General features: G+C 44.9%; 1 protein-coding gene and 1 non-coding gene across 2 annotated transcripts; one reads left to right on the top strand and one right to left on the bottom strand.

The window, feature by feature from the left end:
• Window positions 1–19,427: 19,427 nt before the first annotated feature.
• On the top strand, window positions 19,428–19,500 carry trnar-ucg (transfer RNA arginine (anticodon UCG)). Its single transcript has one exon. It is a non-coding gene; the product is annotated as a tRNA-Arg (tRNA).
• Window positions 19,501–24,098: 4,598 nt separating this feature from the next.
• Window positions 24,099–71,381, bottom strand: dld (deltaD). The gene is made up of 12 exons (XM_056279323.1): window positions 71,328–71,381; window positions 70,872–71,174; window positions 70,062–70,122; window positions 68,230–68,487; window positions 66,463–66,523; window positions 66,086–66,216; window positions 65,603–65,772; window positions 65,245–65,461; window positions 64,796–64,975; window positions 62,890–63,622; window positions 62,215–62,443; window positions 24,099–24,221 (listed from the first exon to the last, which is right to left on the bottom strand). The coding sequence occupies exons 1-12, from the start codon at window positions 71,379–71,381 to the stop codon at window positions 24,099–24,101; spliced, it is 2,520 nt and encodes an 839-aa protein (XP_056135298.1).
• Window positions 71,382–72,089: the final 708 nt, after the last annotated feature.

Here is a 72,089-nt window from a genome sequence, read left to right as displayed (position 1 = left end):
TTCTCTGATATGACACTTGTATCTGCCCCTGTGTCTATTTTGAAATTAACTGTGATATCTTGTAGTGGCAGCTTCACTGTCCATGCACTGTTTGAGTCATACACACACAGGAAGTAGGACCGGCTCTCATCTCCTCCCTCATGAGGCTCAGTGACCTTGTCCACTACACGGGAACGGCAAACTAAAGCAAAATGTTGTGGGAATGCAGGAATGAGGAGACGGAGAGATCAAGTCGAGTCAATTCCGTTTACTCGATACACAAAACGACACCGATACAGCACAATCTCTCGTGGCAACCAGCTAACCGCTAGGCTGCTGCAAACATGTCTCTCCCCGGAAACCCTAAGCAGTGCCTACGTCAGCACTCTGAATGTCTGCCTTAAAGGAGCAGCAGCCCCTGGTGAATCTACCCTCATTTGTGTATCACCACAATGTCAAATTTTACTGCAATTACGACATGCAGCATTCTTTGCAGGGCATCTGTCTCCTTTAGCATGTGCTTTCTCGCACCTGTAGGATTTGGTGGCTTTCCCACTCCAGTGCTGTGGCTGTGCCGCTTGTTTTCCGCTGACCCCTTTTCCGTTGCCCCCCTTTCTCTGTCCGGTGCCGTGTTTCCATGTGTCTGCATGCTGTGCGCGCTTTGAGGTGATCTCATTTAACTGCACTGCTGCTTTGTCCCCTGCTTTCTCTGTGACGTGCCCTTTTATTTGTTCTGACTGCCTTATGAGCTCCACTGCTTTGTCAAGAGTCAAGTCAGATGTAACTGCAACTTCTCTGACAGTTCCTTATCCAGTATGCCTATTACCAGTCTGTCACTAATATTTTCTGTTTTAGCAGCGCCAAAAACGCACGTTTCTGCTAGCTCATGCAGGCCATGTATGTATTCCTCAGCAGTCTCTCCCGACTTTTGAACACACTGGTGGAATCGAGCCCTCTCATGGATGACATTAACTCTTGATACAAAGTAGTTATCAAATTTGGCCAATGCAGTTTCATAATCATTCTGACTTTCCCTTTGTGCAAAGGTAAGGGACTTGAATACCTGTTCGGATTCTCTCCCCAGCGAGTAGAGCAGCGTGCAGACTTGCACCTCCCCCTCTTCTTTGTTTAGCTTTGTAGCCATCCTGAAGCGTTGAAAACGTTGACGCCATTCTAGCCAATTGTTAGGGCGAGTAAAATCCAAACTTTCAGGCGGTGGAAACCCGGCATTGCTGAGAACACATCTATGGCAGCACTTGACATGATTGCAGAAATCTTTCTCCACGCCGGAGAAAGTGTGCAGGGTTGACCTTGATAACCAATGTGGTCATGAACACCGGACAATGCGTCTGCCTTCAGGGACTCGGGCACAGCAAACTGAAACCTCTTCTGTTTGGTCAAGGGGTCCTTTGTGACCCTATAGAGGATGTCGTTCAGGAGTGTGAGTTTACCCCACTGTTTAAGGACTCTCAGAGTTGGCTGACTCTCACTGCTGCGTTCACGTCTGGAGGGCCTGCGTTTCTGTCAACATAGTGAGCAACCCTTGAGATGAATGGGTCCTGTTGCTTGTGTGACTGAAGGTCAGCGAGAGATAAGGAAGGCAACATGTCCTGACCAGGAGGTTCCAAGGTGGTGGGGTGGTCAGCAAGAGAAGCTGCACGCTGCACAGGAGCAGATTCCCACTCGTCCAAAGAGGAGAGAAGAGAGGAGACGTCATCTTTAGACAGTGAAACCTCAATGGCAGCAGCAGTAGAGGAACCTCCCAGCGACTGTGGCTGGCAGGTGAGGTGGAAGGTGTCCTACACACATCCATCATCGACATCACAGACCTGGCCCACCCAGCAGCTCAGAATAAGGTTTGCACAGCAGTCGCTCTCTCAAAGGCTTCACAAATGGGTCCCTACTGAGGATGTCCGCTACCACATTCAACCTGCCTGGGATGTGTTTGATCTCAAAGGAATATGGAGCCAGTTTAGAGACCCAACGCTGCTCACAGGCATCAAGCTTTGGCTTGGTTAAGATGTATGTGAGCGGATTGTTGTCTGACCAGACAGTGAATCTGTGGCCCTTGAGCAATTGGCTGAACTTATCACAAACCGTCACTTAAGAGCCAAGAACTCCAGCCTGTGAGCAGGATAGTTGGCTTGACTGCGACTGAGTGTTTTGCTTGCAAAAGCAATGGGTCTTGCTTTGTACTCGCCAGCTGGCACCTGGGACAGGACAGCACCCAGACCATCAAGGGAAGCATCGGTGGAGAGGATGAAAGGCCTATCAAAGTCTGGATGTGCCAGCACTACACTGTTGAGGAGTGCACTTTTCCGATCTTCAAATGCTTTCTCACACACAGGACTCCAATCCTGAGGAGTCAGCTCTCGGAATATACCTGCTCTCCGCCTGTTAAAGGGGCCTTTAGCTGTCCTCTTCTGCCCTGCAGTCAGTGTGTAGAGTGGTTTTGTGATGGAATAGCAGCCAGGAATGAAATGCTGGTAATACAGCACCATCCCAAGGAAAGATTTGACCTTCTGCTGAGATGGAGTGCAGCTCTCATCATTCATGAGGTTCTCCTCCCTGAAACCTGAGATGACCTTCATTTTCTCCTGGTCAACCGAGACACCACTGCTGTCCACCACCTGGCCAAGAAACCTCACTGACCTTTAAAGAAAGTAGCACTTTTTCTGCGCCAGCTTCAAGTTGTTGGTTCTGAGACGTGAGAAGACCATCTCAAGACATTCCAGGGCTTATTCCTCAGATGGAGCAAAGACGAGCAGATCATCTAGATATCAGAGGAGACTGTAGAAGTTCAAGTCACCAAAGACAGTGATCATCATCCGCATAAAGGATGCAGGACAGGCCCTGGGGAAGTCTGTTGTACTCATACAGGCTCAAGGGTGTCATAAAAGCTGTGTACCGCCTGTCAGACTCATGGAAGGGGATGTTGTAGAACCCTGATGTGAGGTCCATTGTGCTGAAAAAGACGTTTCCAGCAAGGGCAGCAAGGCAGTCGGCCTGATATTGACTCTGGAGGCGTAGCATGGTAGGTTAACAACAGTTTAGTAACTATACACAGATTTTGTGTAACTATAATACCACATAATACGACAGTATAAATGACTCTGTTACATATACAATACATTTGACTCACCAATGCTTGGTGGCCTGTCCAGGGTGTCTCCCTGCCTGCCGCCCAGTGACTGCTGGGATAGATTCCAGCATCCCCGCGACCCTGAGAGCAGGATAAGTGGTTTGGATAATGGATGGATGGATGGATGTCTGCATCATTCTCTCTCTTCTCTTGCCCCTCTCTATTTTATGCACAGAGCCAACTATCTGACTCAGATATTTGTTTTGTCACACACACACACACACACACACACACACACACACACACACACACACACACACACACACCCAGACACGGCCAATTGTGTCTGTAGGGACGCCTGACCAAGCTGGAGGTAACACGGAGATTCGAACTGGCGATCGCCGTGTTGGTAGCCAACGGAATAGACTGCTATGCTACCCGGATGCCCCACACACACTTTAAATGAATTCAGCTTCTCTGTTTGGAGATGCAGGTACTGATAAAGGAAAAATAAATGTTGCTCTTCTGCTTTCTGAGAGCCTTGCCGTGTTGGGACACACCCCAAAATAAACCGATGACCCACCCGGTCCCATATCTATAGTCCACTTGAAAAGATATAAAGCATTTTCATGTACCATACATACTGGAAGATACTCTGATGAAACTGAAAGTTCAGTGAGTAGTGAGGGGGTTGAATTTAATATGACTGAAGCGCCCCTTTAATTATGCAACAGTAGGCCATGCTCACATTGTGAAGCAATGATTCTTTTCGTAGTATTTACTAAAACTTGGTGGAGAATATGATTAGCTCTGGCTTGCAAGGATAAGAAAATGTGATCTTTATTTTTTCAATTAAAATTTTATCTCTTAATGATAAATGATGTTAGCCTTCGGCAAAGACCTCTTGACCAGACCTCCACCCTATTATAATTTACATAATATAATTGATGGTTTTATCTTATTATATTTTTGCTAATATAATCAATAGGATGTAAGCCCATTTGCATGACTAGTGACATATACCATCCATCCATCCATTATCCAAACCGCTTAGCCTGCTCTCAGGGTCGCGGGGATGAGTGCAAGAACAAGATACATGTATAAAAAACAGTCAGTGCAGACTTTGGCTGTACTTTGTATCTTTGATGTACTTGATTATTCTTCACGTCACTTATGACACTGGGGAAAAATGTTTCTTCCTTTGTTACAAAGTTTCTTAGTAACGGCTTATTACCATTACTGGATATCCCTTTTAAAACCATGCAATGATTGTCTGGGTGCAATGGCATTTTCCATTCCCTACCAACAGGGAGCAGCATCTGCATGGTTATGGATTCTAACAGACTGGTTTTAACCCCTTTTCTAGGACGCACGTTGTCAACACGTATCCTTGCAAATTTAACTACTGTACATTTTCAATCTGTAGTGCCCAAGTCAAGCAAAACCTATCCTTTCCTTAGGCTGACCTAAAAACACAACCCCCCCCCCCCAGCTTACCTCCTGGTGCAACGACCAAAGTATGTTGAGCAAGTCTTTAATTTACAGATAGGATGAAGGCATGCGGAGATGGCAAAAGTACACACATTCTTCACTCAAGTAGAAGTATAAATACATGTATAAAAAAGACCTTCTAAAAGTAGAGGTACTGCTTCAACTCCTTTACTCAAGTAAAAGTAAAAAGTACAGGCTCTGAAATGTACTCAAAGTATAAAAGTAAAAAAAGTAGCCCTCTGAAGGACATTTCTATACAGCCTTTTTTTTTTTGACAACCGGTTTGTCACGGACATCACATTCACTAGACGCCTTTTCTCCGTGGTCGAGTTCCCCTCTCTTCTGTGTTTCGTCTTGTTACGTCTGTTGCGCGTGACATGCGCGGATGGGTACACAAAGGGATCGTCTTTTCTATCTGCCATTGTCCCATCTGTTTAGGTTGAACTCGGCCTTGCTGTTGGGAGGGCGTGCAATCCAAAATGAAAAATAATCGATAATTCCCATCGAACGCACTAAAGTAACAAGCCTATTTTGAAAATGTAAGGAATAGAAAGTACAGATAGTTGTGCCAAAATTTAGGGAGTAAAAGTAAGAAGTTGTCAGAAAAGTAAATACTCAAGTACTGAAAAATCTACTTAAGTACAGTAATGAAGTATTTGTACTTTGTTGCCTCTCTGAAGGTATGAGTAGTCTTTCTTGTATGCCAGTTTTGCCTAATATTATTTATCTGATGCACTTGTCCATAGTACCTTAAACAAGTGCAACAGTAGCAATATCGATTATGTAGGTAAACACGATCTTATCAATTTCTTATCGGGTTGGGAAAGAAAGTATGCTTTCCATTTTTTTTTCCACGACGTACCAGCCCAAAACCTTTTTTCCATTCTTTCTGAGTGTTTACTTAGCTGGAGACATAATCAGCCGCTGCGTCATTTTAATGTCAGATTTACTGCTATAACAACAACATCAACTGAGAGAATGTAAGACAACAAAAACAACAGGTCCAAAACTAACAGCCGACATTTGCTTTCAATCGCAGCATTCCTTTTTTAAGTGCGTGTGTGTGTGTGTGTGTGTGTGTGTGTGTGTGTGTGTGTGTGTGTGTGTGTGTGTGTGTGTGTGTGTGTGTGTGTGTGTGTGTGTGTGTGTGTGTGTGTGTGTGTGTGGGTTATTTCTTATGCATGTGTCTGTGTTTCCCCACCCTCCTGCTGTGATTGACATGTGGAGTGACCAGTCCAGATGGGGAGGTGTGAAATTCACTCTCACTCGGATGGCAATACTGTGTGTGTGTGTGTGTGTGTGTGTGTGTGTGTGTGTGTGTGCATGCGCTGATTTGGAAATCAGACCTGCAGGCATGATGATCTTACTGTGAATTAATCTCCCTCAAAGCATTTTTGGGTTTTATTTTGCGACACATGGTCATACCAGCACAGAGCTATTTTTCTAGTCTTTTTTTTCTGCTTTTAAAGCCATTTAAAATAAGCTGAACAGCATTGTTTTTTGTTAAACATGCTATCAGAAAGTTTGAGGTTCTGAAAATATAAGTGTTGTTAATATAAGACTGAAGGTCAGAATGTAAAGGTACACCAGCATACCTTGTTCCCCAGCTGTGTTAAATACTTGGGGGATAGGAATTTGAACAATGAATGTTTTTTATGTGTGTGACATTTCGTTGATCTTGGTTGCGGTTTTGTTTCCCATTCTCTACCATAGGAGGGTCAGAGTACAAGCTCAGCCGAGGAGTCATTTACTCGAGAGCACTTCTGCAGGGTGGATGCTCATTGATTTCTGGGGCCTGAATCTGTCCTCTGGGCGACGGGCAGCATCCATACTTATTATCCACACCGGCTGCTCCTCTGCACCCAGCGCCACAATACCCAATTTCACATTGTGTTCGCGCAACGCAAGTATGGAGACTTCGTCACACTGAAACAAAGGCACCATAACTGACGTGTATGGAAAGAGACAATTAGGAAACAGTTTGTTGAAGTGGTTGGAAAACAAACACCCTTCCTTCTTTGTAGCTGATTTGCCCTTATCATGGTGTCTTGTGAAAAAAAAAACTTATTTTGAAACTTTTCTGTTCCCACATTGAACACACAACCTCTATTATTATCTGTGACTGGCCATTTCACACCTACCATTCAAATCTATTCAAGCCTCTCCATTCAGATGTCATGGAGGAAGGGTCACTCTGATCTCAAACTAAGCCCATCGCTCCGTGACTAGACAAATGTGTGACTGCCCAATTCACACAAATTGTAGACTACGTGTAAATTGACTTTACGAGGGTTAGCAGAGACAAATAGCTGAATAGTGTGCTCTCCAACACCGCCGGGAAGAATGGAGGATGCCTCACTGCTAAATTGTACTGGACTCTGACCTGTTACCTTGCCTCCACATGGAACCCGTTTTCAGGACTTCTGAAGTCATTTTAGGCTCTCCCACATATTCGCTGCTGTCACTTGTGAGTGACCGCACATGGTTTTGTTGGTGTGTGTGTGTGTGTGTGTGTGTTTGTGTGTTTCTTAACACACCTGTCATCTTTAACTTCTCACACCCTGGAGAGTATTACGGGCACAATATTCTCTGAATAATACCCTTCTAAATTGTGTTTGTGTGTGTGTGTGTGTGTGTATATGTGTGTCTGTGTGTGTGTGTGTGTTCCGAACCACCTACCTTGTGGGGACATTTTATGGGTACTCATGAGGAAAAGGGTTTATTTTAGGGTTAGGATTTAGGGTTAGGATAGGGTAAATTTTAAGGTTGGGCATGTTGGTTAGGGTTAAGGGCTAGGGAACAAATGTAGTCAATGAGGGGTCCCCACAAGTATAGGGTGACATGGTGTGTGTGTGTGTGTGTGTGTGTGTGTGTGTGTGTGTGTGTGTGTGTGTGTGTGTGTATACGTGTGTGTGCACGTATGTTTCTTAACACACCTGTCATCTTTAGCTTCTCTTAAACCCTGCAGGCACAATATTCTCAGAATAATACCCTTCTAATTTGTGTGTGTGTGTGCGTGTGTGTGTTTGTGTATGTGTGCAGCTTTCTGAAGCCGATAAAAGACCTTGTCAAATCACAATAAGGACAGAGCAGCTGTGCGTGCAGCTGTCCGGCGGCTGCACGCACACACACACCAGCTGCAGCCACTGGAGTCATGAGCTTGCCCACAGCTGGAGACCGATGGCAGAGTAGGAGCGAGACCCAGAACTGAGGAGAGACAAACTTGAATGAGGGAAAAGGAGAGAACCATTATTAAGTGAGATGTAAGAAAGTCAGTTACTGGGGGGGGGGGTGCTGAAATGAGAGAGAGAGAGAGAGAGAGAGAGAGAGACATTTGCCCAACCATTCATATGACTATCCCAGTCAGCCTTAGTAGTGGGCTGTCGTGTCAGTGCATGCTTATATGGTTTATATGTAGTCTTTTTGTCCATCAGCACATATACGGAAGTATAGAGAGGGAGCATGTCTAGATGCGTAAGTTTGTGTTTGTCTGTGCAATCGAATGTATCCGTGTGCTTGGGTATATGTGTGCAAATTTTAGGTATGTCAATATCTGTGTGTGTGAGTGGATGCATTCCTTTTGCGTTTGTTTATGTGTGTGTGTGCCTGTGTCTCTATAAGTGTAGGTGTGTGCATGCGTTTGTATATCCGTATGGATGTGTGAATTTTTTCTTACCTGTTTAGGTACGCATGTGTGAGAGAAAGACCGAATATGAGAGTTGTGTGTCTGAGAAATAGCATGGCTATGTGTGCGTGTGTGTGTGTGTGTGTGTGTGTGTGTGTGTGTGTGTGTGAGAGAGAGAGAGACAGAAAGAGAGTTAAGACAGCATATGGACAATGCCCTCCTTTCCTGTTGGGAGGGGAGCGACATGGAACTCTGGGAACCACAGCTTGACCTTTGACCTCTTAGGATCGCACATATACAAAGAGATGCACTCATACACTTACATATAGAGACAAGCACCTATAAAAAGATGCGTGCCCATGCCTGCCCACACACACACACACAGCCAACCAGCTGTTCTCAGCAACAAGCCCATAGAGAGACAGAAAAGAGAGAGAAGGTGAGAACGACAGACAGAGGTTGTTTTCTCAGGCTGCGCGGGGGTACGTCTGGAATGCCCTGTGATTTTTGTTTTTTAGCAACTTGTCACCCAGCAGGGAAAGGAACACACAACAACTATTCCTCCTTTCCTACACCGACAAACTTTTCTAGCTGCACCATTGTTATGTCACAGATCGAAGGGCAAGCGAAACCCTCACATGGAAGACAGCTGCTCGGTTATTCAAATCCCATCAAGGTGCTGTCTGCAAGCTAGATAAATACCGGGCATGCAGACATTGAAGTTGTGCCAGCTCTCGTCTCGTAGTTTTAATGAATCAAAAAACGTATTTGCTGAAAAGTTTTTAATTTCCTCTTATCAGCCGCGGACGTCCCTTATTGTCTGTAATCTGTCTTAATATACAGTGTGCGCTGTATATCAACTTCCACTTCACCACTCCGAGCCGCTTCACCCAAGCAGATGAGGCCCGAATCCCAAATTCAGCTGCACCTTGATGGTGGGTGTTGGAAAAAGTTCATTTAATTTACCCCTCCGTATTATGGGAATCAGTCTAAGGATGTGAGGCAATGACCATGCAGTAGCAATACGAGAGCACAAGCCCATCATCAGAATCAAAATAAAACCAGTTTTATTTGCCTGAAGTTTCACTGATCGGGATTTTAGCTTGATGTGCCGCTTGGTGGGACAATTAGACGTGATACAAATGTAAAAAAGTATATATATATATATATATATATATATATATATATATATATGCACACATATACAATTTTGTTTAAAGACACACTCAATGGTAGGGAAAGTGCTCAACAAATAAAGAGCAAAAATAATCCAGTGGGTCAAGTAAATTTTTTATGAGACAGTACGAGCCTGTTTCTTGCCATGCTGATGATTGCTTATGGCATGAAACAGGCTTGTACTGTCTCGTAAAAAATTTACTTGACTTACTGGATTTTATGTGTATATATATATATGTGTATGTTTGGTGCACTCTGTATATTAGAGTTTTGGTTTGCTTCATGAGACGATGTGGGCCTAAATCGATAAAACATCCTCATCCAATGCCATGCCCACAGACACAAGCTCAAGCCTCTGATAGCTGGTTGTGGTTGTCTAGTTACGGATGCTGCCTGTGAAACGAGTAACTCATTTCCTCCAGCATGTTTTCTATGATGACCATCAACAGCTGAGTGCGCTGGGTCAGGACGTGTTAATACATTAGCTGAACTGGTCTTCATTGTGAATGCTCACTCTGGTGAATGGCAAAGGGAGTAAAATCGTATCCAGTGCATTGGTAAATGTAAGTAAAATTAGAGGGAGAACTATGTCACATGTCTATTTATGTGAGAGGATATAAAATGAGGTTTGCAGCATAACAGCAAATTCTCTACCTATGTGTGTGTAGGAGCTAGTAAGACAGGTTTAAGTGAATTACAAGAGACAACATGGCACATTTACAATGAAATCGTAGCTGGCAGCTGTGCAGCACTCACACAGAGAATATTGCACAGAGTAATCTTTACAATCACGTTAGGGGACCGCTGCCTCATTCACCTGTGATGATTTCAGAAGGCATTTGACCATCTAAATTATTCGTGTGTCAATACGCCAGGACTTTGACATGAGGGTCACTTGGGCATTTTAAACTCTACATTTAGCCTCAAAATACAGGCAAAACCAACTGTTCACACTCACATCACAGTGCTCAGAGGGGAAAACATTTTCAATCCAGTAAAAGGCTTCGTAAAACCGGTGCTCTGACAGGGGCTGCAGTGCTTTAACTACAATCTGCCCCCCCACCACACAAACACACACACACACACACAGAGCGCCGCCGCCAGTACCCACTTTTGTCACACCTCCTTTTTTCTACTGTCCAGTGATGCAGCAACCAGTGGCCTCTGAATAGACCCAACCGAATCCACACACACACACACACCCCTTCTCCCGAGCCCACCCTCTGTTAGCCAAAAGTAGGTAGGGGGCTAAGAGGAGATAACGGGACGAAATTAGAAGAGAGGTGTGGAGACTAAAGTAGATAGGGAGAAGAAAAGACTAAAAAAAGAAAAAAGAAGAGGAAAGAAAAGAAGAGCAGAGAGGGGAAGAGGAGCAGAACAGCAGCTGGCAGGTGTCAGGAGTCACAAAGGACCATCTGTCCACCGAGGGCCATCTCTACTCACGCGCACACACACTACTTCATTAAACTTTCCACCTCACAGAGCAACATGCCTGGACAAACCGGAGCCTCTCTCTCTCTCTCTCTCTCTCTCTCTCTCATATTTACTGTTTCTCATTCTCTCTCTCTCTCTCTCTCTCTCTCTCACACACACACACACACACATTTCTTTGTCTGGGAACAATGGGTGAAGAATGAAACTGAATGAGATAACGCAGGTTGCATATTAAAATTGCAAGTGTCTCTGTAAAAATGTCAGTCTTTTTTGTTTGTTTGTTTAAGGATTTTTTTGCACACTCTCAAACCAATTAACGATTCGTCTCGTTATCAGGCAAATGTATACTCGTGCTAGATTTACCCTAGAACAGCTGGATCCCACCGGCCACGGCTCGCAGATTATTTGGTAAGGGTTTGGATTTCCCATTGCATGTGACCCCATGCAGGATTAGGGTTTAAAACAAAAGTCTGAAAGCGCCAGTATTACATTCATTAGAATAACATAATGATAATCTGCAATCAAAAACCCGAACCCTAACCTGAACCCTGCACTAAACAAAGATCAGGTTTAGATACTTTCGTAAAAAAAAAAAAAACCCAGTTTCCTCTCAGAAAAGAGAGGAATCTGTCCTTCCTTTTACTCACCTCTTTCCTTCTATCTAACCTCCGTTTGCTCTCATCTTTTCACCTCTCTGTGTTTGTGTCTCACTCTGCATCAGTTAGCCTCTTCTCTCACACTTCCTCACTTACACCTATATATAGTATATAGTGGCACAGTGGTTAGCGCGGTTGCCTCACAGCAAGAAGGTCCTGGGTTCGAGCCCTGGGGTCGTCCTCTGTGTAGAGTTTGCATGTTCTCCTCGTGTCTGCGTGGGTTTCCTCTGGGTGCTCCGGTTTCCTCCCACAATCCAAAGACGTGCAGGTCAGGTGAATCGGCCGTACTAAATTGTCCCTAGGTGTGTGTGTGCGTGCGTGTGCGTGTGTGTGTGTGTGTGGGTGGGCCCTGTGTGATGGCCTGGCGGCCTGTCCAGGGTGTCTCCTTGCCTGCCACCCAATGACTGCTGGGATAGGCTCCAGAATCCTCGTGACCCTGAGAGCAGGACAAGAGGTTCGGATAATTGATGGATGGATGGATAGATGGATGGATGGATGGATGTATGTTTGGGCGTTTGAAAGACACAAACACAACACATGACTCGTTATTTGAGCTACCTTACAAATGATGTGTCCAGTATGAAAGACTGTAGTAGTGAGTGGTGAGAAAAATCAAGCACACCTCAAATAACTAAAATATCTGAAGCCAAATTGTAAACAGAAACATTCTTCCACCTGCTGGTCGTCCTCCCTCTCTATCTCCAATGATGGACTCCTCCCTCGCTCCCCCTCTCTCGCACTGGTGGAATGTAACTAAGTGCACTTACTCAAGTACTGTACTTAAGTACAATTGTGAGGTACTTGTACTTTACTTGAGTATTTCCATTTTATGCTACGTTATACTTCTACTCCATTACATTTCAGAGGGAAATATTGTACTCTTTACTCCACTACTTTTATTTGACAGCTTTAGTTACTCGTTACTTTTCAGATACATTTTTATAGGCTAAGCTACCCAGTAGTATATCGTTTAATTAAAATTAGCTCCACCTTTACCAGCTGTAATATTAAAGTGAAGACATTAATGCATCATTATAAGTCAATAATATGATTTATATGATTCTGAAATGGGCCATTCTGCATAATGAGTACTTTTACTTTTGCTACTTTAACAATATTTTGATGTTAATGCTTTTGTAGTTTTAATTAAGTAAGATTTTGAATGCAGGACTTTTACTTGTAGCAAAGTGATTTTACACTGTGGTCATGTTTCTTCTCTGTCTCGCTTGTTACGCTCACTGACTGATTGGTTTAAAAATTAAGTAAATTGGTCAGTTAATCCATTGTCTGATGGATTAATTGACCAATTTACTTGCCAGGTGCTGATTGAATAAGTGGCTCATTGTTTGGCTACAATACAATATTTGACCAAAAAGGTGTTAAATGTGATGGAGAATTTGAAAGCTTTACAGGAGTACTGATATGGATGGCTGATATGGAGAATGACCTAGTTATCCATCATTTCTCATCCATCTAAAATGTAAATTTGGACTCCACCCTCTCTTATGACATCGCAGGCAACAGCTCTTCAGCCCTCTTGGTGAGTAGGACTGAAATACTAACAATAAGAATAAAAATGAATCTTGCGAAACCGTTGTAAAATAGGCAAGAGAGAAGCAATTTGAAACAGAAAGTGGCAAAAGTGTGTGTGTGTGCATGCATGCGTGTATTAGACATGCACATTCAGACTGGCATGTCAGTGCTGCATGCTGCATGAAGCTTTACAATACTCATACTATCGGAGAGGAGAGAAGTTCCTCTGGTACCTACCTCTCTCTCTCTCTCTCGCTCTGTTTTTTACACACACACACACACACACACACAAAACAGTGACCTGTGACCTTTCACCTCAAATGAGTTGTCCCTTGGGAGTTCTTGAGAGTTTGAGTACCACTGAAATCTCTCTCTCACACACACACACACGTGGGTGCGTGTGCGATGATTTCTAAATGGTTTATAGAAGCAAAAAGGGGTCGACTGTAATAAAACGATTGCCAGCATGATTTAGTAAGCCTCAGTTTCAGTATGCGAGATGAGATTTCTCAACATGGTTTTCGGCTAAAGAAATTGCATACTTATGACTGTGGTTACAAACAGAGAGACGGGCTACACTGGAAAACCACGATTGGGGTACATACTCATCCAATTTACTACTTTTCTGAAAGTGGTGGCTGACAGTGTTTCTTGCATAAAAAGCATATAATTTCATGTTGTCTAAGTATCCGATGTGCAAGTGCAATTCATGGCACATGAAAAGTCATTTAAGGGTTCGTAAGTTGTTGAAATGTCTGGCCATTGATGGAAAAAATGACCGGTGATAAAAATGTGATGGTGGGAGATACAAGCTATTTGGTTTTGCATTTCTAGAGTAATTGATATTTCTGGCAAGCAGCTGATACTTTTACATTCGGATAATAATTTAATCTCAAGTGCAGGAGAATGTCAACATCTAGGACATAAAGAAATAAACTCCAATTCCTCTGACAGTAAGAAGTTGAGGAACTGCTGTAGTTGTTATAGTACTTTTTTCTTTTTTTGCTATGTCAAAAGTGGGTGTCAAAACATCTGCTTCTCCCTTAACTTGCTCTGAATGTGTGGCCCTATATGATCTGTTGCTTTGGCCCTACGTGGTTGCTCTCCGTCTGTTTGTCTTCCCACTTGGTCTCTCTCTCTCTCCATCTCTCCTGTCTCTCTCATTCATCACTCCTTTCTCCTTCCTTCTCCTTCCTGTGGTAGACAGAGGGCGGATGCAGGCAAACACTTCCTCTCTCCATGAAGTTACTTCCTGTCTCTGGGAATCCACTTCCTGTCCGTAGCTCCTAAAGCACTTAGAGCATTCCTCTCTGGAGCACGCACGCACGCGCGCGCGCGCGCGCGCACACACACACACACACACACACACACACACACACACACACAACTGTCATGCACACACAGCGAGCTGCAAGTTCATTCAAACCAGAGTCTGCGCCACAAGCCTGCAGCACAAACCCGGCTATACGTGCATATGTATGCACGCTTGTGCGTATGTGTGAGTGCACATGAGATGCAGCTCTGTCTGTTTGCTTTCTTTTGACTCTGTCCATTGGGGTCATTAAAGCTTGGTGAATAGTCTCCTTGTCAGCAACCCCCCCCCCTTTCTCAGTTGTTTCTTTTCTCTCACTGTCTTTTCTTCTTCCCTTTCCCATTCCATTCACCCCCAAAGTAACTTTATGGAAACGGCTCTGGAACAGTGTTAAATGCAGACTTTTTGCACTACGCACACGTGTTTGTATTAGCAACATGTGGTTAAGGATTGAGATGTTTTCAATGAAATTAATTAAAAGAGTGGACTAAATCATTAATGGGGACCCCCACAACGTGTGCATGTGCGCGCGCATACACACACACAAGCACACACACACACACACACACACACACAAAACACATCATTCCACCTCACTTGAAGCATGCTGCTCCCAGCATGATGCTGCACAGAGAAGTGGGCCAGGTCACCATAACACACCAGAGAAACAAAGAGAGAGCGAGAGAGATGAAGAGAGCTATGTGAGCAGATAGTCAAGAACAGACAGCAGCAGGCTTTGAGACCAGGGTGCATAGAAGTGTACAGAAAGAGAGAGAGAGAGAGAGAGCAAGAGCGAGATAGAGCGAGAGAGAGAGAATGTTATGCAGTGTTTCCCTATCAAAACCACAAATTGTGGTGCCATTTGGTACTAATGGAGCAATATTGTCCTCAGCATGGGTGTGGATAACCAGCAACGACAAAATCAATTTGCACATCATACTGATATAAGGAAGGAAGGAAGGTGTTGTGGAAAAAAAAATACTGTTGGTTTTAGTTGCTTGTCAATGTGCCCACCTTCAATACACTGAAGTTCTAGCAAGACTTTTAGGTGCAAGATTTTTAAACATTTATGGGGACCAACTCTAAAGAACCCCCCCCCCCCAAAATGAAATCTTCCAATTCCAACATGGTTTTGCACGGTCTTATGTAGAATATTCTGGCGAAACCTTGTTTTGAGAGCACCAACTGGTGTCATTTCCTACATGTTACGCCACACCGGTTTTGCATAAATAACAGTAGATTTACATGAAATTGAAAGTGTCATATTGAAAATGTAGTCAGATGGTTTAGAAGTCTTTTTATGAATCCAGCCTCTCCAAATGAGTTTCCATTTCAGACTGTAACGAAAGGTAAATACAGGTCCCTGAATGATGCATGCTGCACATGCACCGCAAGCGAGAGAGCTCATAGGCCTAACAGCAAGGCAGGTAAAGATACAAACTGGGATGCCCCTCTGTTATATATTCGCTGATGACCATTCTGAGCACACATTTGTTAGATCATAGGTGGGCCCAAATTAATTGCAAATGTAATTTTGAAAATAGAATGTTTCAAACTGTCCTGACTTGAGCTGTGTGGACACGTCCGTCTGTCTTTACAGTCAACAGACTGCAAAACAGTTACAGAAATATCTCTTTCTTAAACGTATTGTCAAGGGCTAAGCGTTGCTCATCGGTCGGTAGTGCCCGAGCACTGTTAAGATGGCAGCATACTTTTATGACACTCTGATGACAAGTCAAGCCTGGGTTGTGAACACAGATGCACGATATCCGTCTTTCTCAGGCCCCACTGGTGTAGACTGTCGGTGAGTAAACTATGACAGAGTTGGTGCGTGTCAGCAAATGAAGACGCTGCAGCGAGTGTCCTCACAGCTGTGCCTGTGTATATATGCAATGGTGTGTTCAAATGCGGCTTGACTGAGTGTCTGTTGCTGCTGTTAATGTCGACAATTAGCACGAGTGAGTCAGTCAGTCTTCAGACCATGGTCTGGATGGAGGCGACAGAGACGAAGGGCAATATGAAACAGGGAAAAGGGTGGACAGGTTGAGGGAAAGAAGAAGAGAGGGCAAAAAACAAAACAAAACAAAAAACTGACAACCAGAGAAGGGGAGTTAGGACGGGGACAAAAGCCGGTAGAAGTGAAAGTGAACAACGGTGATGGCGAGGGTGAGAGCCGCAAGAGATGCAGACAGCACTTGACAAAAAAAAGAGACGGACAGAAAGAAGGGGAGACAAAAGAGAAAGAAACGCAGCTCTCTTGACAGGAAACAGGCATGGTTTCCTGCAGGCTTAACTTCACCAGACCACCCCCTAACGCGCGTGCGTCTCCCCTCTATCAGTAGTAGCGTTATCTGGCCCACAGGGGAAGTCTCTCTATTTGTCTAGAAGGTTGGACTACCACTCAGGGTCAGGAGTGACACACACACACACAGTAGCACATGGACGCACAACAATTGACACACTCAACAAACTTTGTAAACATGTGGATGCATACGAACGGCCGTGGCCAGGGGGGCCACGTTCCCCATTGGTCAGATCACGGCCCCCCTCCGCTGACCCCCCGCCCCCCTTCTCCTGTCCCGAGTGGGTTAAAAAAACAAAAAACAAAACAAAAAAAACGCCTGGACAGAAACAGTCAAATGGAAGCTGAAATACATGCATTATTATTATTAGCCTATTATTATTAAGTCTTGTCCTTTGCCACTAAAGTTGTGAGCCCAATGGGCTATTTTTAAGATCAAGAAAGAATTTAACGAGGAGTAAAAAGTGCAGTGTGTGTAAATCCAAGTGTACAAGCAAGAGTGTGTAAGTGCAGCATGGCAAGTCCAAGTGATGCAGTTTATTTAGTTGTGTGTTCAGGATATGGAAATGTTGGCTTCATTGTGTACATTTCCCCTTCATGCAATTGAAATTGCAATTGAAATACTAAATGACATTTCTGTCTTCGGTCTTTACACTTTACAACACTTAAACCATACCCCTTGGATTGACACCCGTGCATGGGACATGTAGATTAGATGAACGATACCATTCCAAACCCTTTGGCTATACACAACCCATCGCATTGTTAAAAGGGCTACCATAATCTTCGAAAGTAGTTTTAAAATACTAGTTTTGACAAGTGCCACTCTAATTAAATGGTTGGCCCCATCTGGCCCCCCCAGTAAAAAAAGTCCTGGCTACGCCCCTGCATACAAACACACACTAACAGACACACAAGCATGCAATACACACGTGAACTGACATGCTCCTTTCATGTCTTGCTGTTCCATTGGTCTTCTCACTCACTCTCGCGTTCGCGTTTCCCTTTCATCCATACCATCCTTTCTGCCCCCCCCCCCCCCGACCAACCACTGTAATGAAGGGCTTAATACTGACCCCGTCTTTCGCTGTGGTGGTGTAGATACAGAGAGATTTTTCCACTTCTGCTCTTTACTCTCGTTGGCCTTTACTGTACAAAAAGCTAAATAAATATTTAGGTTTGAGTCTTTGCTAGAGCTATGAGTCGGACAGGAAACTGTCGCCTGTACGGGGAAATATTCTAAGTTTGATCATAATCTTTTTTTTTTTTAACAATAAGGGAAAAAAGAAAAAAGCAGCAGCTTGCAGGACTGAGCGTTGGGGTGCTCGGAGGATCAGTTCAGTCAGCACTTTTCATTCACATGTTTAGTTTACAGTACTATACCCTAACTGCATGGATGCATAAGTGCTAGAAAAACCCAGGGGCTTTGGTTGATTAGGTTTTTTTTCAATAGAGGTGAAATATTGTGGATCCCCTTGGGAAATAGAACGAATGGAAATGGAATAAAGTGAGTGAGGAAACAGGGGTGGTATCCGCCCTCAGAACCCTGACGGGGGTGCAGTGTAGGGAAGGATGAGCAGACCTTGCTGAGCTAAGCGCCTGGCTAAAAGCATACAGGTAACATGTAAATGGCCGCTTATATATGCTAGATGCAAACAGAACCCACACTAAATCTACAGGCACATTGGATCATCTGAATGAATGAATGAATGAATGAACGAATATTACTATAAATATTAATTAATATTAGTTAATAGTGAATTAATTAATTGTAAAGCGCTTTGAATGGCTGTTGCAGCTAGAAAAGCACTATATAAAATACAACTTTATTGATTGATTGATTGATTGATTGACCTGACGGGTGCTCAAAAACATCTCACCACGAATCACAGAAAAGAAAACGTGAAGAAGTAAGTGTTTTTCTGAAAGAAAAAGTGTCGCATTGGCTGCATTACAGAGTTAGTGTGATGGTGCGTTCCATTCAAAGTCCGAGGTCGGAATTTCCCCCTTCATGCATCCACCCATGATCCAAACCGCTTATCCTACTCAGGATCGTGGGGATGCTGGAGCCAATTTCCGACCTCCAAGTGTTATAGGTGCACGACACCGAGCGTAAACAACAAACATGGCTGATCGTGAAAACTGTTCTGTTTTTTGGCAAGTGAATAGACAACTGATCCGTCAGCAGCGCAGCCTCCTTGCATATATAAACGAAACAGGAATAACTTTTTGTGCAGAGAAGACAACTTTCAGAGATTGTTACCGTAACCAGTTACTTAATAACGCTGGCGATATATTTTGACATCAATTTACGTGGAGAACATGTTTTACTTTATGATAGTATGTATTATTTTAATTATATATAGGCAAATATACTTTACGTTGGCTTTTAGTTTATGGTTTACCATTTACACTGTGCGCCTCTACGGGGGCTGCCATTGTTGTGTGACGTCAGACAACTGCTTCTCCGTGAAGTCGGGGTAGATGGATTTGCCCCGAGTTTACAAGTAAGAACTCCAACTTTGGGTGGCGTTCCATTGTGTTTTTCCTAGTAAATCTCGACTTCAAACTTGTCTGGAACGCAGCATAGGTCTATGAGGAGCTTCGTGGATTGTGCCGCCATCAGTCCTCGAGAAGGTACAAATATTGCATCATTTATCTATTAGTTTGTTTTTTGTTTTTTTTAAACGAAAGAAAAAAGAAAGTAAATATTTCAAAGGCTTTGTTCAAATTAGAGCTAATTACAGCGGTCGCTCCCCATTTTAGTGCTAACTCCAGTCAAGTGCACATTGTCCACTTATCAGTACAATGAAGAAGTGATTGCAATCTTTTTCAGCGGCCACGTGGCCTAATGGATAAGGCGTCTGACTTCGGATCAGAAGATTGAGGGTTCGAGTCCCTTCGTGGTCAGTCCTCTCCCGAGGTAACTCCTCAGCAAGGACCCATTTTCTAACACCTCCAAAAAAAATGCCTATTTGTGTGGAACTGTGTGTGTATATAATTAAGTGGGATATGAAAAATGATAAATTTCAGTTGGCCTTGTGTACAACTGAGAGAGAAGGACCCTTCTTTTTCATCTTCTTCCAGCTAGAAACAGGTCGTGACAATGAGCTTGGCTGTGTATTTAAGGACAGAAATTGGAGTTGACAACCGGCCCCTAAATGTTTAATTCCCCTTCACAACAATGGCAGGGGGTGCATTTCGTGGTTCAACTTGGATAGAAGCTTAGACAAATTATTTTTTGCCACATTTGCTGCTGGGGAAGATGTTTTCATGTCTTGTGCATCAGTTATTGAGGCTGAAGATGATGGCTTTGCCAATCAATATTACCCTTGTACTGCCAGGTAAGTTGAACAATGACCTATTGGTATTGAAAAGTTTATTTCTGTTTTTGAGCAGCAGCTTATTCCATGTCTGTTACTGGACTAATCTAGCTTTGTTGCGCTGGTAGAAAACCTAGTACAGTCCTGCAACAGGACTATGTTCTTATACGGTGTAATGTCTGTAGAAGTGTCTTCTCGACATAAAGAATACTTTCGGAATACAATGAGCCGACTCAGTGAGTTCTTTTTAACAAGTGTAACGTTTACTGCTGTTCGGCATGTTTTTATCCAACACACTCCATTTCCGTCTACTTCAACAACTAACTGACATGCGCACTTCATGTCATGGTAACAGACAGCACAACAGTGACACCTACTGGTCATATTACTTTCACCTATCACCCCCCCCAAGATGATTTCTCCAAACTAGAATAACAACATTGTCTTTCTTGTACTGACACTAACAAAAATAGCAGACACCAAATATATTTGTATCGTTCAGTTCACTGTCAACTGCACATTCTAAATAAACAACTGAACAAATTTCATATTATTGCTACATTACACCTGTCATACCACCCCCCCTTTCAAAAAATATAATCCCACAGTCCATAAATCCACACACCTCACAAATCCAGCCTTATAGCTGGTTTACTCACTCTCCCCGAGTGAGTAACATTTCGTCACCTTCTTAAAATAATGGCCTAAGTCATATTTTCAAGTTTTTCAAAAAACAGAACTGACATTTTGTTTCAGTTTCAGTTTATTATCGTCACGTTCTTAAAATAATGGCCTAAGTCATATTTTCAAGTTTTTCAAAAAACAGAATAAACTGAAACTGAAACAAAATTTGTCAGTTTATTCTGTTTTTTGAAAAACTTGGAAATATGACTTAGACCATTATTTTAAGAAGGTGATGATTTGTCCTCCGTGCAAAATTACCTGGTGTCTTTGGAGCTGGGGTGACCTCAGTGTCTCCATCCTCTTCCGGATCGACCCAGTCAGGACCCTTGCTGATGGATGTGGGTGTTTTGGGTGTGGCCAACAGATGACGCCTGTTCCTTCTGTATTTCTCACCTTGAGCTGTCTCCACTATGTAAGAGCTGGGACTGTGGACGACAGCTGGCGTTGTCCATTGTTTTTGTCCGTTCAGCTCAGTGGGGGCAGAATCCTCACTCCATTCCTGCGGTTGTAGTAATATGCCTGCTTCTGTTTAGCTGTGGCATCGGCCTTTTTAATTTCATCTTCGTCGGACCAGTTTGGTTTCAGATTGTCCTGCAGAGTGGGTAAAGTGGTCCTGAGTTTCCTACCCATAAGCAGTTCGGCTGAACTGGCTCTGGTAGAAGCTGAGGGTGTGGCTCTGTACGCTAACAGAGCTTCCTGTCTTAGTATCCCTTTCGCTATCTGGACAGCCCTCTCTGCATGTCCATTGCTCTGAGGGTAGTGTGGGCTTGACGTTACATGGACAAAATCATAGTTCTCTCTAAACTTCCTCATCTCTGCTGAAGCTAGTTGGGACCCAGTATCGCTCACTAACACTTAGGGATGCCATATCTTGCAAATCTAGCTTTCAGCTTAGCCACTACCTGACTGCTAGTAGTTGTTGGCAGATTTAGGATCTCCAGGTATCTAGAGTAATAGTCAGACACTATCAAATAGTTTTGCTTTTTAAACTCACATAGGCCTATGGCAATTTTCTGCCATGGCCGGGATGGGAGCTCACTTGACATTAAAGGCTCCTTTCTCGGTGTGTTCTTGTTTTCTCTACAGAATGCACACTGCTGTACTTTTGTTGTGATGTGTTCTGACATTTTGGGCCACCAAACGGATTGGCTAGCTCTTTCTCTGCACTTAACTAGACCCTGGTGCCCATCATGGATTCTCTCTTAAGATCCTCTCTCATAACTGCAAGGATGACAATGCGGCTCCCTCTAATGACTAAGCCCTCTAGCTCAGATAACTCCCCTCTCACCTGGTAAAAGTCTCTGACTGTCTCAGGCACCTTCTCTGCACACTCAGGCCATCCACGCCTGATGAAGCCCAGTACTGTCTGGAGTTGCAGATCCTTGTCTGTGTTTTCTTTTATCTCCTTCATTCTCTGGGGTGTGGCTGGCATCTGGCACATGACAGCATCGATATGTGCCGCCACATCATCGTGGAGAGCTCCATCTCCAAAGCGCTGCTCCGGGCCTCTGGAGAGAGCATCAGCCACTGCCAGCGTTTTGCCTGGTGCATATTCAGCTATGCCATTGAAACGCATTAACCTCATTAACAGCCTCTGGCATCTGATAGGAACATTGTCCAAGTCTTTGATGTTCATAAGAGGCACCAGAAGTTTATAATCAGTGACCAGCCTGAAGCTATCAAGTCCGAACAGGTAATTCTCAAATCTTTCGCAGGCCCACACGCTGGCCAAGCATTCCTTTTCGATTTGGGCGTACCTTGTCTCCACATCGCTTAGCCGCCTCGAGCAGTAGGTCACGGGCTTCCAGTGATCTCCATGCAACTGGAGCAGGACGCCTCCCAGCCCATAGCTGCTGGCATCTGCTGACACTGCTGCAGGCTTGGTGACATCATAAAAGGCGAGTATGGGGGCGGTGGCTAGTGCAGCTTTAAGTTTGTGAAACGCTGTATGCTGTGCGGGCCCCGACACCCACTCCGTCTTTCCTTTCAGCAGCTCATAAAGTGGCTGACCCACAGTGGATAGCTCCGGAAGATACGTACTTTGCCAGGTAATTCACCATCCCCAGAAATCTCTTGAGTTCCGTTACATTTTGGGGCTCAGGAAAGTTCTCTATTCCTGTCACTTTGTCTGGGTCAGGTCTGGTTCCTGTCTCGATGACGTGACCAAGAAAGCGGACTTGCGGCTGTTTGAACTTGCATTTAGCCTTGTTCAGCTTAAGTCCTGCTGCTTTCCTCAGTTTCTCCATGTATGGGGATATCGTCTATATACACTTCTGTGCCCTCAAGTGTTGTCAAAGTCTGTGCCATTTTCCTTTGGAAAATCTCGGGAGCACTCGTTATCCCAAATGGGAGCCAGGAAAAGGCATACCTCCCAAATGGGGTTATGAAAGTAGTGAGCCTCTTGCTGTCCTCGTGCAGGGGGATCTGGTAGAACCCGCCCGCTGCATCCAATGATCGAACCACTTTGACCCGGCGAGCCACGGCATTACTTTCTCCATAGTGGGCAGTACGTACTTTTCACATTTCACTGCCCGGTTCAGCCTCGTGAGGTCTGCACAGCAGCGGACCTCCCTGTTATTGTGTTTTAACACAGGCACCATAGCAGCGCACCATTCTGTTGGCTGGGTAACCTTTTCAATTATGCCTTCATTTTACGTGTGCTGCAGTTCTTTCTTAACCAGTGGTACTAGAGGCAAAGGTATTCGCCTGGCTGTATGCACTGCATATGGCTGCGCGTCCTGTAGGGCTATTTGCACCGGCTGTCTTCAGCAGTCCACTTATTCTGAAAACGCCACTGACTTCCTCCACCCGCTTCACTAGGCCCATCGCTACAGCCTCAGGGCGGCCTAGTAGGGCATTGCTTTCTCTTCTTATGACGTACACAGGAAAGGAATACCATTTCCCCTTGTAGCTGGTGGTGGCCTCAAACAGTCCTGCGCAGCTGAGGTTTCCCCCGGGCTTATGAAGTGTGTGTCAGGAAGTTGCAACCTTATTTTATTTTTCAGCGTTTTGAAAGTCCCTTGGCTGATAACTGTAGCATCAGCTCCCATGTCAATTTTGAAGGTTACTGGCATGTCACATATAGTCCAGTCATCTTGACTTTTCTTACTGTCAACTTCTCCTAGGAAGTATAGCTGTTTGACTTCTTCTGTAATCTCTCTTACAGCTTTTGAGTGGCATGCCCGCTCCGCTCCCAGTGTCCCTTTTTTATGACATTTATTGCACTTACTTTTCAATGCAGGGCAATCAGGGTACTGAGGCTTGCTGCATCTCCCACATTCCTCCACTATGTGGGTTGTAGGGCTGCTGCTTCCATAACGCTGCCCGCCCTTTTTCTTTTGATGGCCTTCCCGCCGTCGAACAACATTAACGTTAGCCAGTTGGACCTCTGGTTGGTTAGCTTGGAGACTAACCTGTTCAGTTATCTCCCCCGCCTGACGCACCTGTTCAATGACTTGTGTCAGCGTTAAGTCCGCCATGAGTTGGAACCGCCTTGAGAACTTAGTCCTTTATGCCCACCACCAGGCGATCTCTGACGTGCTCGTCTCTCTTGTCCCTGAACTCGCAGTGTTCAGCCAGCTCGTACAATGTCCGGATGTACATCTCCGCCGTTTCCCCTGGCTGCTGGCTCCGTTGGTAAAAACATACTCTTTAATGTATGACGTTACAGCGCGGAACGAAGTAGTCGTCAAACTTTTTCATAACGACGTCATAATCTTTCATTTCCTCCGCTGTTAAACCGAAGGAACTGAATATCTTTTTAGCCTCGCTTCCCATTGAATAAATTAGCGAACTCACTTGTATCTCCCCGTCATCCTTATCCAGCTTCGTAGCGAACCTGAAGCGCGAAAATCTTTGTCTCCACTCCGGCCATTCTGCGGGGCAGTCAAACTTGAAATCACTCGGCGGGTTAAACTTCGGCATGGCTTCACGTTGCACTAATATGCAGACTACTCTGACACCATGTAATGTCTGTAGACGTGTCTTCTCGACATAAAGAATACTTTCAGAATAGAATGCGCCGACTCCGTGAGTTCTTTTTAACAAGACCTTTTAATGCCGTTCGGCATGTTTTTATCCAGCACACTCCACTTCCGTCTACTTCAACAACTACCTGACATGCGCACTTCACGTCATGGTACTAGACAGTACAACAGTGACACCTACTGGTCATATTACTTTTACCTATCATAACGGTTTAAGAGATGGATAAGAAAAATGACTCCGTCCACAGATCAGAATGCCATGTGTCACTTTCAAATCTTTTAACAATCTAGACCAGCGGTCGGGAACCTATGGCTCGCGAGCCATATATGGCTCTTCCGGTGACGGCATATGGCTCCCAGACAATTTTGAGTTGAAAATTATTTTTTTTTCAAAAAAATCAGTTTGGAACTGATTTTAAAATACTTGTGATATTTCTTAATAATACTGTGTCATTTTAAAGTAAACAGAAATTAGTTTTGAAGATAAATTTCACGGGTCACGGGTCACCCGTGGGTCGGGTCGGGAACCAATGGCTCGCGAGCATGTCCGGGTCATTGTAAAGGTGAAGAAATCAATTTTATCAGATAGCCAACTAGTTTATCCGCTTCAACCCTTGTAACGGAAAAGATGGCGAAAAGAAAAAAAGACGATGATTACCGTGCATTCCAGGCTGCGTGGACAGAGGAATTTGCATTTGTGGAGAGAGCAAGATCTGCGGTATGTCTAATATGCAGTGATAAAATTTCATCGATGAAACGGTCAAATATAAAGCGGCACTTCGATACGCACCATGCTTCATTTGCATGGAAATATCCAGCGGGGGACAGCAGGAAAAGGGCATGCGAGGAGCTACAGCGGAGAGTGCAGACGAGTCAGCAGCAACTACGTGTGTGGACCAAGCAAGGTGACGGGAATTCCGCTAGCTTTGCGGGTGCTTTGGCAATAGTAAGGAATGGAAAGTCATTCACAGATGGCGAGTATGCCAAAACATTCATGCTTGATGTGGCCAATGAACTGTTTGATGACTTCCCAAATAAAGACAAGATAATCAAACGAATAAAAGACATGCCCCTGTCAGCAAGAACTGTGCACGATCGTAGCATCATGATGGCAAATCAAGTCGAGGAAACACAAATTAAGGACATAAACGCCGGGACATACTTTTCTCTCGCGTTAGATGAGTCAACAGACGTTAGCCATCTATCTCAGTGCAGTATCATTGCCAGGTATGCTGCAGGTGACACACTGCGTGAGGAAAGCTTGGCTGTTTTGCCAATGAAAGGGACAACAAGAGGAGAGGATTTATTCATGTCTTTCATGGAGTTTGCTAAAGAAAAAAAACTACCGATGGATAAACTTATTTCTGTCTGTACTGATGGTGCACCCTGTATGTTGGGGAAGAACAAAGGATTTGTAGCGCTTCTCCGTGAACATGAAAAGAGAGCCATCCTAAGTTTTCATTGCATCCTGCACCAGGAGGCGCTTTGCGCTCAGACGTGTGGCCAGGAGCTTGGCGAGGTGATGTCTCTGGTCATTCGAGTGGTCAACTTTATTGTTGCCCGAGCTTTAAATGATCGCCAGTTTAAAGCTCTGTTAGAAGAAGTTGGGAATCATTATCCCGGTCTGCTTTTACACAGCAACGTGCGTTGGTTGTCAAGGGGGAAGGTGCTCAGCCGTTTTGCAGCTTGCCTGAGTGAAATCCGGACTTTTCTTGAAATGAAAGGCGTCAAGCATCCTGAGCTAGACAACACTGACTGGCTCCTGCAGTTTCACTATCTCGTGGACATAACTGGCCATCTGAACCAGCTCAATGTGAAAATGCAAGGTATTGGAAATACAATCTCATCCCTTCAACAAGCAGTGTTTGCATTTGAAAGCAAGCTGGAAGTCTTTCTCAGGGACATTGAAACAGGTCGTCTTCTGCACTTTGAAAGACTGCAACAATTTAGAGATGCATGCTTAGCAAGTGACTCCACTCAACATCTGGATCTCCAGCAGCTAGCTGGCTTTACGTTCAATCTCCTGCAGTCATTCAAAGCACGTTTTGGAGAATTTCGTGCGCGCACTGGTCTTTTCAAGTTCATCACTCATCCACATGAGTGTGCAGTGGACAAAATCGACCTGACATGCATCCCCGGGGTCTCTATCGGAGACTTTGAGCTGGAAGTTGCTGACCTGAAGGCATCAGACATGTGGATGAGTAAGTTCAAGTCACTTAATGGAGAGTTGGAAAGTCTTGCGCGACAGCGAGCAGAGCTGGCGAGGGAACACAAGTGGACAGAAATGAAAAATCTTCAACCTGAAGACCAGCTGATTCTTAAAACTTGGAACGAGCTTCCTGTGACATACCACACAATGCAGCGTGTGAGTATTGCCGTATTGACCATGTTTGGCTCTACATATGCATGTGAACAGTCTTTCTCGCATATGAGGAACATTAAGACCAACCTACGCTCACGTTTAACTGATGGAAGCCTCAACGCCTGCATGAAGCTCAACCTCACCACGTATGAACCAGACTACAAGGCCATCAGCAAAACCATGCAGCACCAGAAGTCGCATTAAAAGTAAGACATATTTAATTTATTATACGTTAAAAATACTATATGGCTCTCAATGAAATATATTTAGAAATATTTGGCTTTTATGGCTCTCCCAGTCAAAAAGATTCCCGACCCCTGATCTAGACTCTACTATGCCCACGTTGATAAGCAGGCCCGTAGCCAGAAACATATTTTTTGGGGGGGGGGGGGTCGGGCAACACTGCCGAAAGCTACTGGTAAATAAAATTCCCACACTGTATATTATAGCCTAATACCCAACCGTACGGTAAATGTCAACGTATTAATGGCCCATAGATAATCATCAATGCATTAATAAATAAAAGTGGGTCTTACCTTATAAAAGCAGGTCCAATCGTCTTTTTTGTCTGCAAAAGATGTCCAGTACCTCTTCCGGCGTCACCACAATGTCTCTGTGCTCCGAGAGCAATGTCTGTCCATTAAGCCGTCTTTCCGTCATTGTACTGCGCATTTTGTCCTTGATCCTCCCCAGACGGGAAAAACTTCTCTCGACATGGGCACTGGTGACAGGAAGCGTGGTCAAAACGCGGAGAAGCTTGAAGATGCTTGGAAACAACTCACTGTTACAGGCATTTAATGCCTCAATGGCATTTTGTGGAACATAAGTTGCATCTTTCCATGTATCCCGCCAGGTGTCAATTTCTGACTTCACAACTTCCAGATGCGGTGACACTTCATCAGGATACAGGTTGGAGAGCGCTTGAGCTGAGCTGTCGTTCAGCATGCTGACCTTAGATGGCAGTAAGGAGCAGAGGTTGGAGATCACATTTCTGTGTTTGCTGAAGCGTTCCTTCATCTGTGATGAATAAAAGTCAAGCATGACTATGAAAAGCTTTTGCCGGTAGTGATTTTCACACGCCTTCAATGGATCCTCATTGCAGTCCATGCCTCTTCGTGGTCGAAATTCAACCCCATACTTGGCTGCTTGGGAAGAGGTCTTTTGGAAAATCTACCTGAACTCCATCTCAGAGTTAGCCCTCATCTCATCTACCTGCTTAATAACAGCATCAGCAGCTGAAACGCAACTCACCAAGTCACAATTTTCCTTCTGAAGGAAGGTGGACAGGTGGTAGGTTTTTGCAAGCATCTTCTCACTCACATTCATGGACAGCATTAATTCTGCATTGTCAATTGAATTAAAGAGCTGAGTGGCTTTGACAGATGTGTCCCCTGTGAAGGTTTCACTGATTTTCTGCAGGCTGGATCGCACAGGGTCTAAAAGCTCGTTGAATGTAAATATTGCGTCGTGGCGTTCGACCCATCTCGTTTCACACAACTTCGTCAGTCGCGTTTTCTTGCAGTGGGGTAAAAGACGCTCCGTCTCGTGTCGCAGACTGGCAGACCGCAAAGCCGAATCATGGAAAAAAGTGCAGATTTCCGAGACAATTCCAAAGCAATTTCGCACCATTTGTACAGTGCAGCACTTGTTTAGGACCAAATTCAAACTGTGGCTGGCACAGTGCACATAAACTGCTTGCTTGTGCTTCTCTTTGATTTTAGCTTAGGTACCATTTAAACGGACACTCATGGCAGATGCGCCATCGTATCCCTGGCCACGTAAAAACTGTAAATCAACGCCTGCATTCGTCAACTGACTTTCGATTGAATTGGCGATTGCCTCCCCGGTTAACTTCTCGATATCAACAAAGGACAAAAAATCCTCTCTGATGCTATATTGGCTGTCATGCTGGTTCACGTATCTGACACAGACAGAAAGCTGCTCCCGCCCTGAAACATCTTTCATTTCATCTGCCAACACAGCGAAACACTGCGCGGAGTTTGCTTTCTGCACCAGTTTGTTTGTTATCACATCTCCAATTATGCTGATTATTTCATTTTGTACATCAGGACTGCAGTAGCTAGCGTTTGCTGCACACTTACTCAAGTGTTGTAACAGTACTGTGTCGCCAGATGTAGCCCTAAACCTGAGTAAAGCCCTGCAATTTCCGTCATTGTGAGTTGGCTCATTCAATGTCACTGGTCCTGAATCAATATCACCTCTCAGGGCGAGTTCTTGGCGACTGCAAAAAATCAACGTTGCAATGATGCTTTTGAGTTTTTCTCTGTTTTCTTGGACTCGCTTTTTTCTCTCAGAATCTAGCCTCAGTGAAATTGCATCCATTTTATTGCTGAGAACCATTTGGAAATTGTCCGCTTTCAAACATGCATCCATGTGATATGCCTTTTGTGCGTAGTCTTTGAACGTCTCTAAAGCATGTTTCCAGTCTGAGAAGTGGACATTAATTAGCTTGCCAGCTTTTCTGTGCCCTCCCTTGCCCACATGCTCGACTGCAAACGCAACACAGTGCTTACAAAAACAACCGTCGGACCTTGTTGAGTATACTAGCCAGCTAAACTGGTCAATCCAATGACGTTGGAAACGTAGTTTACCTCCTAGTTTTGTGGGGAATGTTTGTCCGATATTGGCCGTCCAGTCCAGTGAGTATATTTCTCTTCTCTGTTCGTCTGATATTTTCCCACCAATATAATCCACAAAGTCGTGTGAAAACGTTTCCGAGGTAGAGGACGGCGGGCGAGTCTGCTAACTCTGGCTCCGTTTCCGAGGAGGAGGGCAGTGGATCTGCTAACACTTGCTCCGGAAAATCGGTAACGTTAGTGACCAGATCATCTGTAATGTTCTTGTTTTTCTTTTTTGAGTCGGGACACGTTGAAACAAAAAAATCACTGATTTTACGAATATTAACTTTACTGCTCTTGCCTGCAGGTAGCTTTCGGCGGCTCCATTGCTTTTGAAAAGCAAACTATAGATCGACCATTTAGCTAGCATAACCAGTGGCAGGTTGCTTAGCTGACTCGTCAGACTCCAGAGCCAATCAAAAGCGTGTGATTTTATTTGTTTTACGAAACAGACCAATAAGATACATCATGTTTGGAAACAAATTAACTGACAGGTTTAACGTCTGTCAGTCACGATAGATGCAGTGTATGAGTAGGCTAGAGGGGCGGTGACAAATAATCAAAACGATAACTAAATAATTATTGGTGCCATTTCAGACGGGCCGTGGGGTTTCGGGGGGGGGGGGGTTCAGACACGAAAACCACCTACCTGGCTACGTGCCTGGATAAGTATGTGGGCCACAGTGCTCAGAAAAGTTAACCAGCGTTATGGCGGGGAGCAGCGGCTGTTCAGCTGTGATTTGAGCATCGGGGAAAAGCGTGGCGCTTAGGAACACTCGGTTTACCTCTTTGCTATGTAAACGTTTGTTCCTTCAGGTGCAGTGGTAGGATTAAACGAGACGCCATACCTTGTCCTTGGATTCCTGGAAATGCTATGTGCTGATCTGTTAATGATTATAATAACAACAACAGTAGACTGTATTTATATAAAACATAAGAGAGAACATCATAAAATACCTTTTTGAAAAAAAGTGTTTTTATTACAGTGATTTTGAGATTCTCTGGCAGGGCATTGCATAGTTTGGGAGTTCCGACAAAGGCCACGCAGTCTCTTTTGTCATGTATGTATTGTTAATTAGTTTAACAATACGCCCATTTCACGCCGCGGCCATCTTGGATTTTTAAAAAACCAAGTGGTGGGAACTTAGCCACGCCCCCTTCTTACTCAATCGGAAATCAATGCAGCCGGGGCCAGCAGCAAACATGGTTTGGACTACCAACCTCGAGCACCTACCGTCATTTACCACAATATGAAAACTAAGCTGGATCTTTTCTTTTTCGAGTACTTTCTGACTCTCCTGTGCCAGTGAGGAGAGACACACACACAGGGCTGTATTCAAAGAAGCTGTTTAATCACAATAAGATAAAAAATAAGATACACTTCATTTTTATACTGTACATTCAATATTTATACATTAGATTGTCCCATCTACAATATTTTCATTCTTTGTCCTTTAACTTTAACAAAACTGTTGGTTCATTTTAAACTAAAATATGTTCGGTCAACTGTCATTCTATTGTAGCAATAAACTGGAACTCGCTACCAACTCAAATCATCAATTGTTTACTAAACTAAGATAGTGATTGCTCATCTCAAGGTGTGGGCTAAAAAATGGGACTGTACTGAAATGAAGTTAAATATGTTTCAATCTGTCGAAGGTTTGTGTGTACTATTTTCTTGCCAGCTGAATTTAACAAAGGTTTAAAACAGTGGTCCCTGAAAATTTGTTAGGAGAGCACACACAGTCCGCAGTTGGTTGACTGTTCCACTTAGTGAAAGGGGTATGACTCCATCAAAAATGTGGTACTCCTTTATGCGTCTTATTGACCGTTCGACGTGTATTCTCAAGCCAGCAATACTCTGTGTGTCTGTGAGCTCATCACAACTAAACAGCCCACTTGGGCCTAAAAATGCAGGGATGACAAGTTTTACATCTATTTCATCGAGCAGGTCTTTGATAAGGAAGCCCTTATCGGCCATGACCTCATCACCTGACTCTAAGAGGTCCAGAACACCTGACCTCTTAGTTATCTCCTTATCAGAAATACATCCTGTGTATAGATTACTTACCAGGCTAACTGACCCTGAGGGAGTGATCCCAATTAGGGATTTCAGTGTAGTGTTACTTTTATAATGGGAGTATGTCATGGTGTTCAAAACCTGCGAACTAGCTGTCTCAATGCAGATCTCTGTGCAGTCTAGTATCACTCTTGTGTTTGGGTAGAATTCCCTGAATACTGGTGGCGTTAGCTCGTCTACTGCTGCTCTACTAGGCCATATTGGGAGGGTCCCTAACATAAAGAACAAATAGTTGGCCCACGTCATACAGTTCCTGCTGCCTGTGGCCGGCGACACATTGAATCGTACAGATAAATCTAGAGCAAAAAAGCCCTGCCTCACACGGCACAAGAACAGGAAAAACTGATCAATCAGCGATAAATGCTCTGCATGGAAGCCAGACACAGAAATGTGTTCTAGGTTATGGCTGTCCCTTTGCATTTGAGTCCATCGCACCATGGACTCTGCAGTAGGCTGTACAGCTAGGAAGAGTGCTTTGAGGGTGTGGTAATCCTTAAAACCAGTGTAAAACCTGATCAGATTGGGCGCACACTGGAAGCGTTCTAGACCAAAACGCTCACTTTTCAGCTTTTTATTTTCGTCCTCCAGGAAAGCGATGCGTTTCTTTACTATGTCAAGCTGGTCTTCCACAGAAAGGGGCTTCACGTCGTAGTCATGATCAGGTAGAGTCGCCCAAACCTCACTGGACACATGAGGATATGTCATACATGTGGGAAGCAATATAAACCCACACATTTTCCTGTTATCAAGATGATGTATCAGAACAGTCTTCGCTGGAACATCGCCATTCATGGACTTCTGCCTGCCTGCCTACCTGCCACAGAGCCACCTCCTGCTCTACCCCCGAGATCGGTCACTTCAATAAAGACTGGATTCTTCCCTTACCTGGTTGTCCCGTCTGCTTTTGGGTTCCTTCCCGATACGTGACAGTACGTTCCAGCCACTATGGACCCAGCAGACCATTCCACCACAGACCTGGCCACGGTCTGCCAGGCTGTAGCCAACCAGGAATCGGTCCTCGGCCAGCACAGCCAGGTGCTACAGGGGATGGCTGACGCCCTCCGTGGGCTCAGCTCAAAGATCTCCGGAATCCAGACCCAACTTAGTGCCTCCGCTAGCCCGGGATCCGCCCCTCCAGCGCCATCAACTTCGGCTAAGGAACCATGGGTTGCCCCGCCTGATAAGTATGATGGAGATTTTGGACTTTGTCGCCCTTTTTTTATGCAGTGTGAGATTGTGTTTAACCAGCAGCCCCAGTCATATTCCACGGATGGAGCCAAAGTCGCTTACATCATGGGTCTTCTCCGGGGAAGCGCCCTGGATTGGGCTACAGCGGTGTGGGAGATGCGGGCCTCCACTTCCTCATCCTACGCTGAGTTCACCACTGCTTTTCGCCAGGTTTTTGATCATCCCGTGCGGGGAAAGGATGCGTCAAAAAGACTGATCTCTCTCCGCCAGGGTTCCCGCAGCGTCGCTGACTACTCAGTTGAGTTCCGTGCGCTATCAGCGGAGAGCGGATGGAACAACGAGTCCCTCCAGGCCGGCTTTTCCAACGGTCTCAGCGAATCCATAAAGGACGAATTGGTTTCCTACCCCGAGCCTGGAGGGTTGGAGGAATTGGTTACCCTGGCCATTCGTGTGGACCACCGTCTCCGGGAGCGGAGGCGAGAGAGGACACGCCGCTTTCCTGATCACAACAACTTACCACGGGCCACACCTCCAAACTCTGGGGGCCGAGCTCGCTCGACTGAGGCTGCCGTCCTCCGAGAAAGCCCGAGGCATGACTCTTCCCCAGCTTCGGAGCCGATGCAACTCGGCCGCTTCCGGCTCAACCCGGAGGAGCGTCAACGCCGCATCACCGAGAACAGCTGCTTGTATTGTGGTCAGCCTGGTCACTTTCTCGCCTCCTGCCCTCACCGTTCCGTCAAACTAGCAGGCTCACGAGGGAGGGGGAGGATCCTCGTGAGCCCAACTGTCTGCCCTCTGTCTCCTCGTCCACGTACCCAGTTGCAAGCTACCCTCATTTTTAAAGGTCAGTCCACTAAACTTTTGGCTTTAATTGACTCTGGAGCTGATGAAAGCTTTTTGGATGCAAGTGTTGTGAAGCAGCTAGGTCTTGCCACTGTGAGTCTGGACCAGCCTCTTGAAGCTAATGCCCTGGATGGACGTCTCCTGGCCCGGATAACCTCTAAGACTGAGCCTGTGCGCCTCCTGTTGTCGGGAAACCATCAAGAGGAGTTAAGCTTTTTCGTTATCAATTCTCCCTTTGTTCCCATTATACTTGGTCATCCCTGGCTGGTTAAGCATATTCCCCATATTGATTGGTCATCGGCCAGAATTTCAAGTTGGAGTCCCGTCTGTCATGCCATATGCCTCCGGTCTGCTCTGCCTCAGTCTGTCCCCTGTCAGGTGTCAAGCTCTGAGACCGCTGACCTGTCACTGGTGCCTCCAGAGTACCATGACCTCCAAGCCATGTTCAACAAGCAGCAAGCTCTCTCCCTGCCTCCTCATCGCCCCTATGATTGCGCTATTGACCTACTGCCGGGCGCTCCCCTCCCCAGCAGCCGCCTATATAGCCTCTCCAAGCCTGAGCGGGAGTCCATGGAGAGGTACATCAAGGACTCCTTGGCTGCTGGTCTTATTCGCCCGTCATCATCACCCCTTGGTGCGGGGTTCTTTTCTGTGGCCAAGAAGGACAAGACCCTCCGGCCGTGTATTGACTATAGAGGCCTCAATAACATCACAGTCAAGAATAAGTACCCTCTGCCCCTCATGACTTCCGCTTTTGATTCTCTCCAGGGAGCCACAGTGTTCACTAAACTAGACCGCCGCAATGCTTACCACCTGGTCCAGGTTCGAGACGGAGATGAATGGAAGACTGCCTTCAATACCCCCCCTGGGGCATTCTGAATATCTGGTGATGCCGTTTGGTCTCACTAATGCCCCAGCTGTCTTCCAGAGTCTGGTCAATGACGTCCTACGTGACATGTTGGATCGTTTCGTTTTTGTTTACCTGGATGATATCCGGATTTTTTTCCAGAGACCTGTCAGAGCATGTCATGCACATCCGGCAAGTCCTTCAACGGCTTCTGGAGAACCGCCTTTTCGTAAAAGCAGAGAAGTGCGAATTCCATGCCCCTTCAGTCACCTTCCTGGGCTACATCGTGGCCGATGGGCAGGTGAGAATGGACCCCGCCAAGGTCAGAGCGGTTCTTGAGTGGCCAAGCCCGACCAGCCGTAAGCAGCTTCAGAGGTTCCTCGGGTTTGCCAACTTCTACAGACGGTTCATCCGCAACTACAGCCGCATTGCGGCCCCACTAACCGCTCTTACCTCCACCTCCAGACCGTTCCTGTGGACCCCTGTAGCAGAGGCAGCTTTCCAAACCCTCAAGCACCGCTTCACCACAGCCCCTATCCTCATCCAGCCAGACCCAACCAAGCAGTTCGTTGTAGAAGTGGACGCCTCTGAGATTGGGGTGGGGGCGGTCCTTTCTCAGCGCTCCAGTGAGGATGGCAAGACACACCCCTGTGCCCTCCTGTCTCGCCGTCTCTCCCCAGCTGAAAGGAACTATGATGTGGGGAATCGTGAGCTCCTGGCGGTGAAATTGGCACTGGAGGAATGGCGACATTTTCTGGAGGGGTCTGAGCTTCTTTTCATAGTGTGGACTGACCATAAGAACCTGGAATGCATCCAGTCAGCAAAGCGACTCACCGCGCGCCAAGCCAGTTGGGCGCTCTTTTTTGGTCGTTTTAATTTTTCTTTGACGTACAGACCTGGCTCCAGGAATGCCAAGCCCGATGCTCTGTCTCGTGTGCATGGGAAGGAGTCTGAGCCCAAGCTCCAACCTGACACCATCGTTCCCTCTACCTGTGTGGTTGCGGCTGCGGCTGTCACCTGGAACATTGAAAGGGAGGTCATGGCAGTACAACAGACTCAGCCTGACCCAGGTAACGGTCCCCCGGGGCGCTTGTTTGTTCCAGACGCTGTTAGATCTAGCGTGTTGCAGTGGGCTCACTCTTCCAAACTTACCTGCCATCCTGGAGTAACCCGTACCCTAGCATTCCTCCGCAGACGGTTCTGGTGGCCTTCCATGACGGAGGATACTGGGTCTTTTGTTTCTGCCTGTCCTGTTTGTGCCCAGAATAAGCCCTCCACTTGGGCCAGTGCCGGTCTGTGCGCCCCCTGCCTGTTCCACACCGTCCCTGGTCACATCTGTCCTTGGATTTCGTCTCTGGTCTGCCCGCCTCCGACGGTAACACCGTTGTACTGACTGTCGTTGATCGCTTCAGTAAATTTGCTCACTTTTTGCCCCTGTCTAAACTGCTTTCGGCCCGAGAGACTGCGGATCTGCTGGTCAGGGAGGTTTTCCGGGTCCACGGTCTTCCCCGTGATATAGTGTTTGACCGTGGCCCCCAGTTCACTTCTGCTGTCTGGAAGGCTTTCTCCTCTGCCATCGGTGCCACCGTCAGCCTGTCATCGGGGTTCCATCCTCAGACCAACGGCCAGGCCGAGAGGGCCAACCAGGCATTGGAGATGGTTCTCCACTGTCTGGTGTCTGCCAACCCATCCTCTTGGTCCTCACAACTTCCCTGGGTAGAATATGCCCATAACACCTTGCCATCGTCTGCTACTGGGTTGTCCCCTTTTCAATGCCTTTATGGCTATCAGCCTCCCCTTTTTCCTTCTCAAGAGGTAGACATTCCGGTTCCGTCTGTCCAGGCCCATATCCGTCGTTGCCGTCGGACCTGGCGGCGAGCCCGTGCTGCACTGCTCAGGGCCTCCGGCCATTACCAGCGCTTGGCGGATCGTCATCGCACCCCTGCTCCGGACTACTCCCCCGGTGACCAGGTATGGCTCTCTACCAAGGATCTACCCTTGAGATCGGACGCTAAAAAACTGTCCCCCAGGTATATTGGTCCCTTTCCCATTGTCAAAGTCATTAACCCCTCTGTGGTCCGTCTGAAGCTGCCCCGCACTCTCCGGGTTCACCCTTCCTTCCATGTGTCCTGCCTCAAACCTGTCTCTACCAGCCCTCTAGTTCCTCCGGCCCCCCCGCCCCCACCTCCTCGTATGATCAACGATCATCCGGCTTACACCGTTCGTCGTCTCCTGGACTCTCGTTGCCGCGGTCGCGGCCTGCAGTATCTCGTGGACTGGGAGGGATATGGCCCGGAGGAGAGGTGTTGGGTCCCTCGTCGCCTTGTCCTGGACGCAAACCTCATCCGGGACTTCCACAGGACACACCCTGACGGGCCTGGTAGGTCGCCCGGTGGCGCCCCTCGGAGGGGGGGTACTGTCACTGCCTCTCGCCCTTAACATCAAAGCAATCGCCCTTGACACCTGCTACACCAGCTGACACCTGCTACGCCAGCTGACACCTGCTACGCCAACTGACACCTGCTGACCCCCCCTTCACCCCGGCAATCGCCCTCACCCTTAAAAGGCCTCCACTATGGACCAGTCTTCGCTGGAACGTCGCCATTCATGGACTTCTGCCTGCCTGCCTACCTGCCACAGAGCCACCTCCTGCTCTACCCCCGAGATCGGTCACTTCAATAAAGACTGGATTCTTCCCTTACCTGGTTGTCCCGTCTGCTTTTGGGTTCCTTCCCGATACGTGACAAACACAAAATATTTACATGTGAGGGTAGGAAGTATACAGTGTGTGTGTGTGTATAATACTGTAATAATATCGTAATTATATCCAATAGTATGATGTAATAATAAAAAATAAATACAGATATACATATATATTTCAAAGAGAGATAAATATATAAACAATGTAACATAACAATGTAGGGAAAAAAATAAAAGTTGCTAATTAAAGTTTGACATGAAACCCCTAAAACCCTTGAAAGAGAACTGTTTTGCAGAGTTTCTTTCTCGTGCTCCCTTTCTGCAGGTTAAGAGAGGTGAGTTTTGCAATGTGGTGCAACCTTATCTTGAGAAACACAGACACAACCAAAGACAACAAGTTGTAGTGGTGGTTGTCGATGCCAAACTGTGTCTCCTCAATGTGTTCCCCAAGCAGAAAAACATCCTCCGTGCCAATCTCCTCTCGGACGATGTGGGTGACTATAGACAGCTTTGGAGTTTGCTTTGTTGCAGCTTGGCGAATCACCCTCTCTGCAGCTCTCAGCACCTTATAATAATAATACATTATATTTATATAGCGCTTTACACAGTGCTCAAAGACACTTTACAGAACAGAGAAAATAAGAACAAAGAACAAAGCAACTTTAATATACAAATGTAGCCCGTGGAATTAGATACCACACAGGACACAATTACTTCCGGGGTTCTTGTAGCTTTAATTTTATTGTTTGAACCTTCGAATGCAGATCGTTTTACTGAGTGCATAAATTCCTGTGTCTTTCGAGCAAACAGCTCATAAATGTTCACAGATGTGGCAAGTTTAACAGAAAAGATTTTAAAAGGAAAATAAATACAACATACAACATACGGTGCAAAATACGGCAGTGGACTATGTATGTTAAACAGGGTTTAACAAAGACATGTGGAACTTCCTGAAGATCGTGCAACTTCTCACTCTGTCAGTTACCTTTAAACAGAATTAAAATGCATATAAAACCTTTACATCCCAAATACAATGGCATGGTGTGGCTTTATTCACGCCAACATTACGTTGTCATGCCTGCAATGGCGAACAGTGGTCGACGGCTCGCGCCCAAAATCACCGAACATCAACTCCAGTAGCGTCTAAATCAAACCATCTTGTCAAATTACCGACATACAATATTGTTTGGAATAATGTTACAGGTATATTTCACAAGATATTTACCCTTACTTACTGCGGAGTCAGAGCACCGTCACACCGCAATCTTCAGGTGCTCCACACAAGAAAAAAAAGAAAGAATACCCAAGATGCACTTGGATAACTTGCACGGAGTTACAATAAAAGTCAGCAACACTGCCACTTACTGGTCAAAACATGCAATGACAACCAAAACTATAAAAATACACTCACAATCTGCTTCACAATTTAACTACATCAAATGACATTTTACATGGCTTGACAGTGTAACAATTACATATATTAACAGTTAAACTATACTAAATTTAAGTGGAAAATCATTTAACATATTTAACAGATTTACCACCCGGCTACATACTCCCCTGCAAATATAGTCAACGTCCTCGGTGACTACGAAACATGAACTGACTCAAATACTCCCTGCAAGGCCTTTTCAAAGAGAGCAGCACCCAGGCTTGTCAAAACCTTAGAGACCATGTCTGTGCTGACTGAGACTGCATTACAGGCTGACTTTGGCAGATGAAATGGGTTTGAATGAGATCCAGCCATTTCCCGCTTGCTTTTCCTAATGGCAGGTTTAGGTGCATAGGTTCTACGTCCTGCTCCACCAGCATCATCTGTTAGTGCGGGCCTGTCCCTGTTTTCAATAATGGGCAAGTCACTGTCGCTAACGTCTGGATGCACATCATTAACACATTCTGTTTCTGTGCCACAATTTCTCATATCTGAATAACCTTCCTCAGGTCCTTCACCGTCACTCTCATCTGTGGGTGCTGTCACATGTAAACTAACACTTTCTGCTGCAAGAGGCAGGTTAGGTACTTGCACAAGCCGGCGAGGGATGACTTCCTCAACAATCACAAAATCAGCCTCAGGTGACTCAGGCTGTGTAGTGGTCTGTAACCTAGTTCTAGTTCTTGGTTTGGGAACTGGTTTTGCACAAGGTCGCAACTCTGACCTATGAACTCTTTTAATGGGACCTCCCTCAAAAGGTTCAACAGTGTGTGTGGTACCCTGGATGTCAACTACCTTGTAGACTGTTGAGGTCCATGTGTCCTGAATCTTATGTCTACCTGAGGGTCTGTGATGTAGGAAAACCAACTGACCAATGTCCACAGGAGGACAATACACCTTCTCATTTTGCAGTGAGATCCTCTCAGCTGCCTTCTGCTCTGAGTACTCTCTGGCTCTCTCATGTGCCTGTCGGAGTCTCTCCTGATGAACAGACAACCAATCCTATTTCCTGTCTGACACACACTCACGCCCTAATAAAGCATCTACTGGGAGATGTGGCTGTACCCCGAAAAGCAAATAATAAGGCGAGTACGCTGTGGTGGAATGAGGAGTGACATTATAGGCATATACTACTTCAGACAGATGCTCTGGCCAACGCTTTTTTTTCTCTGGTGGGAGTGTCCTTAACAAGTCATGGAGTGTGCGATTGTATCTTTCACACTGACCGTTTCCCTGTGGCCTGTAGGGAGTTGTCCGTGTCTTTTTAACCCCATAGAGTTTGCACAGCTCTGCTATAATTTCACTCTCGAAATTTCGACCTTGGTCTGAGTGCAGTCTCTCTGGGACCCCATATTTCATGAACCACTCCCTGAGCAAAACTTTAGCTGTAGTGTCAGCCTTCTGGTCTTTGGTAGCATACGCTTGTGTGAACTTTGTAAACACGTCGGTCACAACAAGGACATTTTCACGGCCATCTGAAGCTGCCTCCAACACTGTAAAATCAACAGCCACCACTTCTAGAGGTCGGGAGGCCAGGAATGCCTGAACTGGAGCATGGATTTTGGGCTGAGGCATCTTGGTCAAAATGCACCGCTCGCAGTTTTTAACCCAGCTTTCAACATCCTCGCATAGCCCTACCCAAAAACACCTCCCTCTTAGCAAGTTTACAGTGCGCTCTATGCCCTGATGTCCCATGTTGTTATGTACATTTTCTAGAACTTGGTCCCTCAAACAACTAGGCACGAGTAACTGCCACACTTCTCCATGACGTGGGTTTGTGATAACCCTGTACAACAACCCTTCTCGTTGTTGTATGCATCTCCATTGTTTCAACAATCTTTTCACTTGACTAGACAGGGCTGCTCTCTCTCTGGGACATGGCCTCCTCCCCCGATCCCAAAATGCCCTAAACTCTTTTAGGGTGGGGTCACCGGCCTGAAAACCTACCAGCTCCTCTCTGGTATAACCTGGCAGTGTGGGGGTGTTGCCCTGTTTAGTACCTGTCTCACCAGACCTCGACTCCCCAGCACGGATCTGTCTCACTTTGTAACACTCCAGACCTCTAGAGACAAGACCAGGATCCAGAACTGTTCCTCGCTCAATCAGGTTACACACAGTGATACAGTCGTCAAAATCCGAGTCAGCGTCTGTTTCAGGCTCCCCTGCAAACTCCTGCCTAGAGAGAGCATCTGCGGTGGCATTACTGCAACCAGGACGGTACTTAACCTCGAAATCAAAAACAGACAGTTGCGCTACCCACCTCTGCTCTATAGCACCTAACTTGGCTGTCTTGAGGTGGCAGAGGGGATTGTTATCAGTCAGGACAACAAACTTTGAACCAAGCAAGTAACCCCTGAATTTTTCAGCAACTGCCCATTTTAAGGCAAGCAACTCCAACTTCATGCTACTATAATTTCGGTCATTCTTCTCAGCCTGGCATAGTCTGCGGCTAGCATATGCTAGGACACGTCTGGTGTCACCTTGCTGCTGACACAATACAGCGCCTAATCCATGCTGACTAGCATCTGTCTCAACTACAAATGGTTGTGTGAAATCGGCAAAACCCAAAATGGGAGCAGAGGTAAGTTTTTCCTTTAACTGCTCAAAGGAAGAGTCACACTCTGGTGTCCACATATTACAAAACTGGTGACCTACTTTCTCTGTTTTTTTCACACCTGAACATTTGTTGACTAGGTCATGCAGTGGCCCGGCAATCTGTGAGAAGCCTCGAATGAATCTCCTGTAGTAACTACAGAAACCCAAGAACGACTGCAGCTCTTTGGCAGTGGTTGGGACCTTCCAGTTCTTAACAGCAGAGACCTTGGAGGGGTCAGTTCCTATACCTTCTGCTGACACCTGATGACCCAAAAACTTTACTGACTGTTGTAGAAAAGCACACTTCTGCAACTTCACCTTAAGGCCCGTCTCTGCCAGTCTCTTAAACACAGTCTCAAGTCTCTCCAAATGCTGCTCAAATGTCTCTGAAAAAACCAAGATGTCATCTAGGTAGACCAGGAGTATCTGAAAAATGAGATCATTCATAGTAACTTGCATAAGTCTCTGAAATGTAGCTGGACCGTTACAAACACCAAAAGGCATTCTCACGTACTCATACAGACCAAACGGTGTAGTAAATGCAGTCTTAGTCCGATCTCTCTCATGCATAGCTACCTGGTGGTATCCGCTCGCCAGATCTATGGTCGAAAAGAACTTTGCCCCTCTCAGCGCATCAAAACTCTCATCAATTCTCGGGAGCGGGAATGCATCACGTCTTGTCTTTGAGTTGAGTTTTCTGTAATCGACACATAGCCTCAGACTACCATCTGCCTTTCTCACTAGTACTATGGGCGAAGCATAAGCACTAGAGCTTTCTTGAATGACCCCTTTTTTAAGCAGCTTGCCAATATGTTCCCTGACTTCACTGTACTGTGTGGGTGGGATTCGTCTGTATGGCTGTGTTACAGGTATGTCATCTGTCAGATGGATCTCATGTTGTACTTTGTCAGTGTGGCCTAGATCTTCATCTTCTGTTGCAAACACAAAAGAGTACTTCTCCAGTAACAAAGTCAGCTGTGCTTGCTGTTCTGGGCTACCACAAAAATTGAGCTTGCCGAGAATTTCCTGCACATCTGTCGGTGTTTCGGGGTGTTCACTGATACTCACTTGTTCAGTGTCTGCTGAGATTCTCTGGAACTGTACCTCACAAAGCTCATCACTTTTCACACAGTCTACCTGAGTCAAAACCCCTAGCCTAGTCCGTGGCCCTAGCCAGATATCTTCATCAGACATGTTCATGACTCGGACTGGAAAAATGTGATTGCCCGATGAAACCAAAGTAGGCACAACAACCAAACCTCCAGGAACGGGGACACCCACAGACTCCAGCAACAAAAAAGAACCATCCTCACTCACGGTCCTGAGTCCCCTAGCCATAACTGTAGCAGCAGATGAAGCAGGTATATGGACTACATCCTTACCAGCTACCCTAGCGAAAGAGAGTCTGTCTGTTGCATGTACTGCATGAAGATGATTAAAAGCCTCTCTCCAGTTTGAGTCAAACCTCTCCTGCAGTGTGGTGTCAAACTCAGTGTGTACTAGCTCTCTGCATTTTTTGACAATGTTCATCCCTATTAGACCTGGAACAGAGGAAGAGTGTTCAGAATCTTTAACTATCAGAAAACCTCGCTCTGGGATAGTCAGACCCATGGCTTCTACATCAAGCTCCACATAGCCCATATAGGGTATGTCTAATCCATTAGCTGCAGTGATCTTTAACCACTCAAATGCCGGGTGAATGTCTTTGCCTTTCACTGACAGGTGTTCCCTGAAAAAACTCTCAGAAATTGTACTGACCTGGCTACCAGTGTCAAGTAAGCAGGACACTGTAACACCTTGTAGTTTCACCTCAACAGTTTTACATTCTCCGACTGCATGCTCTAAGATCCTGCTTCTGTCTGGAGTCTCTTTTGGTGAGCCAGCTTCCTCCCCTCGAGTTGTGTGGCTCATGACAACTGAGGGTGCGAGTTTTCCTGCACTACATTAGAACTAGGTGTTGCGCCCCCTTGACCCCCTCTGGCCTGTGAGCATTTTCTTGCAATGTGACCTATGCCTCTACACTTGAAACAGATAGGCTGACCATCTGGTGTGAACTTTGGCTGGGGTCTAGGTCGTGGCTTGGGCTCTAGGAATGTCTGTTGAGTGCTGCGCTTACTCAGTTCACCTACAGCAAAGGCTAGATCAGCAAGTGTTTTGCCTAACTCTGCTAGCTGTTTTTCCTGATGGGCTACTGCTCTCCGAACATCATTTAATGCAGTACCTTGGTCATTGTTTGTTTTAATAATAGAGCACTGGGTTTCTGGAACCTCTGATGTAACTTGGTTGCTCTTTATGACCCTGGGACGATGAGACCTGCTGTCCTCCATCTCCCACAGGAGGGCCTCGTTCCTCACATCTAGAAGACTGCTCTCTGGTTTGTCCCTAACCATTTTCCTGAGTTCACGCCTGAGTGCTGCTTCTCTTAAACCCTCAATAAACCGGTCTCTGAGCACAGTTTTCTCATTAGGTATTACATCTGTGGACTGTTTCACTACAGAGCTCAAAATCTGGGATAGTGCATGGGAGTAGTCACGGAGGTCTTCTCCATCAGTTTGGTTACGGTTGTAAAAGGTCTGCAAAAGCTGTGTGGAACTGCGCTTTTCCCCAAATGCATTGCTCAGGTAAGAGTATAAATCACTGGGCCCCACTGACTGACCCCTCATGCATAGTCGCACCTCTTCCAATGCAGGGCCACGCAATAGAGATAGTATATAGTCACATTGTTCTTCTGTTGTTTGCTCTCTGTATCTTAAAACCCTTTCAACCTCTTCAATAAACTCTTCGACAGATCTCCTGTCTGTACCACACTCCCCACTAAATGCTTGGATCTGGCGTTCTCTTGGAACGTAGATGTATGAACGTGTGGGTGCAGTGTTATCACTTGCTCTCTGAGCCCTTGCGTCACCATTTAACCTGGTGAGCTCATCTCGCAGTCTGGCGAGCTCTTGCATGTGGGTCTGCATTTCTTTTATAGCACCTTCACCTATACCCGTTATGCCACCTGAGGTGTGGCCATTATCATTACGTGAACTCCCTTCATCACCAGAATCACTAGACATAATGATATATTAATCTTTACTCAGTCCAGTATAAATGAGGATATTTAGTTCAAAACCTGGTTCAAGGATACTACAAGGATAGTCTTTAACTTGGAGCCTTGCTGAATCTTGGTCTTTGTAGCTGAAGTTAGCGCTGGAGTCCTCTGCGCTGGTACGGCTGAGTCGTGTGACACAGGAAGCACCAGAACCTTGTAGAGCCCCTCACGTCGTCTCTCGCTGGTCACCACCTCCACAGCAGGATGGCTTCAGACTCAACACCAACGGACGTCATCAGCAATCTTCACCACTGCCGTATTTTTTTTTTAAGTAAAAATAAGCCACTCTGTTGCCAATTTAAAAAAAATGTTTTAGCTACACCCCACTCCTGGTACCAAAATTATGTAGCCCGTGGAATTAGATACCACACAGGACACAATTACTTCCGGGGTTCTTGTAGCTTTAATTTTATTGTTTGAACCTTCGAATGCAGATCGTTTTACTGAGTGCATAAATTCCTGTGTCTTTCGAGCAAACAGCTCATAAATGTTCACAGATGTGGCAAGTTTAACAGAAAAGATTTTAAAAGGAAAATAAATACAACATACAACATACGGTGCAAAATACGGCAGTGGACTATGTATGTTAAACAGGGTTTAACAAACACATGGGGAACTTCCTGAAGATCGTGCAACTTCTCACTCTGTCAGTTACCTTTAAACAGAATTAAAATGCATATAAAACCTTTACATCCCAAATACAATGGCATGGTGTGGCTTTATTCACGCCAACATTACCTTGTCATGCCTGCAATGGCGAACAGTGGTCGACGGCTCGCGCCCAAAATCACCGAACATCAACTCCAGTAGCGTCTAAATCAAACCATCTTGTCAAATTACCGACATACAATATTGTTTGGAATAATGTTACAGGTATATTTCACAAGATATTTACCCTTACTTACTGCGGAGTCAGAGCACCGTCACACCGCAATCTTCAGGTGCTCCACACAAGAAAAAAAAGAAAGAATACCCAAGATGCACTTGGATAACTTGCACGGAGTTACAATAAAAGTCAGCAACACTGCCACTTACTGGTCAAAACATGCAATGACAACCAAAACTATAAAAATACACTCACAATCTGCTTCACAATTTAACTACATCAAATGACATTTTACATGGCTTGACAGTGTAACAATTACATATATTAACAGTTAAACTATACTAAATTTAAGTGGAAAATCATTTAACATATTTAACAGATTTACCACCCGGCTACACAAAGATTAAAATATTTTTTAAAACAAGATAATGAAATCAAACCTTCACTGTGCCTTGCGATGGAATCACTAGGCCGCCGTTGTTTTTCAGGGCTAGAAGGTGGTAGGTAGCTCTCGTCAAATGATGAAGGGAACAGCATCTCTGACAAGGCTCGCACGGCACACATCACAGGACAGCTTTCGCTCTATAACTTTTTTAAATAACTGCGTATCGCGCCAATTTTTTTGGGAGAAGGGAGAGGTCGTATAAACACACACACTGACTTAATTGCATCACGTCCTGTTTTGTTTCCTTCGAAAAAAGCTCTGTGCTAATTTCGCGGCGTGTTACTTTCGGCCCGGTTCTCCCCTATCTTACTGTTGTTAGGATGAATTACATGTGAATAATACAGTCTGTGCCACCTGTGTAAAATTCGCTGGTCAATATAATACCAGTAACGTTAATATTGTTTTATTTGTACAATAGCATTCTTTTGTCAGTTGTAAAGTCAGTGTTATGGAATATGACTTATAAAGTCTCAGTTCATAGCCGGGTGAACACCGGCACTGAGCATAGCCTAGCTAGCTGGCTATGATTTCGCAGTGATGTTCAATCTTACTTGTGAAAAGTAATCCCCCGAGCCCTGTTTTCGGTCCATCGATTGGAGCAGGAATATGCTGAACAGTGTTCTGGCATCTTTCTCAGTCGTGTATTTTGCTGCTAGGCAACTCGTAGAATGACCGGTCCAAGATGGCGACCGTATTTCTCGCGCCCCAACAGCCAATGCGGCGTCTACTCTTTATATGTCTATGGATTCAGCTTGACCGTCTTTTAACTGAATGTGTTCTTCTATGGTGTTACATGTCATTCAACAGGTACGTTATAGCAGCAGCGCCACCACAGGCTAAGCCTATTTACTACACATCACATCTCTGAAGCAGAACACCTAAATATGTAACCAAAGCAAATAAACCTCAATCATGTAATAATAAACTCAAATAACAATCTAAGCATTATTAAAGCGTTTATGTGCTTCATCTTAGAGACATTTATCCTTAACTTAAAGCCATTAACTTTTCGTTCTCTTTTTTTCTTTTTCACTTGGCCTATTTTACTTATCAACAAAACATCTATGCAATGTTACTTTCAACTCAGTACAAACATTAAACAAGTATGTGACCTGTAATGTAACAACATGAATTCACCGTTACATTCACTCTACTTAACTTTTTTTTAAAAATGTGAATAACGTTGTGGAGGTTTAATCACTCTCCCAGAGCGTGAGAGCTTTACCAGACCTGTTGTAGTTGTAGTCACCTGCGGTGTTACAGTCTCTCTTACAGGAGAAGCGACAGGTGTTGGCACCACTGTGATGTCTGCTGGTTCACTAGCAGACACCGCGAAGTCCTCCTATTCCTGACCTGTTCTGTCCAGTTCTGGAAGTCAGTCCTCTCTGCTCTTTAGCAGATGTCGCCTGTTTCTGCGAAAGGTGCCGCCTTCAGGTGTTTGGATCACAAAAGACCTTGGCTGAACATGGCGATGTTTCACAACAACTGGCTGCCATGTATTGCCCACTCTGAATCTCACAGTCTCACCCTCCTGTAGTACAGGCAGGTCTCTCACGCCTCAACCAAAGTAGTGTTTGTGTTTGAACTGTCTTTTCATCCTTTGTCCATGAACTTCCTTGTACAGCTGAGGCTTCAACAGCTGCGTAGTTGCTGGTAGTTTTGTCTTCAGTCACCGACCAATTAACAGTTGGGCAGGCAGGAGACAGTCTCACTCCATCCAAAGGTGCATTTCTGTACTCAAGGAGAGCAAGATATGGGTCGCCACGGCTCTCTCGTGCTTTCTTGAGCAGTTTTTTTATGATCTGGATCGGTCGTTCACCGTGACCTTTGGATTGTGGGAATCATGGGCTTGATGTAGTGTGTTTAAATTCCCACTCTGCTGTGAACTGTTTAAACTCCTCGCTCGCAAACTGCGGTCCATTGTCCGACATAACCTCATCTGGGATTCCATGTTCTGCAAACAAGGATTTCAGAGCTACAATTAAATGTTTGCTTGTTGTCTGGGGCAGCTTGGCAGTTTCCGGATACTTCGAGTAGTCTACACAGAGTAGATAACCACCTTGATCAAAATGGAAAAGATCCACACCCAATTTTGCCCATGATCGATCTGGAATGTCATGGCACAGCAGTGGTTCTTTCACATTGCTCTTTTTGAAAGCGTTACAGACGCTACACTTCATCACAATGTCCTCAATTTGTTTGGACATCCCGGGCCAAAATAATACATCCCTCGCTCTCTGTTTGCATTTGACAATCCCTAGATGGGCTTCATGGATTTTTTGAAGCATTTCTGCTCTCATCCAAAGGAATTGAATCAAGTGCAACCGGACTTCGTATATATCCGTATATATTCACGGATATATACAAAGTCCAGTTGCACTTGATTCAATTCCTTTGGATAACCATGACCTGGATGAATGAGAACATTCACAGATATTTCTGCTCTCAGTTTTTCAAGGACAACGAGTCTGGAGTTTTGAAAACAAGTCCTTCTGAGCAGCTGAGTTCTTCTCTGAAAGTCCTGTATTTCTTTATTTCAGCCGGAACTTGTCTAACCTGCTCTGGCTAACCCGACTGAACCGCTTTCATCACGAGCTGCAGTTCACCGTCCTCTGCTGTTGCAGTTTTGAACTGATTCAGTTTTTCTTCTGAGATTGGACGGTGTGCTGATAGAAGACTAACTTCTATTTCCGCATGTTGTTCAGACTGTTCTTGCAGGTAAGCGCGAATAAGGACATCGGCCAATCACGTTGCGCAGAACGAACGTGACGTCACAACTCCTAATGATAATGGCGGACCTGTTGTTTGTGTTTCTCATCACCCTGTACCATATGACCAATAACACAACAAATAAAGACAATGAACTCAAGGACAACGAGTGGAGGAGCTTCGCCGAACAACTAGGCTATCAGGACAGTGAGTAGCTAATAAAGTTTATTTTTGGATGTAGCAGAGTTGGCAGCAAGGCAACCCTTCATTGCCGACCCAGAGCCGGTGTTCTGTCGATGTGTGCTGCTTACCGAGAAGAGCTACTTAGCGGTCTTGCGCATGGTTAGGAGAGGTTACTGCTATCGATTCGCGCTACTCGACGAAGCGGCGTAAATCGTACACCGGTCGCGGCGCACCGCAAGAGTGCGCCTGGCGGGGGCCGGATCAGCAATGGGCGGGTGTCTCTCCGCGACCCGGAAGGGAAGAGGAGAGAGCCCCGCCAAATCCCCAAAGGTCGCTGCCGGTAGGAATAGATTTCATGCGAAATATTCGCAGATATAGGAGGGGTAAACAAGCGATATATCGTTTGGAACGAGGTGGATTTTTGTGACGGCTTGCCTCGCGAATAAAGGCATGAACCGATCACTTCGCGCGGAACGGGCGTCACGTCACAATTGTAACCGGTTATTTTCTTGCCCGGTGCAGGATTCGATACGGCGTGAACTGCACCACGAGGCGACATCACTAACCGCTCGGCCAAAGCGTCAGACCCGTTAGCTAGAGGCTAACGTGTCTTTTTAGTAGTTTACAGTCGTCACCCTCCCCGGAAGCGCACCCTCGCGCTTTGTTATTCCCGCCCTCCGAAGAGACTTCTGAGGATCTGCACGCTTCCGGATACCACCGCTGCCACCAGTGTAACCGGTTATTTCTTGCCCGGTGCGGTATTCGATACGGGCTGTACTGCACCACAAGGCGACATCACTAACCGCTCAGCTAAACGGTCAGACCCGTTAACTAGGGACTAACGTGTCTTATTAGTAGTTTACACAACTAATGACGACAAAGGACACAGAAAGTATAAAGACAATGAGCTCACGGACAAGGCGGGGGTAACAAATCTCACAACTTACACCTGCTGACATGTTCATGCCATCAAAAACAATAAGCATGATGCAACCAAATGTCTTGATTGGTTATCATCATCACTGGCTTAACAATGCTAATGATAAAACAAGCAGTTTTTAGTAACTAAAGCGTCAACACAGAGAGTTTCCCCTGTTGTTTTGGGTCTTGTAAACGAAAATAACAGAATTCAAGTTGCTACAGGTGTCCAGTGTTGGAACACCTGACATGCACATATAGCTACGTGCATTTAAAAAAAAACAATTTTAACAACCTGGAATTCAAAGAAACACCAAACAAAATCGTCACCAAAAATAAATAAATAAAAATAAAAAAGCTATCTGAACTGGCTGTTAGGGTAACATTTTTATTGAACGTGTAAAATGGAGACCTTCGCTGGCTAACAGCAACCAAAACAACAGGCAACGAGACAATTAACTCTCTAAATGTTCACGGCAGATCACGTGCCCATAAAGTCAGCATACAACGCACTCATTTTCATCCGCCGTCGCATCTCCCCCAATATAAACCGGGAGCGACCAAAATAGCATATCTCATTGTTGCTGTTCTGTTCAACAGCGCATCAGAAAACAAAGGCCGAGACTGAAGCAGGGTAGAGAATCCATTGTTATTATGATGACCGGCTCTCTGTTTTACTGCCTCACCCTGTTTTGGTTTCTCTTGTCCGCATTCTCTTTTGTCTCGAGTTCTGTCTATTCCCAATGTTTACAAACACCGCATATGTAAACAAAGATTTTATAACTTCCAAATATTTGTAAAACTGTTTAGCCGTCACATGTAACAAAAGCTTAGTAAAAAAAAATCAACCTTCAATCAAATAAGTATCAATGTAAACAATTCCAGCTGTGGAGCAGCGATAATTCACCCCAGACCCCCCATGATGAGGATTTGAACGACGTCTACAACGTTGCTTTGCGCAGAATGTGACACCGCTATATTCCTGTACACTCTATACAAACTTCATGTGACCTGTAAAACCTCCATGCTAAATCGGTAGATGCAGGGATGCATGCAGCATTTTGATGGTGCTTTTATTTCCGAGATATTCGACTTTGTTTTGCAAAAAAAAAAGAGAAAAAACTAAGCGAGCTAGCTAGCCCACACATTTCTCCAGGTATTGTTTTTTTTTTAATATTCTCTCCAAAACTTAGGACTCCAAGTAACTAGTCCTTCATACTTAAACAAGACTCTATTCAAACTTTCAGACCTAGATGTATGAATGTATTCATGTCTTTTTTAAAAATCTATATAGTTTCAGGAAATGTCTCAATTTTTATTTTTTTTATTTTTTTGGTGAAAATTGTAACCCATAATAGTGAGTGTTGGGATGTCTGGAGTTGAGAGGGTTGCTGGTGTTACAATCCAATTCAAAATACCACCCCGAATCACCGTGAACCATTTTTGCAGGAAATCCAGTGTCTAGCAATGCATTTAGGCTTTAACATCTTGTTAGTTTCTTACATGGTTCCAGATATGATGACTATTTTGTGCTTTTCTTTGTTTTACTGTATGTACTGAGAGTTCTTACGGGCAAATTCTTTTGGTTATATGTTTTGTATTGGAAAGCTGATCAGAAGCAGACAGTAACATCTGTTTCAAAGCACATTGTCTGTCCACTCGTCTGGTTTTAGGTTTCACAATGAAGTCTGCTGTGCCTCGCTCCTCTCTCCCTTGGTCTCTTCTTCTTTCTCCTGCTGCTTTTTCGACCTCTACCTATCTCTTTCTTCTTGCTCTGCATGTCTCTCACTTGCTCTCTTGCCCTTTTCTTTTCACATCTGTCACTCTGTCGCTCTCTCCCCTCATTTTTTCTCCATCTGTGTATCTCTCTCACTCTCTTGCTCACTCACTTTTATCTCTGTCGCTGTATTTTCTTCTGTCAGTCTTCATGTCTATCTCTCTTTCTCTGTCCCCTTGCCCCCCATGTTGTCTTCATTCATATTAAGATAAGTCAGTGTTTTGTGGAAGTCGATTTCCATAATGATAGAACATTAAGGCGGACAGTGCTTGGATCTGTGGTGGAGACGAGAGGTGAGGAGAGGGTTGGAGCTGGGTTGGGATGGGGTAAATAAGGATACGGCATACATTTAAACGAATAGTGTTGAAGTAGGAAGCTAGTGTTAGGTTTACACATAGTGAATAAATTGGTAGCAGATCAGCATTGTTGGTTTGAAGACTGCCTTGCAATGAGAGAACCCGGGCCCAAGACCTCCTCAACAGCAGGTGTCTGCTTAATAGACCTCAAGCAAGTTTCTGATTCCTTACCAGTTCCAGAGGTGCTTTTCTGCACTTTGACCCACCGCAACACACACACACATGCACGCACGCATGCACACACACACTACTCAGATCTCAAATATATAAATTCACATTTGAAATGGCGCAAGGTCTTGGATACATGAAGACTTATGTTGAAATACTGAACTTTTAGTTGTAGCTCTACATATTTTGTATATTGCTTCTCTGATGCCCAACCTTTCCTGTGTTTCAGTCAATCAAAGATTGTTTTTTTTCAGAAAATTAAGCCGCTTAACTCCCAGATTGGGTCAAATGAATGAAAAAGTTCAACCTATAATGGGGACTACTGTTTTTATCATCAACAGATAAGGTAAAAGAGATGTTAAAGGTTGAATTAATAGATTTGACTTATAGCAAATAAAGCTGATTAAGTTCCTGTTTGTGTTAACATGCACACAGTTGTTCAACTAGTATTTTCATATCATGAAATTACTAATGAATAATAAGTTCTGAGTAATTACTTCTAATGAGTCTCTATTAGTTTATATGCATATCCTGATCAGATATTACTGTATGCATGAACTAATTTAATATTTCATAGATAAAACAATGGTTAATTGTATGGCGTTAATAATGACAAGGTTGATAATAACGAATAATGAAGGTTTCTATTCTGGCTAGTATCAGCATGTTTCCCCATATCATATTTGAGACATTGGCTTATTCATGGGAGTGTTGATTGTATACTGTGTGGCATCAACATCCAAGTATCTCAGATAATGGTGGACTATAAATGTGTGATGAAACACATTCTATAATACCACAGGGAAGGCTTTTTTTCCAAACCCTTTTTTATTTTAAGTTGTCTGTAGCTACTGGTGTGCTTGTTCATTGTTAGTCCAGCCTCCTCTCTCCCATCTGCCACCTCTCATTTGCATGGAAACAGGACCAGGAGCATTCTCTCTCACACACACACACACACACACACACACACACACACACACACACACACACACACACACACACACACACACACACACACACACACACACTACTAGCGATTAATCAACAAGTCAGACCGGGGTCCATTCCCACACATAGACACTGCACAGATTAAAACGAAGCCCATTTACAGGCACACCCCTAATCAGAGTCACGCCCCCTCACACACTTTATTAGATCTAACCACATCCTTTTCTCTCGCCTCGCTGGACCACACTTGACAACCAAAGACTCTTGTCTATCAAACCTGACAACTTGGAGATACCTTGATTAGTAACTTCATGAGGGGATTACTCAGCTCTTCCGGGGCAGCTGATAATGAAAAGCAGAGGAACATGGTATGCTTTCTTCAAATGGTCACACTTTTTGCTTCGGGGGACAAATTTATGAGGACCTTTTTATGAACTGAGGATCACATCAGTCTGCCCCCTCACTGGGAAATGGGTATAGTTTAAAAAAAAAGAAGAAATGAAATAGAAAATAAAATCCATATCAGAATGAGTTTTCCAGTGGCTGTATCCATTGTCTTCAAAGATGCATTAGAGGATATGAAAGACATGTAACAGCTCTCTGACAGCAACATGGCTGCTCGAAAAGAAATGATTTTCCCAACAACCAGTGATTTTTGCAGAGCGAATTAGCAGCGAACACTATGCTGCTGGTTTCAAAACTGTGCCATGACCTTTGCCCCACGTAATGCTAGTTCTCTCCCCTCTTCTGTCAGTTTCATAAAATTTGAGACGGAGTAAGCTCATTGCAAAAAATGTTTTTTTGGGGGAAAAGGTAGTGTTTTGTTTTCACTCAAGCCCAGCAGAGAACGACAGGAGACGGGTGTCTATGAATTCTCTGTCAGCAAGCAAACAGTTCTCTGTATGCCGATTCCATCTATAGGAAAAGCAAGTCTTTACTCAACCGCCAAAGTAAGAATCAGACAAGCATAATGCTACAGTTTTCACACGGGGACATACCAGGAGTAGATTTTTAACCCGTTTTGGGTACCACCCTACGGAGGACCTGGGTTGACAAATGATCCCGACACATTAGAAAATATTTCGTACCTCTACAGCAGAGAGTCGGGGCGATAGATTGGAGCAGACTACATCTCATACTTCATGTTCATTGGGTCCTAACTTCGTCTGACATAATGATAAGATCACACTACCTAAAGCCAACACACTTAAAACTGCTTTGCCCCCTCTCACCTGCTCCTCTAAAGTAGGATACAAACCAATCCCTTAGAGACATCTGCTCGCTCTCTCTCTCTCTCCCTGTCTGTCTCTCTGTCTCCCCCTTCCTCTCTCCCCTTCTGTCTCACTCTCTGAAGCAACATCTGCTCTCTTCCATGCTCTTTCCCATCATAAAGTGGGCGTGTCCTTTGTGTTGCCCCAGCACTATTGTTCTAGCCAATCATTGTCCTCGTCAGGCCGTTCCCACGATGCACCAGTAATGACCAGAAGGTGCTGCCGGGAGCGGGTGTCTCTGAAGGAATGACTCTGTCTTTTTACAGCCACTACACCCCCAGGGAGAAATCACAAACAGCAAAATAAGTACTAAAACAATCATCTGTCATTTCTTCCTATGTGACTTGGCAATAAAAACATAGAAACAAAATATACAATAAACTGTCTTTCCATTTCCACAGTCATTTTCCCCCCTTTAAACTGCTGTCTGTTTGTTTGTTTGTTTTTAACAAGAAGTGATGTAATAAGAGGAAATGCAATGGAATTGTGTTGTGAAAATGACATTGAAAGAAATGTGGGGGTTGTGCAGAAACAGATGAGAGAGAGAGAGATGAAAGAGAAGAGATGAGAGAGAGCGAGAGGTGAAAGAGATGAGAGAGAAGGAGAGAGAAGGGGATAGATAAGAAGGGAGAGAGAGAGGGAGAGAGAAAGGGAGAGCGAGAGAGAAAGGGAGAGATAGAGCTCTGGGAAAAGATCAGAGTCTGGTCCCTGGGGAGCTGCGACAGATGAACTGGCTGAATAAGCTGTCTGTCATTGTGTGACTTGGGCTAGCTTTGGTCACCGCTACATTTGTTCAGACTTAACAATGGGGGACGGTGAGGAGAGAAATCACCCTTTTCCCACAAGTTTCCCCCTAAAATCTAATGGTCTTCTGATGAATATAACGCCGTAAACTGATATAAAGAGGATGACAAAAGACAAGAATATGCCTATCACTGATAAAAAGGGCAACGCTCACCCGGGTCTTTTAGACTCCCGATGACACGTCGTCCCACAGAATATTGTCATGTAATGCAACGAGAGATCCAGGGAATTAACCGTAAAGAGGGCAGTTGGGGGTATTATTGCTGCAATCGTCACGAGGAATTTCACCTTGCACAACAGCCTGGCTGATAGGATATGAACTCCATGTTCTGTGTTATTGCCTTATAGTTCCTGAGCATCACATTGTCTTACACTATTTGTCACTGCACAAAATGGACTATGTGCTTGCTTTTTTCTTTTGCTTTCCTAAATGACAAGAGCACAGGCATTTTTAATTATCCTGAGTCCAGGAAAGAGACACTATACATTTGAACTCCATTTGCTTCCTGAGCTGAGAGCACTTCGTCTTCGCTCTATTATGGCAGTGTTTCTTACAGTAATACTTTTTCGGAGTTGATCGATAGATAGATGGGTACATGCATACACACATATATATACATACTACATATGTACATGTAGCTTAACATAAACAGACATACAGAAAACTAGGTAGATAAGTGTGTGTGTGTGTGTGTGTGTGTGTGTGTGTGTATGAGTTTGTGTGCATGTGTGTGCAAGCGTGTGTTCTTATCGACCCTCTCCTTTCCTTTGTGTCTCACTGGTTTTCCTGCAGGCAACAGTTTAGTTTCTCCAACCTCATTCCCGAGCCCTCCCCATGCATATGTGCACACACGTGTGCACGTTTGCGTGAGTGTGTGTGTGTGTGCATGCTCATGTGTTTGTGTGCAAGTGTGACAGGTGACCAATGTGCAGACAATAGAAGGGTCAGCGGCCAAGCGTGAGCTCCTTTCTTCCACCCGTGTCGCCCTCTTCCCACAATCTGTCACACACTCACTCACAGGGGCATTCACACGCATGCACATAAACATGCTCACACACACACACACACACACACACACACACACACACACACACACACACACACACACACACATTTATCCACATACACACAGTGTTGGGTGAGGCTGTCAAAACACACAAATGCATCAAATACATACATGCACACACACACACACACACACACACACACACACACACACACACACACACACACACACAGAAGGAAAGACAACCAGAACGATGAAGAACAGAATCCGAGGAGAAGAGGGGAGAGGAAAGAACAGGAGGGCAGAGAGGAGAGGAAGAGGGGAGGTAAAAGAGAAGGAGAGGGAGGAGGGTATGAGGGGTATGAGCGGACAGATTAATCAGATTATAGCAGAGAGACACTTAAACAGCCTGTTCTCTGGATTAGCCACGGTCCTGCCTACTCCCTGTCAGAATCCAATGCGTGTGTGCGATTGTATGTCCAAGCATGTTTGTGTGTGCGTGCGTGCGTGTGTGTGTGTGTGTGTGTTTGTGTGTGAGTGTGTGTGTGTGGGGGGGTTCTTCTAGCGAGAGTAAGAGAAAGTGCTAGCGTTACATATTTGTGCCAGTCACCTTTATTGTACTTTCCTGTTTTCTGGGAATACATATTCACATTAGTGTGCTCACTTTGGCAAGAACCCACTTGAACTCTGACCAATGTCTTTGCCATTGTCGTTTTCTGTGCACTTTTTTGCACTTAAAACTACATTCCTGAAGATCTCCATTTCCGTTTAAGGTGACTGACACCTTTGGACACTGTGGTAATTGCAGCGGTGTTTGACCACCCCAAATCTCACAGACCCATTGGAAATTAAACAGTCACCCGTGCTGTTTTGTCAGCACCTTCTACACATTCAGACATGTTTGAACATACGTTTGAGCCGTTGAGGTTTTAGCATTTGTTGGTAATGGTGGGACATATCTGAACACAGTAGCTTTGCGTCTTTTCCAAACTCTCGGTCCCCTGCCCTATCCTTCAAGTAAATTCAATTCAATTCAATTTATTGTCATTAAAAACAATGTGCAGGCACATGTTAAAATGAAGTGAGGGCTGTGGCTTCACCAATCAGTGCAAGACAGACACAGACAAACACAGCAAACACAATATAAGATATCCTTCAGAATTTGGCTGCTGTGGTGATTAGATAAAATGTTATGTGCTGTCTTGTTTCTCCTGGGTAAGTCCTTCCTGAAGGTCATAATTAAAATGAGCAACTACATAGGCATTTATTGTTGTTCACTGTAGTTGCTGAGCATTGATTTGAACATTCATCGATTTGCTGTTGACTGAAATATGCCAAAGTAGAAAAAATATCAAAAAGGTCATTGCACAGTTTAAGGTGTGAACTTTTGTCCACTTTTAAAGTGTGCAAACTTTTAAAATGATCTATTCTACCCACTTTTTATGCCGCTTATACTTTTTGAGATATTCAAACTTTTTTTTGCAAGAATGAAAAGACCCACTCATGCTACAACTTGCGCGATCGCAAAGTATCACGAGTAGGTAAACATTTTACAGCGTGCACTTAACTTACTTAGCCTGTGCCGGCTCTGAGAAGGCACAGAGGAGCCAGAGAAACCGATGAATACTTATCATGTGTAAAAACTATGCAGTTCTGAACACTTTACCGAACTCATGTATGTTTTATTGCTGTTTTTTTGGACCCCAAAAAAGTGTTATTTATCAGAGGTTCAAAGAAGCTTTGTTCTTCATGTGAAGCAGGGTAGCATATGGCAGCTTGTGACCAGGGCTTTGTTTGACCATTGACACCAGAGAGATGCGGGCAGAGGGAGAGAGAGAGAGAGGGGTAGAGAGCAACAGCGGTAAAGAAAGAAAGAGAGAGTGGGGGGGTGGAGAGAGAGAGAGAGAGAGAGAGAGAGAGAGAGAGAGAGAGAGAGAGAGAGAGAGAGAGAGAGAGAAAGAAAAAAGATATGAGTGTGTGTGGCTGTGCAGGGCTGGAGGACAGCCCAACAACAAAGGGCCAGCTTTAAGCCTGTCTCCTGTGATTTTCCAACTCAGCGAAAAGCTATTGTAGCATTGAAAAAAGTTAAGTTAAAAAGCTTAGCATGGTATGTGCTACCGGCTCTCCGGCGCTTGTGTAATACAAGCAAATACTTTCTACTGGTCACAGTGGCAGCCTCTGGATGGCTGACTGCCCTTACGTCTGTTACTGGCCATGTCACTGGAGCAGCTGTTCACTGACATGCTGACAAACGTGTGATATACATCACTGATGTATAGATGTATATATGAATATCTATCTATCTATCTGTCTATCTATCTATCTAGCCCCATCCATCCACATTTTCTTTCTCAACTTTAATTATTAACTACATCACTTAGTCAGACAAAGAACTGTCTGCGTGTGTGTGTGTGTGTGTGTGTGTGTGTGTGTGTGTGTGTGTGTGTGTGTGTGTGTGTGTGTGTGTGTGTGTGTGTGTGTGTGTGTGTGTGTGTGTGTGTAATTAGTACTACTTGTAAACTTCTGATCATTTGTTATTTATTTTGATCGGGTGACGATTGGTTGTGTATGTGTGCATGTGTTTGTGTCTGATTGTGCTCATGCATGTGCTTGCATGCATTGTGTGTTTTTGTGAGCATGCAGCATGTGAGCATGTGCGTGACTTAGAACCAGAGGAGTTTCTTCGATGACTTTTAGCAAACTCACAGTGATCTCGGTTATGACACACACACACACACACACACACACACACACACACACACACACACACACACACACACACACACACACACACACACACACACACACACACACACACACACACACACACATACTTGTATTTGCACATACAACACTGTCAGGCAGGGGCGACCGGGACTATATCCAGACGGGTGGTTTCTTTCTCAGGCTATAAATACCCCTCTGCTTAAACCAAGAATACACACACACACACACACACACAAGGTAACAAACACAGAGACAAGCATAAATACACAGACAAACACCAAAAAGTGCAACGAAACACAAATAAACATGCCCTTACGTGTAAGGTTGGACACGTGGAGAGATTGAGAGACACTCAAGAGAAACGTTCACGTCCATACACACACTCACACATACATTTACCCACATATGGAGGTACAGGCAAACATACATAAGCACAGTCACACACACAAACACACAGCATGCACACACATCGACACACAAATGCACACAAGGAGATGGCCCCGGTCTCAGAGGAGGCTTGCTAAGCGGTCTGTGATTATGGGGTGGGTCTTTGTCTCATTTAGTGGTTCCACATGGAGACAGTCTTCTGCTGTGTCAGACCAATACACACACACTCACACACCAACTCTCTCTCACACACACACACACACACACACACACACACACACACACACACACACACACACACACACACACACACACACACACACACACACACACACACACACACACACTCTTACTTCTTCAGAACTAATGTCTGAACTTAGCAATTGCCGTGTACTTCATCTTGAACTTGTTATATCGTCGACCACCAGAAATGGAGTTGCAGCATTGCTGAAGGAGGCTTGTGCAGGTAACATCTGAATAGATGCAAATAAATGTTCTAACATTAATCACTAGCAGCTTTGAGTTGAAAAAAAACCCCATTTTAATTGACTTAATCCTACATTTTTTGCTATTCATATTCATGCGCTCTCACTGAGCAGTCCCTGTCCCTAAAGAAGGGTGTATTTGTTCCAGTGAGTTAGCTATAGGATTTGTTGAACGCTGATTTGATTTGTTCTCACAACTGTGGAAATGTACAAAAACCGAAATGCAACAATCCTGAAGTTGGTACAAAATCCTACATTTGCACTATAGATGGTCTCTGCCCATGTTCCTATCACCGAAGCCTCTGTTCAGACTGTGGCCAATCTGTGCAAGTCTTAGTCAAGCAGAATTAGCTGGTACTGTACCTTTCCCAACACATAAACAAGGAGCTAAAGCATCAGGGTGCATTGTGGTGACCCAAATACCACACACAGGGATAGAAAGTGCTACCCGCGGTTCATCGCACAACAGCAAGTTGTGATCCAAGTGCTCATTCATCAAAAGTCATGCATTTACTTCTTCAGTGGGATGTCACAACATGACCAGTCTGCACTCACACAAGGTATATTTTATTCATCATTTATTTTGGAAAAATATTGCGCTGTTTTCCAGTAATAAAAATGACAGGCTCTGTACATACGTCTCTTCTCTTAAATACAACACAGTCACAGTGGTCTCAAGTGCCTAACACATACATGCATACATACTTACATACTTACATACATTATCTGCAAAATAAAAAAAAAAAAAGTCAAACTTAAATTATGTCAAATTCAACACAAAACATCACAAAACGAATGGAATGGGAATAATTACATAATTAAATTAAAAGAATACATCATCTTTCTTTAGATAAGAAATAACACAAAGAAAATAAACAAGAAAACATTGTATCATAACCGATGGGAAGGTTGTGTTGTCCTTCCATCAGCTCTTAATGGAGGACTGGCAGTGAAGGGGTGGGTGGGGGTGGGCAGTGCATACATCGACACAAAACACAGTCATCATCTCATGTATACCCACACACATGTACGCAAACACACACGCACATACCTCCATAGTGCAATGAGGTCTTGGCATTTAGACTAGTCTATTACAGCACAGCCTTATGGGAAATACTACAGCATCAGAGGTCAGGATAATGATGCACTGGGCAAATATTTAGGGCAACTTTAATCGAGAGTTATTGCAACACCGTGTTGCATTGATTACATAGCAAAACATCCAGGAAAAAAAATCTTGAATGTGACCAGAATGTAAATAGAAAGCAGGAAAATTAGTTATGAAAGTAGTGAATCCAAAAGACTGGGTCCTGAGAAATTTCGGTGGAAAAAAAACCCAAAAAACAAAAATCTGTTTGTTTGTCTCACTGTACTGCTAGGAATATTACAAAGGTGACACTGTCCAAAACATTGCCATGTGCATCAAAACCTTCAGGGGTGAGGGGCCAGTATGGCCCAACAGGATCCATGCTGGATCAATCTGCAGTCACTACTGGAATCTTCAATCACTTCCTGTTTTTCCGCTGAGAACCAGCTCAGCCCTCACTGTCTCTGGGAGTCTGACAGAGCTATAGATGCCCCACTTTCTTTTTTTTCTCCAAATTTTGTTCTCCTTTCAACCATTAAAAGGCACAAGGAATGGTCTCCAGCCAGTTAACCGAGAAACATTAATTTTGTGCTCCAGTGTGCCTTGTCTGATTGTTTTTTGAGAAATAATAGTCTACAGCAGCTGCTGCCGTGTGAATGGATTGATGCAGAATAAGGGACTTCTGCTGTAGATAACATTGAAGTATTAATGCATTATGGGGGACTTCTACCATTGCTACAACTCTATCCTCTACTCTGCAGCACTACACAAACATGAGACAGTTAAATGTCCAATATCCACGTCAGCATTTACACTGCACTGTAAAACCACAGCACATAACAGTACTATAACAGTACTTCAAAAGATTTCAGTACTCCAAAGGTACTACGTAGTTCATTTAATGAGTACTTCAAAGTACTACAATGACACTTGTCAACATCCAAGTCAATAGTCCGTGGTAGCTCTGAATGTAACAGTTCAAAGGGTTCGTCAGCCTTCAGACTTCACCCAGAGTACGTGGTCAGTACTGACTTCAGAGGAAATTGGTACAAGATTAGTACTAACACAGCTATGACACGAGCAGTAAATCTTCCAGTATTCTGCCCTTCAGAGATCAAAGACGTTCTTCATCTGTTCTCCAGCATTCATCAATTGTACTGGTTCTGAGTATTAGTTCATTACTTATTCTGTTCAGAGTCTGCACAACTGCAAGTACTAAGGTCTTTGTAGTTCTCCATAGCACTAGATGAGCACTCACTCAAGCTAGATCCATCAAAGGCCAAAACTGTCTAGTATTCGCCCATATTACTGGCTTTCACTAAGTCCATAACAAGTCAGTACTGACGCAGTGCTAACTCAGTACTAGTGAGGCACTAGGTTCTCCTGTATATCCAGTACTGTGAGCTTCCACAGCAGCAGCAGTGGCAGGGAAACAGCAGCAAACAGCAGGAGTAAAACCTCCTGGAGACAAGGTGAGCTCTACTGCTCAGGGCTGGCCCACTTCAACCGGACCTGGTTTGGTCTGGACTGGTGTCATACCTGTGACATGAAACAAAGGTTGGTTATTTAATCTCTTGTGTGTTCATGTTTTATTCCTGTGTACTGCTGATGCTCAGTGGGTATTCGTTGTCGTGTGGTATTGCACGCTGGGGTAATCAGATGGTAGGCTACGATTGTATGTGCGTTTACCAGGCTGGTGATAATGATATTGGGTTGTTGTTGTTTACGTTTTTTGTACTATAGATAAGCTCACCTCTGTAGCGATGATACATTCATCCTTCTGGTCAGATATGACGTAGACGGACTGGTATTTGGTGTCGGTGGTACACTGGTACCTGCTGTCGCTGGGACAGTATTTAATGTCACTGGTCGACTGGCAATTAACATCACTGACTGAGTGGTATTTCAAATCGCCAGCTGACAGGTATTTTGCATCACTGCAACAAGGTGACTCATCCGCTTGTTTCCTCTCTGACGCGTCACTGCGGAAAAGAAAAAAAGCACAATAAGTTCATGCTGATAACAAAACGACACATGCTAACGACTCAACAGGGGTGCCCGGAGTAACGATTATTGATATCTGACGCTTATAGTGTATGTATTTGGAAACTTGTAATTTCCGAATTCTGTCTAGTTTTTCTAAGTGAATTTTTAGGTCATTGGGCTTCATTACCTTAAGTTAAAAAGGTATAGGTAGACACGACACAGACTTGATTTAAAGACTTTGAAGCTTTTTAATTTCACTCGGGGTTTGAAAGTCAATGAGGCATTTATCATTTCTAATTTTGTTCCCACATTTTTCAGAGACAAGATTTAACATTATGTTACACGATCGTATAATTATATGTAACATGAATTTCATCGATGATGCAAAATGTGTTTACAAGCTGTGTGTGTACCTCATGTTAATATTTCTAAAGTGATGTACCTGTTTAGTCTCTTCCTCTCTCTGTCCTCTGAGTCAGACTCATCCATTAAGTCACACTTGGCCTCTAGGTCATCCTGTTCCTCTTCTTTACACAGAGACAGCTCTTCTGGCCTCAGCTCATGGACGAGGTTGTACTCTAGACTGGGGTAGCGAGTCTTAAACCCATTTTTCTCTGGCCCACTAAGTCCACTGAAACCACTCAATCCGCTGACCGATCCGGCCAACTCAACATGATAATCCACCTTCTTGTTGGTGTTTTTAATTGATGTTGTTGTCATGGTGCCCAGCTCCTTGTCATTGCGTAGACAGTTGTTGGTTGTCGTCAGGTTGTTCATCGTCTCGTGGCTGTCACTGTGGATGCTGTCACTGTGTTGACCGTGACGCTCCTGAAGTTTGACCCGGACGTAGACCACTAGCACTGAACAGCCGATAAGTATCAAGAGAACGAGAAAGATACCCGCACACACGGCCATCCAGGGGAATCCGATATCACCATCGCCCTCCTCTTCTTCACCATTCCCGTTTTCTGGTGAGGAATATCGCCGATCTGGTCCCTCCACCACCGGCTGGCCCCTGGGAGCCTCCGGTAAGAGGAACTGGCAGTTCTGGCCACCGTAACCAGGTGCGCAGGCACACACATAGCGGCCACCCCGTTCGTGACAAATGGCTCCATTATGGCAAGGGTTGTGATGGCAGCGGGATATTGGGGAGCTGCAGTTTTTGCCAGTATAGCCTGTGGAGGTTGCAAAGTTTAGAGGGTTCCTCTGGTTTCAGTAAACTACAATTTAGCATTCCTGTTAACTTTCATTGGTTTGTTCATAAAAGTGTCTCTAGTGCCTCTTAGAACTGCTTTCTAAGTCTTACTCTTAATTGGAATCGTTAACGGGGTGTATCAAAATAAACCCAAATATACTTAGCACAAAAAGTAAGGAAATTTGTGTTTGGTAGATTATTTCTTTCTTGTAACAATGCTTCTTGGCAATAAATCTTATACCATTGGAAAGCCTGTTTATTTCTCTTTTAAATGGTGCCACATTTGTAAGGAACATGTATTTGTGGGATGAGCAGCAGAGCTGAGTATGTGAGTTGTGCCCATGAACAATCTGCAGAATCTTCACTGCCAATGCCAAACAGCTTATTTTGCTGTTGCTATTGACTCTTGTTTTGAGCTTCCGGTACCCCAGGTGCTGACAATCAGCTGCCTGATATAAGATTTATTGCCAAGAAGCATTGTTACAGCAAAGAAATAATCTACCAAACACAAATTTCCTTACTTTTTGTGCTAAGTTTATATTAGTAGTGTAACTGCTATGTCTAAAGTCACATCCTATCATTAATTCAACCAAGGTGAGTGACACACAGCATTGGACTAAACTTTGCTGTACAAATTTTGAACCTTAAGACAAAACAGTGGTCCATTCAAGGCCCCACCAGCAAAAATGTTGCTACTTCAGGTACAGTAAAATTCAAACACACATGGAGTAAAAATTCACATTTCAAACAAAATGTGTTATTTTGTTAGAAAATATAATTTTTTCCCCCCAATTCTGAGTGAAATGGTGGGTGAAGTTGTCTGTGTTGTCAGTAGGCACTTGAGGAGTGAATGTTCTGAGACAGGAGAGCGCTTCCAGCGACATTCTCTCAGAAACCACGTGACTAGACCCAGATAGCTGAATCATTGTACGGCTTCGCTACTGTGCAAAAGTCGAGTTTTGCGAATGCAATGCACGACATTTTCAAGTCGTTACATTTGTATGCCCTTTGCTGAGAATTTGAATTAGCAGTCCTGGCCAGTCACGAGGTTTCCGAAACACAATGTCACCGAGTAGACCAAAAAAAAAAAATGGTGGTAGGATAAGATAAGGCGAAATCAGCTGGCTGTTGGTTGTAGTGCCTGTTATCATACCAGGGGGGCAGGTACAGGTGTAGCCGTTCACTCCCTCCAGACATGTCCCTCCGTTCTGACAGGGGAAGGACAGACAGTGACCTGAGACACTGCTGCTGCCTCGGTCCTCACAGTTTGGACCCGAGAATCCCTCAGGACACTGGCAGAGGTAGGAGTTAACTAGGTCCACACACTCTGCACCTAGGCAGAGGAACACGAGACAGCAAGAGAAAGTCATAGACAGAGATATAGGTAGAGGGCGAGAGAAAAGAGAGAGCGGTTTAGGCCTCTGACAAGCATTGATACCCCATACAAATACAGCAGATGTGTTCTTCATGCATTTTAGATGTTCTGTTTGAATGCATGAACTGAAACGTGGCACGTAGGATGTAATAATACAAAGTTTTAACTTTTGTGGCAGTTTATTGGTATGGACACACAGACACAGGTGATACGCAAAGACAGTGTACCATTTAAGCAGGGGTTTGAAGAGCAGTGGTCAATTTTCTTCTCGCAGGTGAAGCCAGCATATCCCATGGGGCATTGACAGAAGTAGCCGCCCTCAGGGTTGTCAGTACAACGCCCACCATTGATGCAAGGCCCATCTGCACAAGTCATGGCGCTGAGCTCGCAGTTGTTGCCGTAGAAACCATGTGGACAAGAACACTTGTAGGTATTGTCATGGTCCTATATGCAAAGAAAGTTGGACGGACAGCGTTAGTAAAAAGGGTTGTCGCTATTGCTCCTTGTTGTCATTAACATTCAACTTGCTCTCTCTCTCTCACTGTTTCTTTCTCTCTCTCTCTTTATCTCTTTCCCAACACTCACAGTGCAGCTGCCTCCGTTGTGACAGGGGTTTCCAGAACATTCATTGACCTGGATCTCACAGCTGGCACCTGCATAACCAGGGAGGCAGGAGCAAGTGTAGCTGCCCTGGCCGGTGTTGGTACAGGTGGCTCCATTAAGACAGGGTTTATGATGAGTACAGTAGTTTAGATCTGGAAGTGACAATGAGAAACAACAACTTTTTTTATGCAGGCTCAAGAATCCAGGTAAGAAAATCAAAGAAGGTTGAATCAGGTCATTTGGATACAACGTTTATTGACAGATACGTTTCAACTGATTCAACCTTCTTTGAGAAACAACGTTATTAATGAATTGTGTTTCAGCATTCCATTTTAAGATCCGTACACAAACGTGACAATATATACTAGACACGATTAACAAATACCATTGGGTCACCAACAAAATTTATTTTGAGTGCTTTAAAAAAACAAACCACCTCATATATCCTTAATTTAGTAAACCCACCCTGGTTGCAAAAGAGACCACCCCATCCTTCCTGACAGTTGCATTGCCATGGCTGTTGGCAGGTACCGTGGAGACAGCCTGGGTAACGGATACAGTCATCACAGTAACGCCCGCTGAAGCCAACACGACATCTACAACAACAAAAACATAAACAGTCAACAACGACAAAAAAGAAAAAAAAAATTTGTTTGAATAAATTGCTCGAATATAACAAGGGGGGGGGGTAAATTGTGAAAATCTTTCTCTCGTTCCAAAATTCACAGTCAGAGACAATGGAATGAATTGTAGTTCATCTCAGGGGTATTACTGTAACTTTTTCTAACGGGGGGGGTCTCACACGCTTCTAAACAAATACATGTCAGGATGTTGCAACTCACTTGCACTCTCCAGGCTTGTCACAGAAGCCATGCTCCTCATCACATCCTGGCAGGCAAATCGCTGAAAAAGAAAAGAAGAGGCAGAATGGTGAATCATGGGAGATGTAGTGTTGGGAGCACGTGTTAATGTCGGTCACTAGTCTCCCATTCACAGCGGGCCTTTTCATACTGTTGCCTGCTTGTCAGCCTGCCTGCTGTCCGTCTGGCTGGCTGGTCTGTTTGTCTGTCTGTCAGACTTTCTGGTCTCTTCATTGTGTTTACCTGTCTACCTGCCTTCCTGTTTGTAAACATGTGCCTGTTAGTACACCTGTCTGTCTGTCTGTCTGTCTGACTGACTGTCCCTTAGCCATAAGGCATAGGCCGTTTTAAAAACAAAACAGCTATGCTTCGACTTGAATCTTAGTGTCACACCGGCCCAGTTAAACATTTTAGTATGGCTCTTTCTTGTGTGGGACCCACCAGAAAAACATCTGTGGTTCATTTTGCGTCCTGACTCATGGTTAAAGACACGCTGTCTGAGACTTAGCTGGCCACAGGGAGCTACCACAGCCACCAAGGCCTTGGTCACCAAGGGGATATCTAGCCAACCAGCCCTCTCCTTTAACACGGTTTCTCCCGGACACAAAAGGCTCCCAGACAAAGCCTCCTTTCTCCCCCTGACTGTGGGTCAGAAGTCCCTTTTTTCACCCCTGGTCCCTCTCCTCCCCTCCTGTCCTGTCTTCTCCCTTTCCCACTCCTCTTCTGCATCTTTCCTCTCCTATTCTTTCCCTGCTCCTCCTCTTCTGTCTTCCTCTGCTCTCCTCCTCTGTTTTCCTTTCCTCTCTCTCCCCTCCTCCTCTCCCTCTTCATCAACCCCCCCCCCCACAACCACCACCACCAACCCTCCTCCTCCTCCTCCCCTCAGGGCCAGCTGGTCTGTGTGGAGCTAACCACCAGACAGCTGCTCCATTGTCTCCTCTCACTGAGCAGCTGCCCCATCCACAACAATACACAACCCGGCTCAGCCAATCGCCGGCCAGTCGTGACAATACAAGAGCCCCGCTTGTCCAATCGGGGAGGAGGTTTGGAGCGAGGAGGCCCCAGTGGTCTAATGGAAGGCACGCGGCGTGTGAATTACTGTGGAGCCACCGCGGGTCATTAGAATGGAGGCCTCTGCTGCTATGGACTAACTGACTGACGCCTGTTGCACATGGGCCCCATGTTAGGAGGGGTGAAAAGTTCCTGAAGCCTTTTTTAGCCCTGCATTTAGATGAAAGAACTGACACCCGTAAGGAACATATAACTCTCTAAATATTATTTTCTTTGCAAAAGTTTTTAGAAGTTTTCAAAAGTCTCAACACCATTGGAAAAGACAGTTAGCTATACAAAGGCTGAAGGCCAAATAAAGACTTTTATTCCTGAGATGCCTTGAAAAATTGGCCCAACTTTTAGAATTCAAGCACCTTTCTAATTACAACACCTGGAAATGACTTCATTCTCTGCCAAATTAATAATAAATGGGTGTTATTGTGCAAAGGTATGGATATAGTATATGCTGTTTGGTCAAGCTGCCCTTTTGACTTAAGCCATACTGTTGGCAGTGGTCAACAAATTAATATGCTAAAAGTAGGATACTGAGATGGCATTACTCGCCTACAATGAAGGGGAACCATGTCAAAATATTAGTTAACAAAACAAACAAACGCCATCCCGATTTCGTTCCCCCCTGAAGTAATTGCTACAACTTCAGACTGCTTAGACGTATATGTAGAGACCCCCTGGACTTACGTTCGGTGCAGTATTGTCCCTTCCAGCCAGAGTTGCATATGATCTCGCCCCGCTCCCCGCAGGTGAAGTGTCCAAAGGCATCATCACGGGGCCGGCAGAAGACGGAGCAGCCCTCACCGTAGTAGTGCTCATCACACAGGAAACGGTAGGAATACCGCAGCTCAGTCCGGCCAGCCGTCTGCAGGTCATTGGACCACTCCTCTCCCACAGTCAGATGACGCTGAGTTGTGATCCTGCCAATCAGACGCTCTGGGTTTTCTGGAAAGATCAATAGAACAGCTGTTTACTTGGTGAAATGATTTAATAATGTGATTTCTTCTCTGTAAGAGTCATACATTCATCAGATAGGCACCTGTATACAAGAAGAACCACACTCTTGCATCAGATGTACTTCCTTTGTTAGGATAGTTTCAAAGGAAATTTAGGGCAATCTGATGCCCAGTTTGACATTAACACCTTTTATAGGGTTACAGGTTTTACAAAGACTGGCCATTCATTCCCAAGGCACCGATTTCTTTGATTGAACTTCTCTGATAAAAAACAAAACAAAACAAAATACCAACACATATTTTGCTATGATCCAGCATTGGTACTTGGAGGAAGGGACCCAGTCAGGAAATGTTGTTTTAGGGAATCACTCAACTACCAAAAATAACACATAGGTTTACGGCAGCAAACAAACTAGCGGCCTCTATCTTTGCCCTTTAATGCTCAGCTCCGAAACCCAGAAATACACACACACACACACACACACACACACACACACACACACACACACACACACACACACACACGCACATACATGTGACGACCCCTCCTTTACTACATTCATTCCCTAGCCCTTAACCCTAACCTTAACCATCGTAACTACATGCCTAACCTTCACCCTTACCCTAAATTTAACCTAGTCCTGATTCTAATTTTAACCCTAAATCCAAATCTTAACCCTAAAATAGACCCTTTTCCTCAAGGGGACCCATAAAATGTCCCCACAAGGTAGGTGGTTTCAGGTTTTTCCTATCCTAATGGATACCAAAAACCTGGTATATACACACACACACACACACACACACACACACACACACACACACACAGTGTTTTGCTACAGTCAGATAGCAATCATTAGTGCCGTGATAAGAGCGGGAGATAAGTAAAACAGTAGCCACCACCACTGAAGGGCATGAAGGTAGGTGGGGGTGTAGTAATGTTACAAAAAAAAAATCTGAAACCAACAACAAGCCTCAATATTTACACTATTGAATCATGGCACACACCCCACCCCCACCAGGTAATTCATGCTTTCATAATTCACAATGTTTCATGATTTAGAAAATGTGGTAGTGGCAACACTGGTTTTCTTAACGTTAGCAGTTTCCATACCCCCCTCCAAAAAAAATACCGCAGTGTACGTGAAACATGTCGTTATAGGAGCCAGGGTTGTTGAATAATGACCCAGTGGGGCTTACCAGGCTCCTTGCTATAATCAACACTCAGGGAGTATGTGACTGAATGTACTCTGTTGGAGTAAGCTCATTCTGGTGACGCTGAAAAAATCAGGCAAGTAAGTGGACCATGAGTCGCCCTGTTGAGCCTGGCCATTGAATGAAACAAAGTCAATTATCATAATGCTCTCTGGTCTGTCCTGCCACACACTCCCACTCTCTCTCTCTCTCTCTCTCTCTCTCTCTCTCTCTCTCTCTCTCTCTCTCTCTCTCTCTCTCTCTCTCTCTCTCTCTCTCTCTCTCTCTCTCTCTCTCTCTCTCTCTCTCTCTCTCTCTCTCTCTCTCTCCTTCTGTTTTGCCGGACAGATTGTGTGTGTCTGTGTCACCCACCTGTTGTCAGGTCGTCCAAAGAATCAGTGTGCAGAGCTTCAATGATGAGTGAAAAGGTTCCCTGTTGGGTGGGAGGGGTGGGGGGCATGGGTGTTATAAGAGAGGGAGAAGAAGAGATATTGGAGACTGTCCGGTAAACTTCACAACCTCATTCCCCGTGTTAATTAGAGGCTTAATAGGAGTGAATACCTACCCCCTCTTTTTTTTACGCCTCGGGCATTATCACACTCTTTTACACTGCCGTAAAACGAAACGGGGCGGAATTTCACGCTGCGCTGCCAATGATGTGTCAACTCGGAGGATGTTAAATTTCCCACCACTCCCCGGTCGGAGTAGCGTTTGGTGAAAAATACGCCCCCCCCCTCCCGCCCCTTTTTTATTTTATCCTGTCCAAAGGCACAGAGCCCACAATGGATCCTCTCACACATTGCTGACAAAGACCTTCACAGGCGGCGAGGCGTGTTTTATGCCTATGCGTTTGTCTAAATGAGTGTGGCAGCTATCCTATATTGTAATGACACGAAACTTTCACAGTCACCGCGATGCAAGTACTCTGACGCATTATACTTTCCCATTTTGGAAAATAACCACACAGGGGTTTATGATTTAGATTTCATGTCAGAAAAACTCGAGAGGTAATATTTGTTTGTTTTTTTTCTCTCCAATTAAATTATTGTATAGTGTTGGCAGTTGCTGTCAGAATGGACGAGAATAAAGTTATCGTTCATTGGTGGCGACTAGTTTGATGCTTTATGTTTCACTCGGGTCGCATCTCGGCATCTCTTGCGGACTTGCGTGCTCAACACTCACCGGCCAGGTGAAGCCGAAGGGGAAACGGATGGGGTTGGTGAAGCTGTCTGCGTTGGTCTCCGGCACCTGGAAAGAGTTGGAGCCCAAAACGGGCGTCACGGCTCCGCCGTATGTGCACGGAGGCTCGGGTGAGACACTAGCCTGGTAGTGCTTGAGGCAGATCCGAAAAAACGTCTTGCACTCGCACTGCTGGTAGCCCTGTGGGGGCGCCGAGCCCCCGGCGCAGCAGTTGCTGTTCCCCGTCACCCCTTTCTTATTGAGGAACTCCTGCAACCTCAACTCAAAAACTCCGGAGCACGAAACCTGCGGGGGGATAACACAGAACAGATTTAGAGCCCATGCACAGTGGTTGTGCCAACAAACCGCCATATGAGGTTTATCTGTGATCAAAACGTGTGAAGACAAAAGGCAAAGTGTGTCGTCTGAGCGAAACGGAGCGCTCAGTTGTTTTTGTACCTGGCAGATGAGAAGGGAAAGAGTGACAGCCAGCAACAGATACAGGCGTCCCATTGTGTTGACAGCCCTCCAACAAGCAGTGAAAGTCCCGCGAGCCTGTGGCCCCGGCTCAAACAATCATGGAGAATGTTTTATTTCTCTCCAAGTTTTCCCTTATATATAAAAGTCAACGTTAGTCGTTAGTCTAATTGTATTTTGTCGACGCGTAGAGGGAATAGGTGTCAACTCTACACTGGGATGATCAACCTGGTCCTTCAAGTGCGTCTTCCAGTTCCTCTGTGGTCCACAGGAGTCACACGAACTTTCTTGACCGAAAACGTTCACGGGATGAAGAAATAATCCTCAACACAAGAAAAATCCACTTGCATTTAAAAAAAAAGAAAAAAGAAAGAATGAAATCCGTCGCGGAAAAAAATAAAATTGATAATTCCAATCCGGCAAACAAATCAGAGCGCCGCAGTTCTCGCCAACCTTGTTTATCTTCCCAACTTGATTGACAATAGTACTGCTGCTGTATGGACAGAAAAAAAGAGGTCTCCCCTGTTCGCTTCTGCTTTTCTCTGTACCCGTGCGCGTGTCTGAAACTTTCGAGCACTGGCGACGGCTTTATACCAGGCTCGCGCTGGCTAAGGGTAATAAGATGCAAATTACCCCCCACCCCTCATCCCCCATTCCCTCCCTTCACCGCCGCCGCCACCACCACCACAACCACCGTAAGTCCGCCCCGGGGCCATGGCAAAGAAGGAAAAAAAACGAGAGAGA

The sequence above is a fragment of the Lampris incognitus genome, chromosome 4, assembly GCF_029633865.1.
Source record: "Lampris incognitus isolate fLamInc1 chromosome 4, fLamInc1.hap2, whole genome shotgun sequence".
NCBI classification, from domain to species: domain Eukaryota; kingdom Metazoa; phylum Chordata; class Actinopteri; order Lampriformes; family Lampridae; genus Lampris; species Lampris incognitus.
The sequence above is the reverse complement of the archived record's forward strand: the minus strand, read 5'-3'. Positions and strand labels throughout refer to the sequence as shown.

Bases quoted from the DNA above. Each gene is read 5' to 3' on its own strand.
- dld (XM_056279323.1), bottom strand. From the start codon at position 71,381: ATGGGACGCCTGTATCTGTTGCTGGCTGTCACTCTTTCCCTTCTCATC. The intron at 66,524-68,229 runs GTAAGTCCAGGG...TTTCTTTTTCAG, and splicing joins GGGACAATACTGCACCGAAC to CGATTTGCCTGCCAGGATGT. The intron at 62,444-62,889 runs GTACATCACTTT...TCTTTTCCGCAG, and splicing joins GAGAGGAAGAGACTAAACAG to TGACGCGTCAGAGAGGAAAC.